This window comes from Amblyraja radiata, chromosome 36 (assembly GCF_010909765.2).
Source record: "Amblyraja radiata isolate CabotCenter1 chromosome 36, sAmbRad1.1.pri, whole genome shotgun sequence".
NCBI lineage: Eukaryota > Metazoa > Chordata > Chondrichthyes > Rajiformes > Rajidae > Amblyraja > Amblyraja radiata.
Window position 1 is genome coordinate 44232 of NC_045991.1, and position 72089 is coordinate 116320.

The 72089-nt window shown below is 46.8% G+C and overlaps 1 protein-coding gene across 1 annotated transcript; it reads left to right on the top strand.

The window, feature by feature from the left end:
* The first annotated feature begins 18400 nt into the window (after positions 1 to 18400).
* Positions 18401 to 37139, top strand: LOC116966206 (myelin-associated glycoprotein-like). The gene is made up of 7 exons (XM_033012354.1): positions 18401 to 18456; positions 20642 to 21007; positions 21550 to 21843; positions 29364 to 29500; positions 29585 to 29645; positions 36217 to 36510; positions 37120 to 37139. Exons 1-7 carry the CDS (start codon positions 18417 to 18419, stop codon positions 37137 to 37139), a joined length of 1212 nt encoding a protein of 403 aa, XP_032868245.1. The 5' UTR covers positions 18401 to 18416.
* The last annotated feature ends 34950 nt before the right edge of the window (positions 37140 to 72089 follow it).

The window sequence follows — 72089 nt, forward strand, 5'->3', positions numbered from 1 at the left end:
CATAAGTCTGACTATCAAACTTCCTAAAGCGCCGGAACTTCTGCCGGTACGCCTCTGGAACTAATTCATAAGCCCTTAATACTGTAGACTTCACACACTCATAGTCCAGACTGCTTTCAACAGATAAAGACGAGTACACCTCCCGTGCTTTACCCACAAGGACACACTGCAATAGCAAGGTCCACACGTCCCTAGGCCACTTCAAGGACAAATCCACCCGTTCAAACACTGTGAAATACTTGTCCACATCCTCCTCACGAAACGGGGGAACCAGGCGGATGTTCTTGCTCATATCAAACTCCCGCTCCCTAGAAGAAACCCGGGAATTATCTATTTCTTTTTCCCGCAGCTGAAATTCAGCCCTTTTGGTTTCCTCCTCAAGCTCAAGCCGTTTCATTTCAAGAACATGCATGAGCTCTTTCTCTTTTAACAAAGAGGCAATTCTCTGTGACTCAAGCTCCATCACCTTCAGTTTTATGACGGCCTCCATGTTCTGACCAGGCTGAACAGAAGGTGGGGGACTGTCTGTACCACCAGGCAAAACCCCAGCCTCCACCAACGCAGCCCACAACTCCGATTTAATGGAGTGTTTCTTTGAATGCTTGTCAATAGTCACGGCATAGTTCTCAGCCAGCAAAATCAAATGCTCCTTCGTACATCTATCAAACAACTCCCGACTAGGAGCCTCAACAAATTCTTTCACCTTAAATTCCATTTCTAATGTAGCCCCAAACCACCAGCTAAAACTTGGGCACTAATGCTACCACAAACAGGGAAGAAAAAATTCCCTCACAACACACAGACTTCCCCAGTCCAGAAGCCTACCAAAAAAAACCCCTAAAAACGTCTAGGGTCCTCAAAACTTAGGACGAGCCCCCATTTTGTTACGACTCGCGAATGCAAGTACTTCAGAGCCACGTAACACAAGTCAAAAACCAGGTTCAGGTTCAAAAAACAGTTTTAATTATTCATTGGAACACAAAACTCAAACCTGATTTAAACAACCCAGTCAGGGATATGGATAAACCGACAAACAATTTAACAATGCTCCAGCCAGCCACGCCATGGGCCGTCGAACCGGAGATTCCAAAACCTGCCCAAAGAGATACAACCCTGAAACCAAAATACACGAAAACTCTAAGGTCAGCCCTTATCCGTCCCAATTCAATATATGTTAACAAGGAATGGTGAAAATACACAAAGTTCTATGCCATGTGGTCCGTCTTCCTCGGCCCCACACCAGCAGTCTGCTCATCAGTCAGAGTCTACGACGAAGAGGAGGATCCTGGGACGCTCTGGTATTTATACTTCAGATGAGTCACCCGTCACCTGACGCAGCTTGGCCAATCGGGTACAGGAGCCTTTAACCCCTCGATTCCAGACTCACAGCCACGAGGTCTGTGCTTGGGAGAGAAACAGAGAGGTAAGTACATAGCATTCACCGGGGGGGGGGAGCGCCTAACAACATGTAATACATGATATACACCAGTTAATTTACCATGTATAAATGTATATCATGTATAAATCGTTTTACATTCGGGAACATGTGGCATTAACTGGTGGCATTATTTCCCTGTCCTAACGGTCTTTGTTTTAGCCGGTGATTACATCTATTCCATCCCTCCCTCACAAAGATGGGGGATTTCAATTTGAGCGCACTCGTTTGAATAGATGCAAGCGGCATGACCAGATTCTCTCGTGGGCGCGCAATACACGAAGCCGATGAAATTACACAACAGTCACACCGAAGATAGACATTGAATGCTGGAGTAACTCAGCAGAAGGGGCACCATCTCTGGAGAGAAGGAATGGGTGGCGTTGCGGGTCAAGACCCTTCAGACGCACTCTGAAGAATGGTCTCGGCACGAAACGTCACCCATTCCTTCTCTCCAGAGATTATGCCAGTTTTGTGCGTGGGGGCTTGGGTGCGTTCCGCAAACACCGAGACGGTAATAAATAAACTGTCTGTCCCCGCGGCCGGAGTGAATAACCCTGGTGGGGGGGTCACAGACCGGGGGTCAGAGGGGGTGGGGGTCACCCTGGTGTGGAGGTTGGGGTCCGATGCCGTGAAACCGCGGTCAGTGACTGTGGGACGATCCCGAAGGGGAGACGGGAGCGTGGGGTTCATTTTCCCACACAAGCCATAGGTGACTGTGAAATCTGAAACCAAGCACCAAGTTGAAAGCGGCCGAAGGTGTGCATTCCTCCGGACAACCCCTACACTCCCACGGCCACCATCCGCGGGCTGCGGTTCGGGTGAAGCGGAGGCTTGGGACAATGTTCCTGCCTTCACAGTGATGTGATGGACGCGGGGGTCTGGACCAATCGCTAACAAGTCTCGCACCACGGCAACGTCAAGTCAGTTATTGGACTTTTCTGTTGAGCGGCAGTCGGTCCTTTGGCCTGTAGCCGCCGTCGCCTTTCGGGTAGGTAGCGTTTCTACAGAGCGGCCATTCGGTAAGTTTGCTCTTAGACGACACAGCCTTTCGGTTCGTAGGCGTTTAGGCGTCTCGCCCTTTCGGTTAGTTTGCATTTAGACGTCCCATCCTTTCGGTTAGTAGGCGTTTCGTTTTCAGAATCTTTGGGTTCATTGGCATTTCGTTTTCGGAATCTTTCGGTTCATTGAAGTTTCGGCCCCGATTCTATTCGGTTCTTGGGCTTCACCTTCTTTGCTTCGGCTTCTTGTCTGTCGGCGCAGCGTCCGCACTCGGTCCTGCTTGGTAAGCCTATAACGAGATGTATTATCGATTGCACTTCTTGCGGAAGCTATCGTGCTTGGGGGGGCTATCAAGCTATCGAGTGGATCGAGTTTGCATCCTGCGGGCATGAACATTGAATTCTCCCAATTTTCTTAGCCCTTGCTGTCTGCTCCCATCCCTCAGCCCTCGGGCTCCTCCTCCTCCTTTTGCCTTTCTACTCCCCGCCACCCCCCATCAGTCTGAAGAAAGGTTTCGGCCCGAAACGTTGCCTATTTCCTTCGCTCCATGGATGCTGCTGCACCCGCTGATTTTCTCCAGCATTTTTGTGTACCTTCGATTTTCCAGCATCTGCAGTTCCTTCTTAAACAAGCTATCGAGTGCGACTGGTACCAACGCGCAGCGGGCGATGCCTTTTACGCGGGTCGCCGTGTGGTAAGCTCCGGAGTGATGTGACCGCCGACTCCAATCTCGCGGATTTGTCGTTGTGGAGCGTCCAGCCGCGGGCGGCGCTGACTTGAAACACCGCGGAGCCTGGGATCTTTCGCCGAGATCGCCAGCGTTGGAGCTCCGACCACCGCGGCCTGTGGACTTCGGGTGCCGCAGTCTCCTGTTGGAAGAGGCCATTTCCAGACACTCCATGCTACTGATGAGTGTTCTCCCGACGTCGGGGCTCCATCATCCGGCGAGAGGGCCTGAAACACCGGGCCGCCGTTGCGGCGACTGCGGAGGCCTCAAATAGGCCCCGACTACGGGGTGAACAAGAAGAGAGGACTCGACTTTGCGGATATCCCTCACAGTGGGAACCACTGTGGGGGGGATGTATATATGTTTAATGTTAAATTCTTCTTTAATGTTACGTCTTATTGGTGTGCTGCAAATGGCAACTCAAAGTACACTACACCAATTGGTGCATGTGACAAAAATATCCTTTGTCTTTGTCTTTGTCTTTGCTGAAAAAAAGGAGAAGTGTCCTGCATTTGGGCAGCTTTACCACAGCTGCAAAAAGTGAGGAAAAGAATAAACAATCTGTGCACCTGCTACAGTCGGAGCCTTCGTTTAATTATATGACGGTGTGCTCACATATTCCATTAAAGAACACAATCTGCAAAACAGTGATTTTATGGCCACAGTGAAGGTAAACAACATGGCAATAGAAATGAAAATAAATACTGGTGCCAAGTGCAATGTAATGTCCCACGCTGTGTTCTCAATATTCGAAACGCGGAGAAATTGAAGGCATCCAGTGCCACACTTTTGGCCAATGGGGGCAGTGAGATCAACCCTATCGGAATGGTAGAGCTGCAGTGCATTCTAAAGAAACAATCTTACAAGTTGAAGTTTTACATTGTCAAGGGCGTTGGTGAGATCACATCTGGAGTATTGTGCACAGTTTTGGTCTCCTAATTTGAGGAAGGACATCCTTGTGATTGAACAGTGCAGCGTAGATTCACGAGATTGATCCCTGGGATGGCGGGACTGTCATATGAGGAAAGATTTAAAAGACTGGGCTTATATTCACTGGCGTTTAGAAGGATGAGGGGGGCGGGGGGCGGGGGGGTCATATAGAAACATATACATTTATAAATGGACTGGACAAGCTAGATGCAGGAAAAATATTGCCAATGTTGGGAGTCCAGATCCCGGGTCCACAGTCTTAGAATAAAGGAGTGGTCATTTAAGACTGAGGTGAGAACAAACTTTTTCTCCCAGAGTGTTGTGAATTTATGGAATTCCCTGCCACAGAGGGCAGTGGAGGCCATATCACAGGATGGATTTAAGACGGAGTTTGATAGAGCTCTAGGGGCTAGTGGAGTCAAGGTATATGGGGAGAAGGCAGGCACGGGTTATTGATAGGGGTCGATCAGCCATGATCACAATGAATGGCGGTGCTGGCTCGAAGGGCCGAATGGCCTCCTACTGCACCTATTTTCTATGTCTATGTTTCTATGTTTCTTAGGGCAAAGTGGTGCCTCTTCTGGGTGTTGATGCTTGCATGTATATGGGACAGGTTTCGTTCGGCTAGGCTGTGCGTCAACTTGCTCCAGTTCCTTATTCTACACGGACTATTGCGGACTACCACGACTTTTTCAAGGCGGTACTTTGGAAGCTACCGGGTACATACTCCATGATCCTGGACCCACGTGTACGGCCCCTGGTTTATCCAGCTCGGCGCATTCCCAATGCTATGCGGGACAGAGTCAAAACAGAGCTGGACAGAATGGAAGCACTTGGTGTTATCACGCCTGTAGTGGAATCTACTGACTGGGTTTCTACCACCAAGTACAATAGGCATAAGCTCCAATCCGAGGGATCTAAACTTCGCACTCAAAATACCACATCACCCTAAGTGCACCGTGGAGGAATTAGCTGCCCACATGGGCAAGGCGACACTGTTCTTCGCATTAGATGCCAAAAGCTCCTTCTGTTAAATTCCTCTAAACGGCGCATCATCCATGCTCACTACTTTCAACAAGTCTTTCGGCCGCTACCGATTCTTACGCATGCCATTCGGTATCAATTCTGCCAGCGAGGAGTTTCAATGCTCTATGGAGCACATCTTCGTCAGATACCCTTGCGCAATCATGGTTGACGACATTAATGTGACAGCCAGAGATATGAAGGAGCATGCCGACAACTTAAAGAAGGTGCTCGCACATGCCATGGGGGTACATCACAAGTGTAAGTTCCGTGTTAACAAAGTGAACTATGTGGGTCATGTTTTCACAAGTGACGGCCTCAAAGCCGATCCTTCAAAGACGGCAGCCATCAGCGAGATGAAGGTGCCAACGGATGTCACCAGCCTGCAGAGGTTTCTGGGCATGGTAAATTACCACGGCAAGTTTATTCCAAATGTCAGTGAGCTGTCGGCTCCCCTGCGGCAGCTTACACACAAGGACACTGCGTGGACGTGGCACGAGCAACAGCAACGTGCTTTTGACAAACTCAAACAACAAATGTCGTGCCCTCCTACCCTGGCCTATTTCGATGTCAATCAACCTGTCACACTGACGTGCGACGCTTCCCAGTACGGCATCGACGTAGCGTGCATGCAGGGTGATTAACCATTTGCTTACGCCTCAAGGACAAAGACAGACACTGAGAAAAGGTATGCTCAGATCGAGAAGGAATTGCTGGCGGTGGTTTTCGTATGCTTCAAATTCAACGATTACATTTTTGGCGAAGCTGTAACCATAGAGACTGACCACCAGCCTTTGGTCTCAATTTTAAACACGCCTATACACGCTGCCTCGGCGAGACTGTAGAGGATGATACTGCGGCGCCAGAAATACGACATTACTCTCATCTACAAACGTGGTAAGCACAAGTATCTGTCTGATACATTATATCGTGCTCCCAGGAAGACCGATGTCCGGCACACAGCCGAAATGGATACTGATGGTGATGATTACATTCATCTCTCCTGGTTGGATACTTTGATGATTCTGCAGACACTCACGTCCATCATCAATCACAAGAGGTCTAAGAAGCAGCACACTCTCACTTGCCGTTCAGCACTACTTTCCCGTGAGCTTACAACTTAGAATGGAATAATGAGGAAGGGCCACAAGGCAGTGATCCCGGCATCGCGCCAGCATGAGTAGTTTGACGCCATACTCATAGGACACCCCGGTTCAGAGGGAACCGTGCGTTGGGCAAAGAGCATGTTTTTTCTGGCCTGTCATGTCGGAGTGCATACGCCAGACGGCACAATCCTGCGCGATGTGCAACAGTATGACGCCGTACCAGCAGAAGGAACCCGCTTTGTTGTACCGTTCCAGACCTGCTGTGGTCCACAGTGATTGCCCACATGTTTTATTGGCACGTTACTCAATACCTTGTCCTGGTAGACTCTTGCTCTGGGTTGTACGAGATTGATCTGCTCAGCACAACCTCTGCAGCTGCCGTTATCCGAAAGCTTACACGACGTTTCTCGGTCCACCGGGCGCCTCGCACCCTCATGTCCGACAATGCTGGGCAGTTCACGAGCCAGCGTTTTAAATACTTTGCAAAACAATGGGATATCAAGCACATCACCGGTAGTCCAGAATATCCCCAGTCGAACGGACTGGCTGGGCGGGCGGTCCGCAGCGCGAACCATGTCATGGAGAGGTCCAGCAGGGCCGGGTCCGAAATTGAGAATATGTCTCCTCCATCTGCGCAATGTTCCACGCTACTAAACAATTGGCTCGCCGGCCCAAATACTGATGTCCAAACAGACCCGAACCGCTCTTCCCTTCTCAAGGCAGCGACATCGGCCTCACGGCTATGAGTCGCATGTGGTTCAGGCACAGTTGCACCATAAAAGACTGTCTCAGAAGGCGTGTTCCGACTAATATAGTCATCCACTCCAGCCGTTGACTGAGCGACAAACGGTCAGGCAGCAGACCCTGAAAGGGTATGATCGCATAGGCACAGTAAAGGAGGAATGATCGGAACCAGGATTTTATTTGATTCAGTCGGAATGGGGCATTTGAGACCGGATCGGAGACATATTCTGTCGGTGAACCAACCGGTGCCATCGCAGCAAGTTCTAAACGATTTTATAGATGACCCAAACGACGTGTTGTGGACAGTAGCCTACTTAAACGATGTATAACAGCGGGCCTGTAAAGAGTACTGCTGAGGGGCTTTGCCGAACATGTGTGGGACGGGTCTGTAAGCCCAATGACAGATTCAAAGACTGTGTCTAGAAGCAGATCTTGGACTCTAATTAACTGTAAAATGACATTATACTATGTTATTCATATGGCATCCTCTGCCACGTCTCTGAATAATATAGTTACTTTTTACATCCATAGATGTGATATTTTGTTTGCTTTTAAGTTAGATTATAGGCCGAAGCATAAGAAGGGAGTAGATCAATCACTATTCCTGATTTAACATATAACATATAACAATTACAGCACGGAAACAGGCCACCTCGGCCCTTCTAGTCCGTGCCGAAAACATATTCTCACCTAGTCCCATCTACCTGCACTCAGACTATAACCCTCCATTCCTTTCCCTTCCATATACCTATCCAATTTATTTTTAAATGATAAAATCGAACCTGCCTCCACCACTTCCACTGGAAGCTCATTCCACACAGTTACCATTCTCTGAGCTAAGACGTTCCCCCTCATGTTACCCCTGAACTTTTGATCCATGTCTGCCTTTGCTGTTGTTCACCCGGTCCGTAATCAAGTTCGGGTTTCCACTATACCATCTGTTTGTGTGTGTCTAGCAGTTCTCAGTTTGATATAGCACTCAGAGCCTACAACAGCTTTTGTAATGCTGTCTCTGTGTGATGTTATTAAAATGCTTATTATGAAGATAAACGACTCAGTGTTATCAGATCTGCATACACTGTTTGTACGGAGTTTGTACATTGTCCCCTTGACCGGCATGGACTTTCTCCGGGATCTTCGGTTATCACCCACACTGCAGGTTTGTAGGTTAATTGGCTTCGTGTAATTATAAATCGTCCCTTTCGTGCTTTGGGTTGTGTTAGTGTGCGAGGTGTTCGATAGTCAGCGTGAACACGATGGGCCGAATGGGCCTTTTTTCGCGCTGTTATTCTAAACTAAACACTGAATTATTGAGTGAACGGGTTATGAGCGGCTTGAATTCGGTGGGTCGAATGGCCTGTTTCCGCGCAGCGTCGCCAAACTAAACATAGGACTAGTGTGTCAACGGGTGATCGATGGCCAGCATGGTTCCACGCTGTATCTCGAGACTGACCATAGAAACAGAGTGTGCACGGGCGATCGATGGTCGGCATGGATTCGGTGGGCCGAAGGGCCCGTTTTCGCGCTGTATCTCTTAACTTTACTAAACTAAACTAAATGTTGTTATTGTACTTGCCTCAACTAATTCCACCGGCAGCTTCTACCCACACAGCCCCTCATCAACCTCTGTATGAATAGCCTCTTCCATCTACTTTAGTAATAATCACCTTAGAATCCTAGGCTGTTCCTCAGATACCTTCCCTAATTCATGTACCAGGCACCTGGTAGGACGTAACCACGTTGGCAGAACAGTAGCCATTGATGTCAGTTTAGTTTGATTTTCTGGTTTGAGGAACAGCGCGGAAACAGGCCCTTTGGCCCACCCAGTCCACGCTGATTAGTTCACACATTAGTCCTTTGTTTACTATAGAGACACAGCGTGGAAACAGGCCCTTCAACCCCCCCCCCCCCCCCCCCCCCAGTCCGCGCCTACCAGTAATCACACGTTCACACACTAATTCTGTGTTTACTTTAGAGATACAGCGCGGAAACATGCCCTTCGGCCCATCGTGTCCGTGCCGACGCGATCACAAGTTCGCAAACTAGATATGTGTTTAGTTTAGTGAAAGGCGTGGAAAAAGACACTTCGGCCAGCGCCGACCAGCGACCAACATTATCCTACACACACTTGGGACAAATTAATTATTTTACCGAAGCTTAATAACTACTAACCCGTACGTCTTTGGAGCGTGGAAGGAATCCGGAGATCCCGGAGAAAACCCACACAGGCCAGAGGGACAAAGTACTGAACTGCCACAATGTCAAACTCCGTACAGACAGCAACTGCAGTCGGGATCGAAGTCGGGACTGGCGCTGTGAGGCAGCAACTCCATCGCTGCGCCACTGTGCGCCTTCGTGTTACTTGGCAACGATTACCGGGGAGTCTAACGATAATTAAAAAAACAAAAGAAGGTTGCGCATAAGGTCATAAGCGATAGGAGCGGAATTAGGGCATTCGGCCCATCACATCTACTCCACCATTCAATCATTGCTGATCTATTACTCCCTCTATTCTCCTGCCTCCTCCCCACTACCCCTGACACCCGTACTAATTCATACTCTATCTATCTCTGCCTTAACTATATTCACTAATCTAACCATGCCTCGCCAACAGTCTGTCTGTCCCTTCCTTCTTTGTTGTCTGTCTGTGTTAAATATATTGGTGTTCTTTAGCTTTTTTTTATGTGGGGGGGAGTTGGGGGAAACTTTTCCTAAACTTTTACCTCAACGGAGATGCAATTTTCTTCTGTATCGTATCTCCGTCCGCACTGCGGCCTGACATCGAGGAGTTGGCGGATGGAGGAGTTGGCGGCCGTTGCTGAAGACCGACTTCGAGAGCTCCACAGCGGGTGGCTGCAGGACTTCCCATCACGCTGCTCGCGAGCCCTGTCGGTGGTCGATTGTGGGGTTCCAACCGTGGGTGCCTTAACATCGCGGAGCCCGAGGGTCTGTAGTTAGAGGCCGGCCTCGGGGAACACCAAGCCGCAGGAGCTTCGAGCGCACCGACGCGGGAGCTTCGATCGCCCCGACGCGGGTGCATTGATCACCTCGAAGCGGGGGTTTCGACTGTAGACCGCGGGAGCTTCGATCGCCGCGAATACGGATGGGTCGACTGCCCCAACCGCGGGAGAATAAAATAGGAAGTAGATTGGACATTAATGCCTTCCATCATAGCAATGAACTTTGAGAATCTGTTGTGGTGGATGTTTATGTTGACTTTTATGTTGTTGTGCGTTTTGTTGCAATTTCACTGTACCTTAATTGGTACCTGACTCAACAAACTGACCTTGAAAGATTGACTTGGCCTCCACAGCCGACTGTGGCAAATAATTCCGCAGACCACGCTCTGACTAAATAAATTCCTCCTCCTCTCCTTCATAAAAGAACGTCCTTTAATTCTGAAGCAATGACCTATCCTGTAATGTATTCAGGCATTATCGTGTGTATGTTAATGAGTTGGTGTTCAATATAAACAGGGAATGTTTGGTAATAAATCTTTCTCTCGTGATCCGGGCAACCTGCATGTAAGTTGTTATTCATTCTGCCGTCCGGAAGATAACAACATTGGCGACGAGGATGGGATAGACTTTGTGAACTCATCCTTTAAATACAGTGCAACATGCAGTATTGTTTAAGATTTTAAACAGCAAATACGGAGTCGTGACGCAGTTGTTTACGAGCTGTACACGATAGGCCGCAGATCCTTCTATGCAGGGGACTGTAGTTTAAAACAGCAGCTGGACAAATTGTCGTGCGTTTGTCAGGCTATCTCCATTTTATTTCTATGTGGCATCTTGCCGTCCTTGAGATTGCATAAGATTTTTTTTTGTCAGAAACCTTTGCACATTTGACAAGAGTGGAGACTATATGGAGAGAGCAAACATATTTTTCACGGCAAACAACATATTGGAGATTAGTGGTGAAGGAGAGATAGTGACTGAAACGAATAAGGCGTTTTGCGAATGCATGAAAGCGATTCTACTCACGGAAGTGTACGGCACACTCGTGACTGCCGTTGCGCCCCTAAAGGCAAAATACGTACCATTCAATGGCATTATGAGGAAGTTGGAAGAGCGCTTCAACCTAATGCCTCTGGAAATTGCAGAAAGCTATACATTTTGTAATAGAAACCAGAAGCATAATGAATCAATCAATTAGTACATTGTTGCCTTTAAAAACTTAACTTTGCATTGTAACTTTGGAACATTTCTCGGACGCGCATTACGTAACATATTTGTTTGTGGTCTAGTGGATGAAAAAAATCAGTACAAACTCATTAACACCCCAGATCTTCCATTCGAGAAAGCATGCACGATTGCTACTACAATGGAGATGGCATCTAATGCTCGCGAGTTTCGTCCACCACGGACTGCAGTGGCCGTTTACAGTCATAAGGCCAAACCAAGAGGTGGGAAACCTAAACCAAAGTATGACGGGGAGTCGAGTTCAGCCAGTTGTTATCGTTGCAACGGTAATCACGCATCCCATTGTTCTCAGTTCAAATTGGACAAGTGCTATATCAGCGAGAAGAAAGGCCATATCGCCTCAGCATGTCGGGCCAATCTTAAATCAGGAAACTAACAATCTGCGGGAAACAAGCGACAACGCCAGAAAGGAGTTCACAACTTGGAGATTAAATGAACTTGGGTTGTACACCATTTATGCAATCAACATCGATAAGTCTACAACCAGGCAAAGCAAGGACTTTCGAACTAAACTATTGATAAATGAACAGGTAATCGATATGTGTATTGACACGGCAGCAGATTGTTCACACATGAGCAGAGACCTATACGAAATAACGTTCCCACAGATACCATTGCTTGAGAGTAAGGTCAAGCTGAGAACCTACTCGGGCGAAGTTTTGGAGACATGTGGAGATATGAACTGTAAAGTTCAGCATAATGGTCAGTCAGTAACACTGCCCATCATAGTGGCTCGCTACAGAAATAAACCAACCTTCCTTGGAAAGGATTGTCTGAGTAGAATAGAGTTAGACTGGAAGAACATTTTCAGCGTCGATTTGTTCAAATCACGTCTTGAAAACGTCATAGGCAAACATGCAAACATTTTTACTGACAGTTACACGGGAACAACAGAGTACTCTGCACACATTCGACTTAAGCAAGATGTAAGACCTGTGTATTGACGTCCAAGACCTGTACCACATGCACTAAAGCAACAAGCGGACGTAGATAGATTAGAGCGGAATGGAATACCCATGAAACCAGACCAGAGTAACTGGGTAACGCAATTTATGGCCGTACCCAAGGCGGACTAAACTGTTCGTCTATGTGGTGACTACAAAGTCGCAATCAACCAAGCCGTTGATGACGCGTAATACCCGTTACCAACCGCGCAAGATCTGTACGCAGAACCTAGCAGATCAAGAGTCTTCACTAAACTGGATTTATCTCTCGCTCACGCCCAACTCAATGTCGACCAGGAAAGTCAGCAGTACTTGACTATCAACACACATAAGGGCTAGTACTTATATAGAGCTGCCCTATGGTGTGAAATCCTGCCCGAAAAAAATCCAGTCTATCATGGACAAAGTTTTACAAGGCACTCTGCACTGTGTGTGCAACCAGGATGACCTGTTTATATTCACAGAGGGCATGGTAGAACATCTGGAAATCCTCGAGCAGGTTCTGGCACGACTGAACTGTCACAATGTCAAACTGCGACAAAGTAAATGTGCGTTTGCGCAGTCGAAAGTGGTCTACCTCAGACTCAAAGTAGATGCAAACGGACATCGCCCTGTGTAGGCGAAAGTGGAAGCAATAGTGAATGCTGCAAAACCCAACAATATGTCAGAGCTACGGCATTTCCTTGGGATGGTGCAGTTTTATGAACGATTCCTTCCAGATTTAGCAACTGTGTTAAAGCCACTAAATCAACTGCTGCAAAAAGGTTTGAAATGAACGTGGAGAAATGAACAACAACGTGCATACGACATCTTCAAGGAAAACTTGACAAGTGCCAAACTCCTTGTTACTCCGAAACGACACGCGAGATCAAACTTGCGTGTGATGCTTCAAGTTATGGTGTAGGTGCAGTGATCTCACACGTACTGAAGGACGGACAGGAACAGTATATTGCTTTTGCATCCAGCACCGAGTGAACGCAATTATGCACAGATAGAAAAGGAAGCACTCAGCATCGTGTTTGGAATGAAGACATTCCATCAGTTTCTTCTCGGCAGACCATTCTCTCAGGTGATGGATCACAAGACACTACTGATACTTGGTCCCAAGTCAGCTATACCTTCCATGGCGGCATCAAGTATGCAATGATGGGCAATTTTGCTATCCCAGTATTTCTACAAGGTGGAGTACAGACGCTCCCAGTGCAACGCAGTTGCAGATGCGTTGTCCCCGTGGCCCCATGAGAACTGTGACGTGGAAAGTGAGCACTCAATCTACACACTGCAAGTTGTAGATGAAGTCTTTCCAGTGACTGCAACAGAAATTGCAGCAGAAACAGAGAAAGACACTTTGCTGAAGTGGGTTTATGAAGAGATATTGAATGGTTGGACTGAAATCAATAGTGGATTGAACTCAGTTCTGAACTCAGCACTGAAGCCTTTCCGTAATCGACGTCATGAATTATCATGTGAGCAAGGATGCATTAAGTGGGGTTATAGATTGCTTGTACCAGGCTCTTTGACTAACAAAATTATGAATGAACGTTATGACGAACATCCTGGCACAGTAAGCAAAGAAACAGACACATAGAAAATAGGTGCAGGAGTAGGCCATTCGGCCCTTCGAGTCTGCACCGCCATTCAATATGATCATGGCTGATCATCCAACTCAGTATCCTCTACTTGCCTTCACTCCGTACCCCCTGATCCCTTTAGCCACAAGGGCCATTTGTGGCTAAAGGGACAATGTGACTATGTGACCACTTGTTATGGACTTCCCCAACATCGGGATCAATCTTCCTGCATCTATCCTGTCCAACCCCTTAAGAATTTTGTAAGTTTCTATAAGGTCCCCCCCTCAATCTTCTAAATTCTAGCGAGTACAAGACGAGTCTATCCAGTCGTTCTTCATATGAAATTCCTGACATCCCAGGAATCAGTCTGGTGAACCTTCTCTGTACTCTATGGCAATAATGTATTTCCTCAGATTAGGAGACCAAAACGGTACGCAATACTCCAGGTGTGGTCTCACCAAGACCCTGTCCAACTGCAGTAGAACATCCCTGCTCCTATACTCGAATCCTTTTGCTATGAATGCTAACATACCATTCCCTTTCTTCACTGCCTGCTGAAGCTGCACGCCTACTTTTAATGATTGGTGGACCATGACACCAAGGTCTCGTTGCATCTCCCCTTTTCCTAATCGGCCACCATTCAGATAATAGTCTACTTTCCTGTTTTTGCCACCAAAGTGGATAACCTCACATTTATCCACATTATACTGCATCTGCCAGGCATTTAACCATATAACCATATAACCATATAACAATTACAGCACGGAAACAGGCCATCTCGGCCCTACAAGTCCGTGCCGAACAACTTTTTTCCCTTAGTCCCACCTGCCTGCACTCATACCATAACCCTCCATTCCCTTCTCATCCATAGGCCTATCCAATTTATTTTTAAATGATACCAACGAACCTGCCGCCACCACTTCCACTGGAAGTTCATTCCACACCGCTACTACTCTCTGAGTAAAGAAGTTCCCCCTCATGTTACCCCTAAACTTCTGTCCCTTAATTCTGAAGTCGTGTCCTCTTGTTTGAATCTTCCCTATTCTCAAAGGGAAAAGCTTGTCCACATCAACTCTGTCTATCCCTCTCATCATTTTAAAGACCTCTATCAAGTCCCCCCTTAACCTTCTGCGCTCCAGAGAATAAAGACCTAACTTATTCAACCTATCTCTGTAACTTAGTTGTTGAAACCCAGGCAACATTCTAGTAAATCTCCTCTGTACTCTCTCTATTTTGTTGACATCCTTCCTATAATTGGACGACCAAAATTGTACATCATACTCCAGATTTGGTCTCACCAATGCCTTGTACAATTTTAACATTACATCCCAGCATCTATACTCAATGCTCTGATTTATAAAGGTTAGCATACCAAAAGCTTTCTTTACCACCCTATCTATATGAGATTCCACCTTCAAGGAACTATGCACGATTATTCCCAGATCCCTCTGTTCAACTGTATTCTTCAATTCCCTACCATTTATCATATACGTCCTATTTTGATTAGTCCTGCCAAAGAGTAACACCTCACATTTATCAGCATTAAACTCCATCTGCCATCTTTCAGCCCATTTTTCCAAATGGCCTAAATCACTCTGTAGACTTTGGAAATCCTCTTCATTATCCACAACTATCTTGGTATCATCTGCATACTGACTAATCCAATTTACCTCCCCTTCATCCAGATCATTGATGTACATGACAAACAACAAAGGACCCAACACAGATCCCTGAGGCACCCCACTAGTCACCTGCCTCCAACCCGACAAACAGCCATCCACCATTACCCTCTGGCTTCTCCCATTCAGCCACTGCTGAATCCATCTTGCTATTCCTGCATTTATACCCAACAGTTTAACCTTCTTAACCAACCTTCCATGAGGAACCTTGTCAAAGGCCTTACTAAAGTCCATATAGACAACATCCACTGCTTTACCCTCGTCAATTTCCCTAGTAACCTCTTCAAAAAATTCAAGAAGATTTGTCAAACATGACCTTCCAGGCACAAATCCATGTTGAATGTTCCTAATCAGACCCTGTTTATCCAGATGCTTATATATATTATCTCTAAGTATCTTTTCCTTTAATTTGCCCACCACTGAAGTCAAACTAACAGGTCTATAATTGCTAGGTTTACTCTTAGAACCCTTTTTAAACATTGGAACAACATGCGCAGTACTCCAATCCTCGGGGACTATTCCCGTTTCTAATGACATTTGAAATATTTCTGTCATAGCCCTGGCTATTTGTACACTAACTTCACTCAATGTCCTAGGGAATATCCTGCCAGGACCTGGAGACTTATCCACTTTTATGTTTTTCAAAAGTGTCAGTACTTCTTTTACTTTGAAACTCATAGTATCCATAGCTACTCTACTAGTTTCCCTTACCTCACATAATTCAATATCCTTCTCCTTGGTGAATACCGAAGAAAAGAAATTGTTCAATATCTCCCCCATCTCCTTTGGCTCTGCAGATAGCTGCCCACTCTGTTTCTCCAATGGACCAATTTTATCCCTCGTTATCCTTTTGCTATTAATATAGCTGTAGAAACCCTTTGGATTTGCACACTCACCCAGCCTATCCAAGTCACCTTGCAGCCTCCTAGCATCCTCCTCACAGCTAACACTGCCCCCCCCCCCCCCCCCGCTTCGTGTCATCCGCAAACGTGGAGATGTTGCATTCAATTCCCTCGTCCAAATCATTAATATATATTGTAAATCGCTGGGGTCCCAGCACTGAGCCCACTAGTCACTGCCCGCCATTGTGAAAAGGTCCCGTTTGCTCCTACTCTTTGCTTCCTGTCTGCCAGCCAGTTCTATATCCACATCAATACTGAACCCCCATTACTATGTGCTTTACGGTTGTATACTAATCTCTTATGTAGGAACTTGTCGAAAGCCTTCTGGAAGTCCAGATATAACACATCCACCGGTTCTCCATTATCCACTCTACACCCTCGAAAAATTCTATAAGATTCGTCAGACATGATTTACCTTAACTATGAAGTCAATTGCCAGAAGTGTTGTGTATTGGCCTGCTATTGACAGTGACATCGAGTCACTGTTGACCAAATGTACTATCTGCCAACATTTCCGGAGTAAACCACCAAAAACACCACTGCAACCCTGGTCATGGCCAAGGAGACCTTTCCAGAGAGATCATGTAGATTTTTGTGAAAAGGGTAATGATCAATATCTGGTATTAGTAGATAGTCATTCCACATGGATTGAGGTGAAGCATCCGGATTCAAGTACTACTACTGAGTGTACCATAGATGAGTTGAGATCAATTTGTGCATGCCATTGTTTACCGGAAGAACTTGTTTTTGATTACGGGCCTCAGTTTCGTTCAGAACTGTTCAAAGAGTTTTTGCAGCGGAATGGAGTAAAACACACACTTGTTCCCCCATACCATCCAGCCTTTAACGGGGCAGTGGAAAAGTATGTTTGAATTGTCAAAGATGCTCTCATGTAAGAGGTTTTGCAGAGTAGTTCAAAACTCAGCATGAAACATCCATTGGCTAGTTTCTTGCTGACGTACAGAACCACACAACACACAACAACGGGTTAATCACCTGCGCAACTGTTGTTGAAGAGAAGGCTAAGAATACGCCTAAGTCTAGTTTAACCCAATTTGGCCTTGAGAGTGGAGCAAAAACAGTCAAGTCAAAAACGCCATTTTGACTCCCACAAAAAGGAGAGGTACTTCAAGCCTGATAAGCAGACTCGTGGTCTCAGTCCTCCCAACAAGTCCAGAGGAGACAAATGGGATTTTGGGAAAATAGTGGAAGTGTGTGGTACAAACAGATATTTAGATGAAGTTGGAAATAGGATAAGAAGTGTTCATGTTAATCAAATGATTCCAGCCAAAGATAAACCAAAAACTAAGCATGAAGTCCTAATCCCAAAGTTGTATCTGAAAGTGAGTTGGCAGAGACAACTCTGATTGAAACACAACGTTCAATTAGCACAGACTAAGAAACAGATTATTCTGGTCAAAGTCAGGGTAATAAAACAGAGCCAAACAAGACTACGGCTGAGTCAACATCTAAACCTGTTACACGTGTCACAGATCGGCCATCAGGCTGGATCCGTAAACATGTAGTCAGGTTTGGTTTGTAAGTTAAGTAACTCGCTGTATAAGTAAAACGAAAATGTGTAGATATGTAAAATAAATATATTATGTTATCATTTAGAAATTCGTAAATACTGGTTTAAATCGAGTATCACAACAACCAAATTGTAACTGAGTACTTAGATTTATTACTTTAAAATAGGAGAACAGTGTAATGTATTCATGCATATTCATCTGTGTGTCAATGAGTTGGTGTTCAATATAAGCTGGGAATGTTGGGTAATACATCTCTCTTTCGTGATCCAGGCAACTTGCGTGTAAGTTGTTATTCAACCTGCTGTCCGGAATATAACATCTCCCACCAACGGAACTATCTTATCCACATCCACTCTATCCAGGTCTTTCACTATTTGGTAAGTTTCAATGAGGTCCCTCGTCATTCATCTAAAGTCAAGCGAATACAGGCCCAGTGCTGTCAAAAGCTCATCATATGTATACCGACTCATTCCTGGGATGAGAGCCATTACATCCTTCATCAAATACGGGTCTCAAAATAGCTCACAATATTCCAATTGGTCGCTGGTTTTACCGCAATCATTTTCTTTTCCAGACCGGGAGGCCGCGTAACTGACGGGATATCTGGGATCAGACAATGATCGGGAGATCGTTCTTCCTTTTCTCCTTTCTCCAAGGTAAAATCAGCAGCAAATTAGAAGTGTTTAAGGGCGAGAAGGATTGTACTGGTTGGCTGCCAGCGATTAGCCGAGTACCGCAGGGGTCTGTGCTGGGGTCGCAACGATCGTTTCGATGAACACCATTGCTCAGTCCGCCTGGACCTACCTGATCTCCCGTTTGCCAAACAGTTTAATTTCCCTCGCCATTCCCACACAGACCTTTCTGTCTTGGGCTACCTGCACTGTGAGAGGGAGACCCAATGCAAATTGGAGGAACAGAATGTTATATTTCGCTTAGGAAGCTTGCAACCCAGTGGTATGAATAATGATTTATTTCACTTCAAATAAACCCCGCATTTTCCCTTTCGCTATCCCTCCACCACCCAAGTTGCACCAGCTTCTCTTTTTCACCCAACAAACAAAGTCAAAATCAAAGTCAAAGTAGCCTTTATTGTCATTCAGACCTTTCGTTCTGAACGAAATTTCGTTGCCTTGCAGTCATACATATAATAACAATGACAAAACACACAATAAACACAAATGTTACATCCACCACAGTGAGTTCACCAGGCACTGGCAAAAATCACAAGGCATAATTCTTAAAGTCCTCTCTCTTCCCTCCTTGTTCTCCCTCTGCTCCGAGGCGATCTGTTAGCTCCCGACGTTGTCGTCCACCGGGCCCGTGGCCGATCCTCCGAGGTCGGGTCGCCGCTGCCGCCGGAACGCCACAGCACCGATGTCGGGTCGCCGCTGCCGCCGGGCCGCCACAGCACCGATGTCGGGTCACCGCTGCCGCTACCGCCGGAACGCCACAGATCCGATGTCGGGTCGCCGCTGCCGCTGCCGCCGGAACGTCACAGCACCGATGTCGGGTCGCCGCTGCCGCCGGACCGCCACAGATCCGATGTCGGGTCGCCGCTGCCGCCGGGCCGCCACAGCACCGATGTCGGGTCGCCGCTGCCGCCGGAACGCCACAGCTCCGATGTTGCCGCTGGAACGCTGCCCCAGCTCCGAGGCCGCCAGTTCCGCTATGAGGCCTCGGCGCAGATGGAGACGGACACGGGGGATACGACAACAGAAGTCGCATCCCCCCGAAGGAAGAGACCAAAACACGTTTCTCCCCCCCCCCCCACACCCCCCACCCCCACCCCCCCCCCCCCCCCACCCCCACCCCCACCCACACACATACACAACATAATGAAATAAAACCAAAAAAGAACTAAAACAGGACAAAAGAACAAACCAAAAAAGAAAAAAAACAAACGGACTGCAGGCGAGCCGCAGCTGCTAAGGCAGCGCCGCCATCTTGAAAGCTAATAATGGCTTGTTTTCTTTATCATCATTACTTTTTTGCATATCTTCTTTTTTGCATTCAGTGTTCTGTATCTGTCTACATCCGTGTCAATAACTATCGTTTCCCTTTCCCGTAACTTACAGTCTGAAGAAGGGTCTCGAACCAAAACATCGCCCATTCCTTCTCTCCCGAGACGCTGCCTGAGTTACTCCCGACATTTGTCTCTATCTCCGGAGTAAACCAGCATCTGCATTTCATTCCTGCACACCACTCCTCTTCACGTTGTGTAGTAATGATTTGGACGAGGGGGTCGAAGGCTTTGTGGCCAAGTTTGCGGATGATACGAACATTGGTGGAGGGGCAGGTTGTGTAGAGAAAGCAGGAACCCTGCAGAAAGACCTGGACAGGTTGATAGAGTGGGCATGGTGAAATGGCAGATTGAATATTGTATCGCAAAGGAGGGAACGCCGCACTATGGGAGGGGCAGAGAGGAGGGAGTGACGCACTGAGGTTGGGAGAGTGAGGAGGGAGTGATGTACTGTGGGAGGGTCGGTGAGGAGGGAGTGACGCACTGTGGGAGGGGCGGTGAGGAGGGAGTGACGCACTGTGGGAGGGAGTGATGCACTGTGGGAGGGGCGGTGAGGAGGGAGTGATGCACCGTGGGAGGGGCGGTGAGGAGGGAGTAACACACTGTGGGAGGGAGTGACACACACTGTGGGAGGGGCAGTGAGGAGGGAGTGACGCACTGTGGGAGGGGCGGTGATGAGGGAGGCTTACCGTTACGCCACCATGCCGCTCTTCTCCGCTCTGTACACACCAGGCCCACAGCGCAGGATAAAAGGGTGTGGAAAGCAAGTCCAGTGCAAAGACAGGGTGTTCACTGCTAAAGATTGTTCCCTCTCTCCTCAGCCGTGATGTCGGGACAGTGGATTGCGGACACTCCACCAGATGTGACGGCGCAGAATGGTTTGTGTGCACGGATTCCTTGTCACTACAGGTACCCGTCGTATCTAAACAATGAACCACGGACTGGAATCTGGTATAACAGTGAGACGAACAACGAAGATTCTGTGGCCTTCCACTCCGGGGATCCCAGTCTAGAATCAACAATATTTCATCATCGGACCCGGCTGTCAGGAGTCCTGAGAGACAGCGACTGTTCCCTGGTTATAGACAACGTCACTCAGCAAGATGCAGGTCCTTATTTTTTCAGAGTTTATTTCGGAGGGGGGTATCGTTACAACTACCACCCTGTAACAGAACTCAGAGTTATTGGTAAGTGCTCCGTATAATGCACCCATTCACTCAACCTTTTCTTCCCAGTTGTTATCAGGCAACTGAACCATCCTACCACAACAAGAGTGCAGTGCTGAACTACTGTCGACTTCAGTGGTGACCCATCGAACTATCCTTGATCGGACTTTGCTGGCTTTACTTGCACTAAACGTTATTCCCTTATCACGTATCCATACTCTGCAAATGGCTCGATTGCAATCATGTATAGTCTTTCCGCTGAGGTGGATAGTGGTTCAGGATCGGTCTCTGGTTGTGGTAGGATGGTTCAGTTGCCTGATAACAGGCGGGAAGAAACTGCTCCTGAATATGGAGGTGTGCATGTTCACACTTCTTTAACCTTTGCCCGATGGGAGCGGGAAGAAGAGGGAGTGACCGGGCACAGACTCGTCCTTGATAATCTGAAGGATTGCATTTTCACACTTCCTTGTAAAAATATCCTTCCTCGTGTGGGACTGAGATTTTGATTTGAACGATGTATCTAGTGACATTTACCTAAAAGTATCAGTTTCTCTGTGCTTTAGATTTCACAGATCAACCCACGATATTCCCTGCTGAAATGGTGGCAGGCCAGCCTGTGAACGTGACCTGCTCCTTCAAAACCACGTGTAATGGAACAGACCCCACCTTAACATGGGTCAACCCCGCTGATGAACCACCGTCAGCCTCACGCAGCGTAACTCAGCGGGGAGACACTCGGAAATATACTTCTGTTCTGTCCCTGACCCCAGCGCTCAAACATCACGGGCAAAACCTCACCTGCAGAGTCACATACCCAACTGTCTCATCGGAGCAGAATCTCACACTGACTGTGCAATGTAAGTACGGATATCGTTTATTGTACAGAAACAGCAATAATCTATTAGCAGTACTGGCACATAAGGTCATAGGCGCCAGGAGAAGTATTAGGCCATTCGGCCCAACGTCCACTCTGCCATTTAATCATAGCTGATTAATCTCTCTCCCAATTCCTTTCTCCTGCGTTCGCCCCATAACCTCGGATACTCGTACTAATCAAATCAACACCATAGTGTCCTGGTTGGCACGAGGAATTCTGCCGTGTGAACATGGTTAAACTTGATTTGTCTTTAGATGCTCCACGGAGTCTCTCAATCATTTCCCACGACGACGCGAACAGTTACCGGGTCTGTGTCAAGGAAGGAAACTCTGGTGAGATGGAATGGGTGACGTTTCGGGACGAGATCCCTTTTCAGACTCCTTCCCATTCCCACACATCAATTCTCCTTCCCATTCCCACACTTACCTTTCTGTCCTAGGACTCCATCGTTGTCAGCGTGAGGCTAACTGCAAATTGGAGAATAAGCATGTCATAATTTCGCAGTGGTATGAATATTGAAGTATCTAACTCGAAGTAACCCCGGCATTCCCTCTCTCTCCATTCATCCCCCACCCAAGTCGCACCAGCTTCTCGTTCCCACGCAACAAACAGCTAACAATGATCTGTTTCCTTTATCATCGTTAATTTTTTGCATATAATTCATTCTTTGTTTTATATCTCTCTCCGCCCCATTGTATATATCTCTCATTTTCCATAAACACTGAACCAGTGCGTCAACGGATGATCGATCGTCGACACGGACTCGTCGGTTGAAGGGCCCTTTTCCATACTGTTTCTCTGAACTAAACATATAACTGGTATGTGAATGTGTGATCGATGGTCGGCGTGGATTCGGTGAGCTGAAGGGCCTGTTTTCACGCTGTATCTCTAAAATCTGAAGACTAAAGCCTTTTACTATCTAAGCATCACTGAAAGTGCCGCAAAACTGATTGTTCTATTTTATCTGTTTTCAGATGCCCCCCAAAATCTCTCAATCAATTCCACCAACAAAGTGATCAATTCCTGGGTCAGTATAAAGGAAGGAAACTCTGCCGCGTTCCTCTGCTCCGTCCAGAGTTTCCCAGCATCTAACCTGAGGTGGAGACATCTCGATGTCGCGCTGAACACAACACGTTCCAGCAACGTGCTATGGATGAAGTTCCCTCAGCTGATACCGCAGGATGCTGGGGTCTACCGGTGTTTGGCGGAGAATGAACACGGGACAGCAGAGAGGGATGTGACCCTGACTGTAGAATGTGAGTAGACACACACTGGCATGTCTATGAAGGCAGATGGATTATTGGCCCACGAGAGATGCTGGAATTCAGCACACAATCTCACGCATTTTAACACACTCACACACACTCCCTCTACCCCTCTCTCTCTCACACACACATTATTTATGTCGCACACATGAACACCATCTCTCCCACACACACTCACTCTCACACACACTCACTCTCACTCTCACACACTCACTGAAACACACACACACATTCTCTCACAAACCATCACACACACACACGCGTTCTCCTCTCACACACACACATTCTCTTTCTCACAAACACTATCTCACACACGCAAGATCCCCCTCTCCCTCTCATTCTGACTCACTCACTCACTCCCTCTCCGTCACACACACTCACTCACTCATTCAAACACACACATATTCACACAAACCATCACACACACACATGCTCTCTCTCACTCCCTCTCTCTCTCTCACACACACACACACACACTTACTCAAACACACACACACATCATCTCACAAACAATCTCAAACACACACACTCACTCTCCCTCGTGCAACACTGATTCACACAAACACACGCACATTCTCTCACAAACAATCGCATATACACGCTCTCTCTCTCTCTCTCTCTATCTCTCTCTCTCTCTCTCTCTCTCTCTCTCTCTCTCTCTCTCTCTCTCTCTCTCTCTCTCTCTCTCTCTCTCTCTCTCTCTCTCTCTCTCTCTCTCTCTCTCTCTCTCTCTCTCTCTCTCTCTCTCTCTCTCTCTCTCTCTCTCTCTCTCTCTCTCTCTCTCTCTCTCTCTCTCTCTCTCTCTCTCTTGCACTCACTGAAACACACACACCCTCAAGACTTCGGAGAACCCCCACACAGGTCACTGCGAGCACGTGCAAACTCCGTACAGACAGGCAACGGTGGTCAGGATCGAACCCGGGACTCTAGCGCGGTGACGCAGCAACAGTACCAACTGCGCCACCGTGCCGCCCACATGTACAGTATTTTGTGTTCCCCACCTGTGTGTAGCCTGTCTGACCTATGCCTGACATATTGGTTTTTCTACCCAGAAACCTTCAATGCCTCCCTTTATCAATTGTCGCTCCTCACGTTGCTTAAAACACAAATTGCTGGAGCATCTCAATAAAATCTTACAGCGTGGAAACAAGCCCTTCGGCCCAACTTGCCAACACCGGCAAACAAGCCCCATCTACACTAATCCTATCTGCCCGACTTCGGCACATATCCCTCAAAACAAGTCCTATCTATGTTTCCTGTCCAACTATTGTTTGAACGTTGCAGTGGTCCCAGTCTCAACTACCTCCTCCGGCAGCACGTTCCATACACCAACCACCTGTGTGGAAACAATTTACGCCTCAGGATCCATTAAATCATCTTCCATCTTATCTTAAACCTAAGAATAGAATCCAAGCCTGCTCAAACTCTCCCTGTAATCTGAAGAAGGATCTCGACCCGAAACGTCACCCTTTTTTTATCGCCAGAGATGCAGCCTGTCCCTTAAATTACTACAGTTTTTTTATGTCTTCGCGATTGCAATAGTGCCACCCACTGTGTAGACGTAGACGATAAGGGAATAACGTTTAATTCAAGAAAAAATCCAGTAATATCCAATTAAATATAGTACAATAGTAATTTAGGACTGCTCTCTGGTTGTGGTAGGTTGGTTCAGTTGCCTGATAACAGCTGGACAGAAACTGTCCCTGAATCTGGAGGTGTGCGTATTCACACTTCTGTACATTTTGCCCGGTGGGAGAGGGGAGAAAAGGGAGTGGCTGTGGTGCGAATTGTCACGCGTGAGGTGCAGATGTAGTCAATCCGCCAACATGCCCCATCTACACGTCCCACATGCCCGCGTTTGGCCCAAATCCATTCAAATTTGTCCTGTCCATGTACCCGTCTACTGTTTCTTAAACGTTGAGATAGTCCCCGCATCAACTATCTTCTCTGGCAGGCATACATACACCCAGCACCCATTGTGTGGACAAAGGTTACCCTTCGGTTCCTTTAAATCTCTCCCATCTCATCTTAAATTTATGTCCTCTGGTACTCGATTCCCCCTACTCTGGGCAAGATACTCTGTGTGTTTACCCGATCAATTCCTCTCAATGGTTTTGTACACCTCTGTAAGATCACCCCTCATCCCCCTGCGCTCAAAAGAGTCCCAGCCTGCACAAAACTCCCCGCACCTCAGGCCGTCGATGCTGGAAGACAAGGGTTGGTGATGTTTCAGGTGAGGTACGTCTTTTATTTACTGTTGAAGAATGAAAAAGGTGAATTTATTATGGGGAACATGAAAATGGCAGATGAGTTGAACAGGTACGTTGGATCCGTCATCACTAAGGAGCACACAAACTATCTACCTGATGTACTAGTGGCCAGAGGATCTGGGGTGACGGAGGAACAGAAGGTAATCCACATTAGGCAGGATATGGTGCTGGGTCGACTGACGGGACTAGAGGCCGATAAAGCACCAGAGTAAGAATTAACGGGGCCCCTTCAGAATAGCAGGCAGTGAATAATTGGGTACCGCAAGGCTCGTTGCTGGGACCGCAGCTATTTACAATATATATCAAGGATTTAGATGAAGGATTCAAAGAAACAAATTTGCCGATGACACAAAGCTGGGTGGCAGTGTGATCTATAAGTAGGATGCCATGAGAATGCTGGGTGACTTGGACTGGTTGGGTGAGTTGGGCAGATGCATGGCAGATTCAGTATAATGTGGATCAATGTGAAGTTGTCCACTTTGGAATGAAAAAGAAAAAGGCAGATTACTATCTAAATTGTGTCAAGTCGAGAAAAGGTGATGCAAGACGGGATCTGGGGGGTCCTTGTTCATCAGTCAATGAAAGTAAGCATGCAGGTACAGCAGGCAGTGAAGAAAGCGATTGTCATGTTCGCCTTTTTAACAAGAGGAGTTGAGTATAGGAGCAAGGAGATCCTTCTGCAGTTGTATAGGGCCCTGGCGAGACCACACCTGGGGTATTGAGCGCAATTTTGGTCCCCTAATTTGAGGAAGGGCATTCTTGCTTTTGAGGGTGTGCAGCGTAGGTTTTCAAGGTTAATTCCCGGAATGGCGGGACTGTCATATGCTGAGAGAACGGAGCGGCTCGGCTTGTATACTCTGGAGTTTAGAAGGATGAGAGGGTATCTTATTGAAACGTATACGTTTATTAAGGGTTTGGATACGCTAGAGGCAGGAAGCATGTTCCCGATGTTGGGGGGAGTGTAGAACCAGTGGCCATACTTTAAGAATAAGGGGTAAGCCATTTTGAACGGGGATGACGATACACTTTTTTCACAGAGAGTTATGAGTCTGTGGAATTCTCTGCCTCAGAGGGCGATGGAGGCCGGTTCTCTGGATACTATCAAGAGAGAGCTAGACAGGGCTCTTAAAGATAGCGGAGTCAGGGGATATGGGGAGAAGGCAGGAACGGGGTACTGATTGGGGATGATTAGCCGGCCCAACATCCAATCTTGCATCTTATTTTACTCTTTATATATCCGTAGGAACTCTTGCTCTACTATTTTGCATTATTGGCCAGCTTACATACTGAGGATGGACACATTAAAGCTGGACTGACTCAGCGGGACAGAGAGTAACTCTGGAGAGAAGGAACGGGCGACGTTTCAGATCGACGCCTTTCTTTAGACTGGTTACGGATAAGGTAACCGAGAGATACAGACGGTGATGTAGAGAGATAATGAACAATGAATGTAAGATCGGGGAGCAGGAGGCAACACGGATGGCGAGCAGTGAGAGAGGATGTGGCAGAACTGCATTGTTGTGAAAGATTGCAGCAGGATCTTGATCGATTGGCCAGATGAGCTGAGGAATGCGTGATGGAATTTAAATCATATACATGAGAGATGTTGCATCTTGGGACGTCTAACAAGAGCAGGACCTACACAGTTAATGGTAGGCCTGTGGGTAGAGTTGAAGAGCCGATGGATTGACAATAGACAATAGACAATGCGTGCAGGAGTAGGCCGATTGGCCCTTCGAGCCAGCATCGCCATTCAATGTGATCATGGCTGATCATCCCCAATCAGTACCCCGTTCCTGCCTTTTCCCCATATCCCCAGAATCCGCGATTTTTAAGAGCCCTATCTAACTCTCACTTGAAAGATCTTGGATCTAGCAGTACTGGTGCAAGGTTCCTTGATGGTCGAGGCGCAGGTAGCTCGGGTGGTTAAAAAAGGTTTAGGCACACTGGCCTTCATTAGACAGAGTATTGAGTATAGAAGTTGGGTAATCGTGTTGTAGGTGTATAAGACGTGAATGAGACCGCATTTAGAATATTGTGTTCAGTTCTGGGCACCATGTTATAGGAAACATATTTTCAAGCTTGAAGTGGTTCAGAGAAGATTTATGAGGATGCTGCTAGGACTAGAGGGTCTGAGTTATAATGAGAGGTTGAGTAGCCTGGGTCTCTATACCCTGGAGCGCAGGAGGATGAGGGGTGATCTTATGGAGGTGTATAAAATCATGAGAGGAATAGTTCGGGTAGATGCGCAGAGGCTTATGCCGAGAATAGGGGAATCGAGGACCAGAGGACACAGGTTCAAGATGAAGGGGAAACGATTTAATAGTAATCTGAGGGGTGGTTTTTCATACAAAGTATAGTTGGTGTATGGAACAATCTGACAGAGGAGATAGGTGAGGCATGGACTTTCCCTGCGATTAACAAACAGATAGACAGGGCTCTGGTGAGACCACATCTGGAGTATTGTGTACAGTTTTGGTCTCCTAATTTGAGGAAGGACATCCTTGTGATTGAAGCAGTGCAGCTTCACGTTCACGAGATTGATCCCTGGGATGGCGGTTCTGTCATATGAGGAAATATTAAAAATAATAGGCTTGTATTCACTGGCGTTTAGAACGATGAGGGGGATCTTATAGAAACGTATAAAATTATTAAAGGACTGGCCAAGCTAGATGCAGGAAAAATGTTCCCAATGTTGGGCGAGTCCAGAACCACGGGCAACGGTCTTAGAATAAAGGGGAGGTAATTTAAGACTCAGGTGAGAAAAAACGTTTTCACCCAGAGAGTTGTGAAATTATGGAATTCCCTGCCACAGAGGACAATGGAGGCTAAATCACTGGATGGATTTAAGAGAAAGTTAGATAGATATCCAGGGGCTATTGGGGTCAAGGGACATGGGGATAAGGCAGGCACGGGTTATTGATAGGGGACGATCAGCCATGACCACAATTAATGGAGGTGCTGGCTCGAAGGGCCGCATGGGCTCCTCCTGTATCTTGTTTCTATGTTTCTATGTTCCTATGGATAAGACAGGTTTGGATAGGTATGGGCCAAATGCGGGCAGGTGGGACTGGTGTAACTGGGACATGTTGGCCGGTGTCCGCAAGTTGGGCCGAAGGGCCTGTTTCCACACTATCACCCTATGACTCGAACTCTCGTCGGAAAGACTATGAATATGAAAGTCTATGAAAGTCTATGAAGAAAGACTGGATATATGAAGAAAGACTGGATACGCTCGGCTTGTACTGGCTAGCATTTAGAAGACTGAGGTGAGATCTTATAGAAACCTACAAAATTCTTAAGAGGTTGGACAGGCTAGATGCAGGAAGATTGTTCACGATGTTGGGGAAGTCCAGGACAAGGGGTCACAGTTTAAAGATAAAGGGGATATCCTTTAGGACCGAGATGAGAAAAACATTTTTCACACAGAGTGTGGTGAATCTCTGGAACTCTCTGCCACAGAAGGTAATTGAGGCCAGTTCATTGGCTATATTTAAGAGGGATTTAGATGCGGCCCTTGTGGCTAAATGGATCAGGGGGTATGGAGAGGAGTCTGGTACAGGATACTGAGTTGAATGATCAGCCATGATCATATTGAATGTCGGTGCAGGCTCGAAGGGCCGAATGGCTTACTCCTGCACCTATTTTCTATGTTTCTATGTTTCTATGAAAGAGGAGGAGAACTTCTTCAAAATAAACATAGCTTGAGGAGATTTCGCAGTGCAGCACACACAATGTGTAGGAAGGAACGGCAGGTGCTGGTTTAAACCGAAGATAGACACAAAAAGCTGGAGTAACTCAGCGGGTCTGACAGCATCTCTGGAGCGAAGGAATAGGTGACGTTTCGCGTCGAGACCCTTCTTCAGACTGGTCACATTCGTACTTCAACTTTTCTCTCCGTAGTGTCCTGGTTGACACGTGTAATTCTGCACAATGAACACGTTTAAACCTTTGTTTGTTTTTAGATGCTCCGCGGAATCCCTCAATCACTTCCCACGACGACGCGAACAGTTCCCGGATCAGTTTAAAGGAAAGGAACTCTGCAGCGATCCTCTGCTCCGTCCAGAGTTTCCCAACATCTAACCTGACGTGGGGACATCTCGGTGTCACGCTGAACACAACACGTTCCAGCAACGAGCTGTGGATGGAGTTCCCTCAGCTTACACGGCAGGATGCTGGGGTCTATCAGTGTGTGGCGGAGAATGAACACGGGACAGCAGAGAGGGATGTGACCCTCACTGTAGAATGTGAGTAGATACACACTGGCACATCCCTCGAAACGTCATAAGGTCATAAGTGATAGGACCAGAATTAGGTAGCCGAATGGCCGTCCATTCCACCATTCAATCATGGCTGAACTATCTCTAATAATAATAATAATAAATTGTATTTAATGGGCGCTTTTCAGACATCTCAAGGACACCTTACATAGTAATCGGAATAACATATAATCGGAATATAACAAGTAATAAAGACATCACAGAGACACAAATTAAAAACAGAATTCAATCCAAAAACAGAAAATCAAAAACACAGTGTGAAGAGAGAGCAGCGGCAGCCAAAGCGCGCCAGCGTTCACTCTCCCTCCTATCCCCATTATCCTGCCATTTCAGAGAACCATGGAGTTATAGAGCCATAAAGGCATAGTCATAGTGGGTGATCCAGCGTGGAAACTGGCTCGTCGGCTCTAATTGCTTTCAACGGCGTACATGTCTCAGCTAGATTAGTCCCACTTGCCCATCTTTGACCCATATCCATCCAAACCTGTCCTATCCATGTAACTGTCTGTTTCGTAAACGCTGCGAGTGTCCCTTCCCCAACTACCTCATCTGGCAACTCGTTCCATACACCTTCTACCCTTTGTATGAAAATGTCACCCTGTGGGGTGTCGTTCCCGAAATGAAAGCGAGGAGCCAGGTGTTTCGGGAGGTACCTTTTATAATGGCCTTCTTAGTATCAGAGATGTCCGCAAGAGGAAGTTGGCACCCAAACCCTTGCCTTTTATCCCTCCAGTTAAGGGCCGCCTCTGGACTCAAACATTCCCGTGACGAGGGGTTTGATAGTTGAGATGGCCCGACCCTTGGGACCCGCCACAACCCCCCTAGATTAATGTTATATATTTTCCCCTTCACATTGAACCTATGTCCTCTAGTCCCAGATTCACCTGCTCTCGGCAAGAGACTCGGTGCGTCTACCGAACTATTCCTCTCATGATTTTAGACACATCTATAAGACCACCCCTCATCCTCCTGCGCTCCAAGGAATAGAGTCCCAGCCTGCTCAATCTTTCGCTATAGCTCAGGCCCTCGATTCCTGGCAAATTCCTCGTAAATCTTCTCAGTACCATTTCCTGCTTGACAACATTTTTCCAATATTTCCTATCCCCGCTTAAAGATGAGGAAGATTAGATAAAATCGTTTGAAACATTGTGTGCAGCTTTGGTCACCTCACTACAGGAAGGATGTGGCCAGGGTGCAGAATGCTGCATGGATTCGAGAGTATTAGCAATAAGGAGTTTTAAAGGGGGCATAGTGGTTCAACGGTAGAGTTTGTGTCTCACAGCACCAGAGAGCCGGGTTCGATCCTGACCACGGGTGCTTGTGTTTATGGAGTTTGTAAGTTCACCCCTTGACCTGCACGGGCTTACTCCACGAGCTCCGGTTTCCTCCCACAATCAAGTCGTGCGGTTAATTGACGTAGGTTAATTGACTTGGTATATTTGAAAATTATCCCCAGTGTGTGGAGGACAGTGTTCGTGTGCTGGTCGGCGCGGACAAGGTGGCCCGAAGGGCCTGTTTCCGCTCTGTATCTATAAACTAAACGAAGCCAAAGAAGAGGTTGGGAAGATTTGGATTGTTTCCCATGGAGTTCATATGGTCATAAGCGATTTGAGCTGAATTAGGCCATTCGGCTCATCAAGTCTACTCCGCCATTCAATCATGGCTGTTCTATCTCTCCCTCCTAATTCCATACTCCTGCGTAACCCCCATACCCTCTGACAGCCGATTTATTCAAGAATGTATCTATCTCTACGTTGAATATAGCCACTGACTTCCCGGCCGTGGCATTGAATTCCACAGGCTCACCACCCAGTTCAAAGGCTGATGGGAGACCTAATAGAACTATATAAAGCTACTAGACTAAGTGGGACCCGTTGGATCCCAGCATCACACAGGAGGGCTGGTCATCCAACGCAATATTCCACCTCTCCACCAATTCTAATATTGGTGGCCAGTTGGGGGGGAGGGGGGGCTTTATGGAGCGCTAGTATGGGTGCTGTGGACTGAAGGGACTGGTTTCCAGAGGGCTAGTGTACAAATTGTGCGCCAAATTGATTATTGGGCTGGCGTCTCAGTCAATCAAGCCTGATGTGCTGGCAACTCACTCACTCACGGCTGGTGGCCTGGTAGTTGACTCACGGCTTATCCTTGAAATTCTATTTCAAGCAGTGTATAAGGCCACCAAATTCAAGTGCAGCTTCTTACCATTTCTAGCAGGGTGCAAGGCCACCAAATTCAAGTGCAGTTTCACACCATTTGAAGTATGGTGCAAAGCCACTAAAGACAGCGAGTCGTGACCTCTCCCTCCTCCATCTTGCAGAGACTGAGCCACACCCACATTTACGGGTTTTATAACCCCACCCCCCCCCCCCTCAAAGGAAAAGGTGTGGCTTTCATGGAGTGATTGACAGGAGAGAGATTCTCAACATTTTTTTAAAAACTAATAACACTTTTATTTTTAATTGATGAGAATAATTCTCTGCACCTGCTCAGCGGAGGGGGAATGAGTAAGATGGCCAAAAATCACAGCCTTAAGTGGTAGCGTTTTATCTAAAATCAATATACCGTGCAAACAGGAAGTAAGTGCATTTACAGTAGTGCCTTTTAACTTCAAGCCAAAGCACCTAAGCCACCATTTGCAGTAAGTAGTGCCTTTACAAATTCAAGCCAATGCACGCACGCCACCATATGCAGTAAGTAGTGGCTTTCAAATTCAAACCACACACAAGCCACACCCAAGCCACCATTAGCAGTAAAAGGTGCCTTTCAACTTCAAGTCAAAGCAACCAAGCCACCATTTGCAGTAAGTAGTACCTTTCAACTTCATGCCACCATTTGCAGTAAGTGGTGCCTTTCAACTTCAAGCCAATGCACCCAAACCACCATTTGCAGTAAGTAATGCCTTTTAACTTCAAGCCATTGCATCCAAGTCACCATTTGCAGTAAGTAGTGCCTTTCAACTACAAGCCAAAGCAACCAAGCCACCATTTGCAGTAAGTAGTGCCTTTCAACTTCAAGCCAATGCACCCACGACCCCATTTCCAGTAAGTAATGCATTTTAACTTCAAGACATTGCACCCAAGCCACCATCTGCAGGACGTAGTGCATTTCAACTTCAAGCCAAAGGAACCATGCCACCATTTGCAGTAATAGCGCCTTTCAACTTCAAGCCAAAGCTCCAAAGCCACAATTTGCAGTAAGTAGTGCCTTTCAACTTCATATCCCACCATTTGCAGTAAGTGGTGTCTTTCAACTTCAAGCCACACCCAAGCCATCATGTGCAGTAAGTGGTATATTTCAACTTCAAGCCACACCCAAGCCACACCCAAGCCACCATTTGCAGTAAGTGGTGCCTTTCAACTTCAAGCCAAAGCAACCAAGCCACCATTTGCAGTAAGTAGTGCCTTTCAACTTCAAAGCTCCCATGGCACCATTTGCAGTAAGTGGTGTATTTCAACTTCAAGCCACACCCAAGCCATCATTTGCAGTAAATGGTGTCTTTCAACTTCAAGCCACACCCAAGCCACCATTTGCAGTAAGTAGTGCCTTTCAACTTCAAGCCAAAGCAACCAAGCCACCATTTGCAGTAAGTAGTGCCTTTCAACTTCAAACCAAAGCTCCCAAGCCACCATTTGCAGTAAGTGGTGCTTTCAACTTCAAGCCAAAGCAGCCATGCCACCATTTGCAGTAAGTAGTGCCTTTCAACATCAAGCCAAAGCAACCAATCCACCATTTTCAGTAAGTAGTGCCCTTCAACTTCATGCCACCATTTGCAGTAGTGATGTCTTTCAACTTCAAGCAACTCCCCAGCCACACCCAAGCCGCCATTTGCAGTAAGTAGTGCCTTTCAACTTCAAACCAAAGCAACCGCCACCATTTGCAGTAATAGTGCCTTTCAACTTCAAGCCAAAGCTCCCAAGCCACCATTTGCAGTAAGTAGTGCCTTTCAACTTCATGCCACCATTTGCAGTAAGTAGTGCCTTTCAACTTCAAGCCACAATTTGCAGTAGGTGGTGCCTTTCAACTTCAAGCCACGCCCAAGCTTTAGAACCAATAGTCATTTTTTTTTGCAAGCTTTAGAACCAATAGAGATACTTTTTGCAAGCTTTAGAACCAATAGATATGTTTTGCATGCTTTAGAACCCATAGATATTTTTTTTGCAAGCTTTAGAACCAATAGACATATTTTTGCCAGCTTTAGAACTAATAGACATATTTTTGCCAGCTTTAGAACTAATAGACATATTTTTGCCAGCTTTAGAACCGATAGAGACATATTTTTGCCAGCTTTAGAACCGATAGAGACATATTTTTGACAGCTTTAGGACCAATATACATATTTTTGCCAGCTTTAGAGCCAATAGACATATTGTTGCAAGCTTTAGAACCAATAGACATATTTTTGCAAGCTTAGAACCAAATAGAGACATGTTTGCAAGCTTTAGAACCAATAGAGACATTATGTGCAAGCTTTAGAACCCATAGAGACACTTTTTGCAAGCTTTTGAACCAATAGACATTTTTTTTGCAAGCTTTAGAACCAATAGACATTGTTTAGCAAGCTTTAAAACCAATAGACATATTTTTGCCAGCTTTTGAACCTATAGACATATTTTTGCAAGCTTTAGAACCAATATATTTTTGCAAGCTTTAGAACCAATAGACATATTTATGCAAGCTTTAGAACCAATAGACATATTTTTGCAAGCTTTAGAACCAATAGAAATATTTTTGCAAGCTTTAGAACCAATAGAGACATTTTTTGCAAGCTTTAGAACCAATAGAGACACTTCTTGCATGCTTTAGAATAAATAGACATTTTTTTTTGCAAGCTTTAGAACCAATAGACATTTCTTTGGCAAGCTTTAGAAACTATAGACACTTTTTTTGCACGCTTTAGAACCAACAGACACATTCTGCAAGCATTGTAGAACCACTAAGGACACTTACATTTGAGTTGACATGTGTTCAGTGCTATTCACAGCTCAGAGAAACGTGACCCTCTGCCTTCCTCCATCTTGAACAGACTGTGCGGCACACCACTTCCTGGTTTTATAGTCCATTCCCCCTGCCGCCAGCGGGGGCAGCAGAGAGAATGGGGAATTTTGTAAAAACATTAATATCTCTGTCATTTTTAATCGACGGGAAAAATCATCGGAACACATGCGGCGGAGGAGGGCTCTGAGCAAGGTGATCAAAAATGACAGCCGTAGGTTGCGGCGTTCTCTCGGAAATCGCAGCACCGATGGCCAAAACCGGTCAAGAACAGACTTTTAGTAATATAGATAGATGAGATGCATAGAGAAGGTAGACAGTCAGAATATTTTCCCATGATGAAAATGTCAAGGTTTTTCCCTTGGCGAAAATGGCAGAGCTTTAAGGTGAGAGGGGAAATCGTAAAGGAGATGTGCGAAAATTAAAAAAAAACTTTATTTATCCCATGAGGGAAATTGATTTGCCAACAGTCATAACAACACAAAATACACAAAACACAAAATAAATTAAACATGAAATTAAAGCGACGAGTGGAAAGGCTTGGGGGCCGTGCAAAGATTACGTGGGGGGGAGGTGGGGAGTCAGTCTCAGTCTACCCCACGACCGAAGGGGTAGTTGTATAGTTTGATAGCCACAGGGAAGAAGGATCTCATGTGACGTTCTGTGCTGCATCTTGGTGGAAGCTGTCTGTTGCTGAAGGTGCTCCTCAGGTTGACAAGTATGTCACGGAAGGGGTGAGCTGTATGGTCCAGGCTGCTCCGCAGTTTGAGGAGCATCCTTCCCGCCGTCCTCCCCGCCAAGACCACCTTCCGTAAATCCAACTCCGCCCCCGGGACGGAGCCAGAATTCATGATGAGCTTGTTAATCCCTTTGGCGTCCGCGGCCTTCGCCCTGCTGTCCCAGCACATGGCAGCGAAGACGGCACTGACCACCACCAATTGGTAGAGCATCTGCAGCATCAGAAGGAGCGCAGCCTTCTCAAAGTGTACAACCGACTCTGTCCCTTCTTGTACAGGGTATCAGCGTTCTTGCACCAGCCCAGTTTACTGACGATAGACACAAAATGGTGGAGTAACTCAGCGGGACAGGCAGCATCTCTGGAGAAAACGAAAGGGTGAACTTTCGGGGCGACGCCCTTCTTCAGACCGATGGTATTTGTACAAGGTAATTGTAGTCCCTGGTAAACTGTTCAACAGACCATGGAGAGCATCCACAATGCGCTGCCAAGGGCGGTGATGGATCAGATAGGACAGTTCCTTCTCACCAGAGATTGTGCCTGGCCCGCTGAGTTTACTCCGGCATTTTGCGTTTGATCTCATCGAAAGTGGGACGGCCATTCGGCCCTTCGAGCCAGCATCAACATTCAATCTGATAATCGCTGATAATTTAAAATCAGTATCCCCGTTCCTGCTTTTTTCCTATATCCCTAAGCGAAATATCTAACTCTGTCTTGAAAACATACAGAGAATTGGCCTCCACTACCTTTTTGGCAGAGAATTCCAGAGCTACACAACTCTCTTGTGTCTTGTTCCTCCCTCTCCAGATGCGCCAGAGATTTCCTGGGATTCGGGATGCACTCGCACATCTGAGATTATCAACTGTGTTTGTGCGGCCAGGTGCAACCCACCAGCAGAGCTCACCTGGCTCCTCCCCCTCGCCAACCTCAACGGAAACCAAACCCGCGGACGTTTCCAGACCTGGCAGGTAGCAAGCGGGCATCTGGTGAATAGCTCCCTCACCTTGACAGGGGGTGATGGATGGGAGGACGTGACGGCCTTGTGCTCAGTCCGTAACCGACACGGGGAAGCCTTGTTGACGGTGTATTTGTCGATGGAAGGTGAGGACATATCTGGGGGTGAGGGAAGTCATAGAGCCATAGTCATGGTCATAGTATGTAGGAAAGAACTGCAGATGCTGGTTTAAATCACACGTCGACATGAAATGCTGAAGTAACTCAACGCGACAGACCGCATCTCGGGAGAGAAGGAATGGGTGAAGTTTCGTGTCAGGACCCTTCTTCAGACTGATCAGTCTGAAGAAGGGCTTCGTCCGGAAACATCACCCATTTCTTCTCTCCAAGATGCTGCCTGTCCCGCTGAGTTACTCCAGCATTCTGTGTCTGCCATAGTCATAGAGCAATACAGTCATACAGTGTGGAAACAGGCCCGTCGGTCCTACTTGCCCACACAGCCAACGTGCCCCATCTACACTGCTCCCACCTGCCTGCATTTGGCCCATATGCCCATGGGATACTGAGTTGGATGATCAGCCATGATCATATTGAATGGCGGTGCAGGCTCGAATGGCCGAATGGCCTACTCCTGCACCTATTTTCTATGTATCTATGTATCCCTCCAAACCTGTACTATGCATGTACCTGTCTAATTCTAGAATGCTGGCAACATTGTCAAGAATATTCTCTCCAGCTTAACGATGTCCTTCCTAGAGCAGGGCGACCAAAACTGAACGCAATACTCCAAATGCAGCCTCACCAACGTATTGCACAACAACTAGTATCTGATATTCTGCGGTAAGCAAGATATCATTGAGTCATTGTCTCATCGCATGAAAACAGGCCCATATCCCTCTAAAGTCCTCTCATAATCGTACAGTGATACAGCGTGCAAACAGGCCCTTCGGCCCAGCTTCCCTGCACCGGCCAACCTGCCCCAGCTGCACTAGTCCCATCTGCCTGCGCTTGGTCCATGTCACTCCAAACCTGTCCTATCCATGCTCCTGTATAACTGTTTCGCAAATGTTTTGATAGTCCCTGCCTCAACGACCTTCTCTGGCAGCACGTTCCATACACCCACCACCTTCTGTGTGAAAAGGTTACCTCTCAGATTCCTATTAAATCCTTTTCCCCTCATCTTAAACCTACGTCCTCTGGTGTTCGATTTCCCTGCGCTGAACAAGAGACTCTGTGCATCTACCCGATCTAAACTTCTCATGATTTTATACACTACTATAAGACCACGTTACAGTTTAGTTTATTGTCATGTGTACCGAGGTACAGTGAAAAACATTTGTTGCATGCTAACCAGTCAATGGAAAAACTGTACATGTTTAAAATCGAGCCATTTACAGTATTTAGATACATGATATGGGAATAAAGCTTAGTGCAAGGTAAAGCCAGCAAAGTTAGGTCAAGGGTAGTCCGAGGGCCACCAATGAGGTAGATAGTAGTTCAGCACTGCTCTCTGGTCGTGGTAGGATGGTTCAAGGTGTATCACCGATTAGTTTAGTTCAGATAAGGTTATTGCCACGTGCACCGAGGTACAGTGAAAAGCGTTTGTCGCATGCTAACCGCACGAAATAGCTGAGTTGTGGACGCAGCCCAGACCATCACACAAACCAATCTCCCTACCATCGACTCCATCTACAACTCACGCTGCCTCGGCAAGGCCAGCAGCCCAGACCATCACACAAACCAACCTCCTTACCATCGACTCCATCTGCACCTCACGCTGCCTCGGCAAGGCCAGCAGCATAATCAAGGACCAGATTCACCCGGCCACTCCCTCTTCTCCCCTCTCCCATCGGGCAAAAGGTCCAGATGTGTAAAAACGAACGGACACCTCCAGATTCAGGGACAGTTTCTTCCCAGCTGTTATCGGCCAACTGAAGCATCCTACCATAACCAGAGAGCGGTCCTGAATAATATCTACCTCATTGGTGACCCTCGGACTATCTTTGATTGGACTTTTCTGGCTTTACCTTGAATGAAAAGTGATTCCATTATCATGTATCTGTACACTGTGATCGGCTCGGTTGTAATCATGTATTACCTTTCTGCTGACTGGATAGCAAGCAACAAAAGCTTTTCACTTTACCTCGGTTCACGTGACAATAAACTAAACTGTAAAAACTGAAAACGCAACTCTGGTTGTTCTTACAGGAAAGAGCTTCAGTATTTGGATCGCAGTTTTGCTTACAGCAGGGATAATACTGATCGCTGAGCTAGCTGGATTCTTCATATACATGTATATACAGCGGTAAGTGTAAATGAATCCACTTTTTATTTCCAAATCCATCCCTTTGACATCTGCTTCTTATGACTGCTTCTGCCAGGCTGACTCCTGTTCATAGACACAACATGCTGGATTAACTCATCTGGTCAGGCGGCATCTCTGGAGAACGTGAATGCGTACAAAGTGCTGGAATAACTCAGCGGGACAGGCAAAATCTCTGGAGAACGTGGATGGGTATACAGTGCAAGAGTAACTCAGCGGGTCAGGCAGCATCTCTGGAGAACACAGATAGGTACAAAGTGCTAGAGTAACTCAGTGGGTCAACCAGCGTGGATAGGTACACAGTGCGGGAGTAACTCAACGGGTGAGGCAGCATCTCTGGAGATTAAGGAATAGGTGACATTTCGGGTCTGAACCTTCTTCAGACTGAATGGTTGAGAAAACCAGAACAAAGCAGCCGGCAACAGATGACCATTGGACTATCGTGAGTCGTTTTGGGCCCATATCTGAGGAAGGATGTGCTTGCTCTGGAAAGGGACCAGATGCGGTTTAGGAGAATGATCCCGGGAATGATTGAGCTAACCTATGATGAGTGTTCGACTGTATTAGAGGGATGAGCGGAGACCTCATTGAATTGTAATGAATAGTGAAAGTCATGGATAGGGTAGGTGTGGAGAGGTTGTTTCCACTAGTGGGGGAGTCTAGGACCAGAGGCCACAGCCTCAGAATTAAAGATCGTTCCTTACGAAAGCAGATGAGAGGAATTCCTTTAGTCAGAGGGTGGCGAATCTGTGGAATTATTTGCCGCAGATGGCTGTGGAGGCCAAGTCAATTGATATTTTTAAGGCACAGATAGATATATTCTTGATTAGTACGGGTGTAAGGAGTTAGGGAAGAAGGTTGGAGACTGAGGTTAGGAGGGAGAGTTAGATCAGCTGTTAACCATATAACAATTACAGCACGGAAACAGGCCATCTCGGCCCTACAAGTCCGCGCCGAACAATTTTTTTTTTTTTTTTTTTAATTGAATGTCGGAGTAGACGTGATGGGCAGAATGGCTTAATTCTGCTGCTATCATTAATTACCTCATAATATTATGACCAACGTCTAATCCAACTGCAACTTTGGACTTGGACTTTATTGATGTGCAGATGTGCTGTAAACTTGGTATGATCTTCAGCAGCCCCAGGAGGGAAGATGTGACTACGGAGAAGGCTTCAGGAAACCAAGACACCAATGTGACCTACAACCCACACTCTGCCACCAATCAGGTAGTGAACTCTGCATTTATTCTCAACTACAGATGATACAAAAGTGGGCACAAATAGCTGGAGTAACTCAGATGGACAGGCAGCATCTCTGGAGAGAAGAAACGGGCGAGGTGTCGGGTCGAGACTGTTCCTCAGATGTAAAGTCACGGGAAATGGAAACTAGAGCTTGAAAGTGTTCAGAAAAGATTCACGAGAATATTGCTAGGACAGGGGGGGCTGAACTACAGGGAGAGGTCCATGAGGCTAGATCTCTACTCCTTGGAGCGCATGAGGATGAAGGGTGACCTTATAGAGGTGTATTAAATCATGAGAGGAATAGATCGGGTAGATGCACAGTCCCTCTTGCCGAGAGTAGGGTAATCGGGGACCAGTGGCCATAGGTTCAAGGTGAAGGGAAAATATTTAATAGGAATCTGAGGGGAAACTTTTTCACACAAAGTGTGTTGGATGCATGGAAGGAGCTGCTGGAGGACGTAGTTGAGGCTGAGAGTATGCCTAAGTTTAAGAAACAATCAGACAGGTACATGGATGGGATAGGTTTGGAGGGATATGGACCACGCGCAGGCATGTGGGACATGTTGGCCGGTGTGGGCAAGTTGAGCCGAAGAGCCTTTTTCCACACTGTATCACTCCATGCTTCTATATAGACATACATAGAAACATAGAAAACAGGGGCAGGAGGAGGCCATTCAGCCCTTCGAGCCAGTATCCCCATTCATTGCGATCATGGCTGATCGTTCCCAATCAATAACCCGTGCCTGCCTTCTCCCCACATCCATTGATTCCACTAGCCCATAGAACTCTATCTAACCCTCTCTTAAATCCATCCAGTGCTTTGGCCTCCACTGCCCTCTGTGGCAGGGAATTCCACAAATTTACAACTTTCTGGGTGAAATAGTTTTTTCTCACCTCAGTCTTAAATGGCTTCCCTTTTATTCTAAGACTGTGACCCCTGGTTCTGAACTCGCCCAACATTGGGAACACTTTTCCTGCATCTAGCTTGTCCAGTCCTTTTATAATTGTATATGTTTAAATAAGACACCCTCTCATCCTTCTAAACTCCAGTGAACAGAAGCCTAGTATTTTCAATATTTCCTCATATGACAGTCCCGCCATCCCAGGGATTAATCTCGTGCTCCTCCGCTGCACTGCCTCAATCACAAGGATGTTCTTCCTCAAATTAGGAGACGAAAACTGTACGCAATACTCCAGATGTGTTCTTACCAGAGCCCTATACATCGGCAGAAGAACCTCTTTACTCCTATACTGAAATCCTCCTGTTATGAAGGCCAACATTCTATTAGCTTTCTTCACTGCCTTCTGTACCTGCACGCCAACCTTCAGTGACTGGTGTACTAGGACACCCAGGTCTCGCTGTACTTCCCCCTTACCTAACCTAAACGGATTAAGATAATAATCTGCCCCCTTGTTTTTGCCACCAAAGTGGATAACCTCACATTTATCTATATTATATTGCAGGGTGTCCATGTCACCCTGCAACCTCCTAACATCCTCTTACAGTTCACACTGCCAACCAGCTTTGTGTCATCCATAAACTTGCTTGTGTTGCTCCTAATTCCCTCTTCCAAATCATTAATATATGTGGTAAACAGTTGCGGCCCCAACACCGAGCATTGCGGCACTCCACTCGCCACTGCCTGCCATTGTGAAAAGGAGCCGTTCACATCTACTCTTTGCTGTGATGATGATGATAAGAGATAAAGAAAAAGGAATGAAAGATATGCAAACAATGTAACGATGATAAAGAAACAGGCCACTATCAGCGGTTTGTTGGGTGAACATGAGAAGCTAGTGCGACTTGGATGGGAGAGGAATAGGGAGAGAGAGAACCCCAGGGCTACCGCAAGTGAGATAATTCAATATTCATACCACAGGGTTGTAAGCTGCCCAAGCGAAATATGAAATATTGTTCCTCCAATTTGCCTTTAGCCTCACTCTGACAATGGAGGAGACTGTGTACTGAAAGGTCAGTGTGGGAATGGGAAGAGGAATTAAAGTGTTTAGTAACCGGGCGTATGAATATTGAATTATCTAACTACGTGTGAGTGTGTGAGATAGTATGAGAGTGGGAACGAAGGGCGTGAGAGATTGAGAGAGTGAGAGAGAGAGTGAATGAGTGTGTGAGAACGTTTTAAAGAGAGGGAGACAGTGCTAGAGGGGGAGAGATAGAGTGTGAAACTGCGAGTGCGAGAGAGAGGGAGAGTGGGTGTGAGAAAGAGAGGGACAGAGAGAAAGCGAGAGAGAGGAGACAGAGAGAATGAGAGAGTGAGAGAGGGAGAGAAAGTGAGAGAGAGAGAAAGTGAGAAAGAGAGAGAGAACGAGAGAGAGAGAGATCTCATCTCAGCGCGAGATAGCTCTCTATCTCCTCTCGTAGCCGCCTATCTCTCTCTCTCGCTCCTCTCTCTCTATTCTCTCTCTCTTCTCTCTCTCGCTGCTCTCCTCTCTCCTCGCTTTTTTTTTTCTGCATCCGGTAATTGATACCTAACCCCCTGGTTTACCCCTGTTGTGTTGTGAGTCTGGAGTTGTTAACCTTCTCTGCTGATGGTATTAAATGCCGGGCCACGCCGCACACTCTGCCAGTACTAAACCCACAACTACCCGTCTGCTTTCCCTTTCTTTCCAGAGCGCGGGGAGTGGAGAGGACGGGCCGGCACCAGAGGAGCTGAAAGGAGGAGGGGAAACAGAAGAGGGGGAAGACCGAGTGGCCATGTGCGCCAATCTGCGGGACCTACCGAGCAGCGGAGACACCGTGCACAGTGGCGATATGGTGGAATACGCTGAGCTCTGGTTCCAGTTCCAGCAGGGGAAGGGGTAGCACGAGGAGGGAGGGAGCGGCGTTGAATATTGAGCGCTGTGCTGTTGGAGGGGCGGTGAGGAGGGATATTTCCACCAGCCTTGGGTTGTATAGATTAATTAACCCTCTGTAGATGAAATAGTGGGACAACATAGAACGAGTGGGTGAACGGATGATCGATGGTCGGAGCGCCGATTGGCCAGTTTCCGCGTTGTATCCCTGAACTAAACATAGAACTAGTGTGTGAACGCATGATCGCTGGTCGGTGTGGACCAGGTGGGCCGAAGGGCCTGTTTCCGTGCCGTATCTCTTTAGAAAACCTTTGTTGCTTCAGAACACATATTCTCCGCGGGTGAGTGTTGACATTGACAAGAATTGCTTCTATTGACACTAGTCTAATGATGATAGTGTGTTAGACAATCTAACATACAGTCTTTACTTGCAGTTACACAATAGACCCGCAGCTATTAAATGAAGACCTTTATTTTTTGAAAATCCTGTGGGATTTTTGCAAATGCTATTCTGAAACTCTGAAGCCCTCTCTTGCTCTTGTCCCGCCATGTTATATAACACGTTTCATAGTAAGCAGCTCTTTGTGTGGCATTGGTGAGTAATAATAATAATACAATGCAGATTCTGGAAATCTGATCAAGCGCTGCGGTAGAATTGGTACCTCACAGCGCCAGAAACCCGGGTTCGATCCTGACCATGGGTGCTGTCTGTGCGGACTGTGTACGTTTTCCCCGTGACCTGCGTGGGTTTTCTCCGGGAATTTCGGTTTCCTCCCACACTCCAAAGTAGGGTTGTACGTAAATTGGGTTGGTGTAAATGTATGTTTTCCTGGTTTGTGTTGTGTGCAGACTCAGTGGACCGAAGTTCCTGTTTCCGCGCTGTGTCTCTAAACTAAATTAATCAGTCATGGCCATCGAATAATGGACAGGCGCCAGATTAATCCTGATACTATTTTTATATCATTACTATTTACAATAGACAATAGACAATGGGTGCAGGAGTAGGCCATTTGGCCCTTCGAGCCTGCACCGCCATTCAATGTGATCATGGCTCATCATCCACAATCAGTACCCCGTTCCTGCCTTATCCCCATATCCCCTGACTCCGCTATTTTTAGAGCCCTATCTCTTGAAAGCATCCATAGAACCTGCCTCCACCACCCTCTGAGGCAGAGAAGTCCACAGACTCACCACTCTCTGTGAGAAAAAGTGTTTCCTCGTCTCCGTTCAAAATGGCTCACTCCTTATTCTTAAACTGTGGCCACTGGTTCTGGACTCCCCGAACATCGGGAACATGTTTTCTGCCTCTAGTGTGTCCAAGCCCTTAACAATCGTATATTTTTCAATAAGATACCCGCTCATCCTTCTAAAGTTCTGAGTGTAGAAGCCCAGCTGTTCCATTCTCTCAGCATATGACAGTCCCGCCATCCCGGGAATTAACCTTGTAAACCTACGCTGCGCTCCCTCAATAGCATGAATGTCCTTCCTCAAATTACGGGACCAAAACTGCACACAATACTCCAGGTGTGGTCTCACTGGGGCTCTGTACCACTGCAGAAGGACCTCTTTTGTCCTATATCCGATTCCTCTTGTTATAAAGGCCAACATGCCATTCGCTTTCCTCACTGCCTGCTGTACCTGCATGCCTTACTTGTTTTATGCCTAGGATTTGCATTTGTTGTATTTATAAACAAAAAGATTACAATTCTAAACCATCACATGTCTCATGTTTTAAACATCTCTTATTTGATTTTTGGTCTCCTAATTTGAGAAAGGACATTCTTGCTATTGAGGAAGTGAAGCGTAGGTTGATCAGACTAATTCCCGGGATGGCGGACCATGAATATGATGAAATAATGGATCGACTGGGTTTGTATTCATTGGAATTTAGAAGGATGAGTGGGTATGTTATAGAACATTTTTAGATTAATAAATGATTGGACAGGCAAAATACAGGAAAATGGTCCCGATGTTCGGGAAATCCAGAACCAGGAGTCACAGTTTAAGAAAGGGGTCAATGAAAGTGCGTTCACGTCACGGCCCAGTTTCCACCAATCCTTCCACCACTACGCACGAGAAGCGACAAGGCAGACACCATTGTATGCACGTGCCGAGAAGTGTGTTCAGTTCTGGCTGAACAACTTCTCATCTTGTGTGCGGACTGGATAAGAAGAAGACGTTTAAGAATAAGTGGTAAGCTATTTAGGACTAAGATGAAGAAAATCGTTTCCACCCAGAGAATTGTGAATCTGGGAATTCTCTGCCACAGAAGGCAGTGGATGTCAATTCAATGGATGTTTTCAAGAGTTAGATTTAGCTCATTGGGTAACGGAATTCAGGGATATGGGAAGAAAGCAGGAACAGGGTACTGATTTTGGATGATCAGCCGTGATCATAGTGTATGGCGGTTCAAGGCCCGAATGGCCTTCTCCTCCACCTATTGTCTATGGTTCCGCGGTTTATCTCTAATCTAACTAACGCCTTCCTATTACGTTCCCATCCGAATATCTTGTAAAAGTCACGATTGTGTCTTTTCTAAATTTTCCTTTTTTTATTTTAAGATATACTTTCTTCGAGAAATAAATATATCCAATACATACTCCTTACACGACTCCAACCAACATTCTTGCAGGCTATACATACAATATATAATGTTTACACAAATTACACAAATGTATCCCCCACCCATGCCACTCATGTGGCCCACTGGCGTGGAAAAGCTTCCCTTATTTTTTTGAGGGGCGTCTCCACCACACCCTGCCCCAATGTCCAGCAGCTGAAGGACCCTAGACTCTCGTCCTCCCCCAACGAGCCTTTTATTTATTTTATTTTTTTATTTTTTTTAATATTCAAAAATTGTAATCATTATTAAAAATTATTATTACAATACAATAAAACAAAACAGAACCCACCACCATAATACATGACCAACAAATATACTAAATAAACTACTATACCACTATGTTACAATCCTTGTCAACGGTCCCGGAAATCCCCCAGGGTGCCCGTGGGCAGCACGTAGTCCCTCTCTAACACCACCCGGTCGCGGAAGTAAGCCCGGAAAAGGGGCAGGCGGTTGGCTCTGGCAGAGCCTTCTTCCGCCCGACGCCGTGACTCGCGGATGGCCAGCTTGTCCATGCCCAGGAGCAACCCAACCAGGACAGCTTCGGCTCTACCCTCTTCCTTACGCACAGGGTGTCCAAAGATGAGGAGGGTGGGTGATAAATGCAACCAGAAGGCAAGGAGCAGCCCCTTTAGATATTGGAACAGAGGCTGCCGTCTCACACATTCCATACACAAGTGGCTCACAGATTCTTCCAGCAAAAGTAGCAGGCGGCTGGCGAGTCTGAACCGCGAGAGAAACAGGTTGCAGGGGACACCTCTGTGCAATATTCTCCACCCCAGGTCCCCGATATAGAGGGGGTGAATCACTGCGTGGAGGGAGCCCCTCCCACCCTGCCTTGGCGTTGGCTGCATCCGTGTGCGGACGTGCCGCCGACGAAGGAGACGCCGAAGCAAAGAAGTGTAAGCCAAATAACCGAATGGAAACGAAGCCGAGATGTCAAATAACCGAATTGAAACGAAGGAGAAACACCAAATAACCGAAAGGGGGGGGCGCCAAAATGCGAACTAACCGAAAGGGCGGAACGCCTAAAATCCAACTGGTCGAAAGGATGCGTCGCCTAAAATCAAACTCAGCGAATGGCCGCTCTGCCTAAACGCCACCTACCCGAAATGCGTCGTCGCCTACAAGCCATCGGCCGCTCAACAGAAAAGTTAAATAACGGACATGACGTTGCCGGGAGGCGGAACTTGTCAGCGATTGGTCCAGAACACCGCGGCCATCACATCACTGGGAGAGAGAGTGGGGGAGAGAGAGGGGGAGCGAGAGAAGAGGGGTGAGAAAGACAGAAGGGGAGAGCGAAGGGAGAGAGAGGGGCAGAGAGAGAATGGGGAGAGAGAGGTGGTGAGAGAGAAGGGGGAATGAGAGAAGGGAGAGTGGAGGGGGAGAGAGAGAAGGGGGAAGAGAGAGAGAAGGGAGAGACGGGAGCGTGGGGTGATCTTCCCACACAAGCCATAGGTGACTGGGCAACCTGAACCCAAGCATCAAGTTGTAAGCGGCCGAAGGTGCGCATCCCTCGGGACAGCCCCGGCTCTCGCTCGGCCACCCACCTTGGGCTGTGGGTCGGTTGGAGCGGAGGTGTGGGCAATGTTCATCCCCCCACAGTGATGTGACGGACCCGGGCGTCTGGACCAATCGCTGACAAGTCCCGCCCCCGGTAACGTCATGTCCGATATTTGACTATTCTGGTGAGCGGCCATTGGCATGTAGGCGACGACGCCTTTCCATTCGTTTCCATACGGTCATTTGGCGTTTCGGCGTTTGACAGGTGTAAATCGAGGTCGGTCACGTAAAATTGTTCACACGGTTAACCACCGTGATCTGGTATTCTCGATTTTCCTCTTTTCAATGGTTGACGACTGGTATTGACTGTACGCTGTTTGTGTGTGCTCCCCTTGACCTCATGGGATTTCAATCGGTGCTCCGGTTTCTACCAGCTCCAAAGATGTACAGGTGTATAGGTTAATTGGTTGGTATAAGTGTTCCTAGCACAGCATTAGTGTGCGGGGATCGCTGGACGGCGCAGACTTGGTGGGCCAAAGGGCGCTGCATCTCAAAACTAAACCCAGTTCTGTCATTGAAAAACAAAACGTGCAGGTGTTCAATGTTTTGACTTTGTGGATCAGTGTGACCAGGCGTTTATGATACGATAGGATTGTTTTCTATCAATTCCCATGAGGGTAATTGATCTGCCAACATTCATAAAAACACAAAATACATATAATAATAATAACTTTATTTATAAAGCACTTTAAACAACTACAGTTGCCACAAAGTGCTGTACATGAGAACTCATGGACAAAAAGCTATTACAAACCATTAAAAACCATTAAAAACCGTAAAAACGGACTATAAAAAACACTAAAAATTAAAAGACATTAAAAGCACTAAGAACAGGAGCAATGCCTCAGCCAGTGTCGAAAGCCAAAGAATAGAAATGTGTTTTTAGGGAGGATTTGAAGATGGACAGTGAGGGGGCCTGTCTGATGTGCAGCGGCAATGTGTTCCAGAGTGCCGGAGCAGCAACAGAAAAGGCTCTATCCCCTCTGAGCTTCCGCTTAGACCTTGGTACCTCAAGGATCAGCTGATCAGCTGACCTGAGGCACCGGGCTGGAGCATATAGGTGGAGCAGCTCAGAGAGGTAAGGCTGGGCGAGCATGAAACATAATATTATATTGACGAGTGAAAAGGCTTCGGAGGTGTGCAAAGATTGGGAAGGTGGTGGGGAGTTAATCCCAGTCCAACCCGAGACAGAATGGGGAGGAATTGTAAAGTTTGATAGCCACAGGGAAGTGTCTTATCTGGCGTTCTGTCATCATTTAGTCTTATACTGATAGGAAACTTCAGTGGAATAAAGTAAGCTTTATTTTAGGCATTAGAGATACAACGGACTCTCAACGAGTCCACGCTGACCAGCGATCACCATGTATAACCATATAACCATATAACCATATAACAATTACAGCACGGAAACAGGCCATCTCGACCCTTCTAGTCCGTGCCGAACACGTATTCTCCCCTAGTCCCATATACCTGCGCTCAGACCATAACCCTCCATTCCTTTCCCGTCCATATAACTATCCAATCATCCCATTCACTAGCACTATCCTAAAGAGCACGGGCAATTTACTGCAGCCTATTAACTGACAAAGCTGCACGACTTTGGAGTGTGGGAAGAAACCGGGGCACCCGGAGAAAACACACGCGATCACGGAGAGAGCGTATACACTCCGGATAGACAGCACCCATAGTCAGGATCGATCCCGGGTCTCTGGCGCTGTGAGGCAGCAATCCGACTGCTGCGCCATCGTGCCGCCCTATTCGCACAGTACAAAGGGCTGCCCATATACAATACAGGACAGAAGAACAGTTCCGTTCTTCCCACAATAACAGTACAAGGTGAGAGGGGCAGTGAGAGTAACAGCACAGGATGACAGTGGGAGTGAGAGTTACAGTACACAGGGAAAGGGGAGTGAGCAATAGCTGTGAAAGATAAGATCTGTTGTCGGGATATTGAGCTCCTGGCGGTTAGATTGAGACCTTATTATGCACCGAGGGAGTTTTCCCACATCGTCGCCATTATTGTTTATATTCCTCCTCGAGCAGAGCCTGTAGTCGCGTGTGACGTCATCCAAGAGACTGTCGCGAGATTACAGACACGACACCCGGACCTACTCATTGCCATGTTAGGGGACTTCAATCATGTGAACATCAGCCCTCACTTGTCGGTCTTCTATCAGTATGTTGACTGTCCCACAAGGCACAATAACACACTGGAATTGTGCTATGTCACTGTCAAGGAGGGGTATAGTGTCTTAGTATTTTCACCGCTTGGCAAATCAGATCACAACCTGGTTAAACTGAGGCCGCCTTACAAACCCTGTGTACTGAGACAGCCTAGAACCATCCGGTCTTTTAGAAAGTGGACACCAGTGGCCAGTGAATCACTGAGGGCCTCTTTTCAATGCACAGCCTGGGTCGGACTGATGGAGCCACAGGAATTCAACAGCAGTACGGACATTGACAGGATGGCTGAATGCATAACGGACTACATCAACTTCTGTAGGGATGATGTTGTGCCAGTAAGAACTGTGTGTTGCTTTCCCAACAACAAACCTTGGATTACAAACAACATCAAGATCCTCCTAGACGATAAAAAGGATGATTTCAAGGTTGATGACCGGTAAAAGATCAAGAGGATCATGACCGGGAAAAGGAGCATGAAGCCGGCAAAAGGAGACTATAAAAGGAAGCTGGAGAGGAAACTGCAGAACAACTACATCAAAGAGGTGTGGAGAGGAATGAAGACCATCACTGGCTTCAAGGAGATGAGAAGCCAGCAGCAGGAAACGTAGATAAGGCCAATGAGTTTAACCTGTTCTATAACAGGTTTGATCTGGCATCCCCTCCCATCTCTACAGGTGCAGCCTCTCCCCCACCATCACCTCCACGAGACAGCCCCCTAATACTATAGCTGCAGCACCTCCTATGCCGACCTCCCCTCAACTGTTCTTCACGGCGGGCGAGGTGAGAGCTGAGCTGAGCTGATGAAGTTGCGCCCTGGTAAAGCAGCTGGCCCTGAAGGTGTATGTCCCAGGCGACTGAAAGACTGTGCGGCTCATCTGGCGGAGCCCCTCCAGCCCATTTTCAAGCCGAGTCTCCAGTCAGGAAGGGTACCAGGTCTGTGGAAAACATCATGTCTCGTGCCGGTTCACAAAGCAGGGCGGCCGACCGAGATCAACGACTATAGACCGGTGGTCCGTACATCTCATTTCATGAAGACAATGGAGCGGCACTCATTCCTCTCCTGAGACCACGTCCAGCACACACTCGACCCACTACAGTTTGCGTACCAGGAGAACATTGGGGTGGATGACGCAGTCCATTACATGCTGCATCGGATCTACCTATTTTTGGATGAACCAGGTGGCTACGTCAGGATTATGTTCTTATACTTTTCAAGTGCGTTCAACACCATCCAACCCCTGATTCTGAAAGACAAGCTTAAGAAGATAGGGTGGACCACCTTTATCTCCTTGATATACAACTACCTGACGGGTCTCCTGCAGTTTGATAAGCTTGGGGACTGTGTTTCCGGGACAGTGGTGTGCAATGTTGGAGCATCACGCGGAACGTTTCTGGCCCCGTTCCTCTTCACCCTGTATAATGCAGGCTTCAATTATTAGTCTGACGCATGCCAGGTCCAGAAGACATTCAGATGACAGGGCGATTGTGGCATGTGTAAGGAAAGGGCATGAGGAGGAATACAGGGACTTGACCAGTGCCTGCTGTGCCTGGAGGAAAGAGAACAGTCTCACCCTGAACACAACCAAGACTAAAGAGATGGTGGTTAACTTTGGCAGGTCTCAAGTACCCCTTCAGCCGGTCAACGCAGCAAGGGCTGACATTGAGGTGGTGCAGACATATATATATCTTGCAGTGCACCTTGATAACCAGGGCCTGCCTTTGGAGGTGCGGGGTCCAATCGTGATTTTTTTTTCATAAAAATATGAATAAATAATTATAAATGTCACGTTTCGTGAGTAATTTGACTGTCAGTCGGCTTTAAAAAAAACTTAAACCGCGCAGTGGCAGATTGTTCTCTCCATACAAATAAAATTAACAATAAATAAAGTCACAATTCAATTTTCCCACGGCTTCCAAATCACCTTCTTTCTGAATTACTGAATGGGTGGGGTGGAGGGTGATGCAGGTGGACAGATGATGGGGAAAACGGGAGCACACCGGCACAAGTTGAATCAGTTGTCATCTTATTGAATGACAATACCAGTTCAACTTCTCAAGGGACCAATTCGGGGGAGTGTTCCTTTCACAGTGTGTGGGGAGTCTAGCCATCGGTAAAGATGCGGGGAGGGCAGGAGCGTTGTGAAGGAGGGGATCGGGTTCATGTTAGTAACTCACTCACTCACCGCTGCCGCGGCGCTCCGGGCGCGGTGCTACCATAATGTGGCCGGGAGGGAAGCAGCACGCGTGGCTACGAGCGGCCTCCATCACGGGACACCGGACCCGACTGCCATCTCAGCGCCTTCTGCCGGCCAGCTCATATCTGGCACTACTCTCCGTCTGAACTGTGAGGGGACCAGCTCAATGGCAAAGATCATCGAGCGAAGTAGTCAGCGGGTGATGGTGGAGCTTACTCCTATGTCAGCGCGTATGTTATTTGTTATCAGTCACCTCATCCCAGAAACAACAGTGCTTAAAGAAGAATATTTGTTTTAGTAATTTACGAGCATGTACCTTACAGAGTCCGTTGATCCATATCCAGCAAAATGTTGTGATCATTGCATGAAGGTATTGTGGTCTAAGAAATTTGGTGTGGAATGATAATCCATCTCAGTTCTCATTTAGGCAAGTCCCAAGCTATAGATCATTTCCCTCCACCCTCAATCCCCCTCGCCCGATCTTCATTGAACCTACCATTTGACCAATCTTTTACTCGGCTGCTGTAACGTCTCCTTTCTATCAAAATATCTGTGTAGCACCTCTGTCCCCATCTTCCAATTCCCACTTTGAAATAAAATACTTGCGATTAAACACATTTGCAGCAAGCTCGCTATATACATGCAAATATATGGTTCTATATACGAGCACCCCCCCCCATTACCACCACATGGGTGGGTGCAGGAAGCCAGACAGACGGCGCAATGATAGGGGGGATCACCGTGTGAGGGTGAGTCACCACCTCCGTACAGCGTTCCTTCATCCCTCTTCTCCACCAAGCAAGGCCCTCTCCCCCCCTTCCTTCCTTCATCCTCTCCCCTCGCTAAAGAAGGAGGGAGACGGAGGGGAGGGGGGGGAGGGAGAGGGAGAGGGAGGTAGTGAGGGGTAGGGAGAGGGAGATGCGGTGCAGAGGCATCTCTAAAGGGATGCTGGTTTTGGTCTCCAATCACCTCACAAAGGGCAGCCAACAGTGGTGGTGAGGCAGAAGGGAGAACTCGCTCTCTCCAATTCTCTCTGTCTCTCTCACTCTCCCTTCCCACTCTCTATCCCCCTCTCTCTCCCCCCCCCCCTCTCTCTCTCTCTCTCTCTCTCTCTCTCTAGCTCTCTCTTCCTCCCTCTCTATCTCTCTCTCTCCCCTTCTCTATCTCTTTCTCTTCTCTCTCTCTCCCCCTTCTCTCTCCAATTCCCTCCCCCCTCCCTCACCCTCCCTCCCCTTCCTCTCTGTCTATTCTCTCTCCAATTCCTCCCCCCTCTCTCCCGTTTCACTCCCTCCCCCCTTCCTCACTTTGCTCTCTCTAATTCTCTCTCTCTCACTTCTTATCCCCCTCTCTTGTGGGTGTGGAGGCGCCTAACGGCAGCGGCTCGACTACATTCGTCTGTCTCTTATTTTAAGTTTTGTCTTGTTAAATGTATGTTTTGACTCCAGTGCTATTATTTTTTTAGCTGCGTATATGTGGTGGGTGGGGGGGGGCGTGAATCTCTTCCCTGTACGGGTACCCGACCTATTCCCTGTCGAGAGCCCGATATCGTTGGGCCTTACATTGAGGAGGCGGCGGCCGTCTCCAACCGGAACGAACCTGGGGGCTACTGTCGCGGGCCTGCGGTCCTTCCATCGTGGGGCTGGCGGTCTTCGGAACGGGAAGAGCTGTGGTGGCGCGCGGATGCGACCCAACTTCGGAACTTCGGAGGCTCCGGCGGCAGTCCCGGTGGACGGTAACATCGGGAGCTCCAGGTCCCTGTTGGGAGACCGGTTTTCGGAGCTCCCGCAACGCAACTTCTCCCTCCGGCATCGCTGGGTTAAATGACTTGGAGCGGGGCCTAACATTGCCCGGTGCGGCTTAACGGCCGCGGGACGAACCATCGCCCGCCGGGGGCTTTAACATCGGGAGCTCCAGTCGCCTCGACGCTGCAGTTGGACGGCTGGACCGCTGGGGAACAAAGGGAAGAGATAAGACTTTGCCTTCCATCATCGAGAGGAGATGTTGGAGATTCACTGTGATGGATGTTTGTGTAAAATGTGTTAAGTGTGGGTCTTGGGTTTTTGTAATGTTATTTCTTTCAAACCAAGCTGTTTGAATGACAATAAAAGGCTTTATATTATATTCTATTCTATTCTATTCTATTCCATTCTATTCTATTCTACTTGTAAATGTGAGAGGTGTCATACTTATGGAGCTGCAGCATCATTCGCTGCAGCCGCGCCGGAGCAACATGTATAGGCTTGTTTACAATAGTAAACATAGGTTGGTGGTCAACCTCTACGAAAACAGCCTTGCAAAAAATATAATCGTTGAAATTAACACATGCAAAGACCACTGCATTCTCAATCTGAGCATACTTCACCTTCGTGTCTGTCATCGTCCTGGAAGCATAAGCAACAGGCTGCTGATCGTGTAGACAAGCTGCATCGTGGCCATTCTGGGATTCGTCACGGGCAAAGTAACAGGTCGATTGACATATTTCCAATAAGCAAGGGTAGGTGGCCACGACATGTGCCGTTTTCGAGTTTCAAAAGCCTGCTGCTGCTTTTCGTGCAATGTCCAAGCAATGTCCTTGTGAGTAAGCTGCCGCTAAGGAGCCGAGATCTCGGTTGGTAATTTCCCGAGGTAATTAACCATGCGCAGAAATATCTATCGACCTGTAACATCAGTGGGCGTGGACATTTCTTTAACAGCCACAGACATACAAGGATCCACCTTGAGACCATCAGCTGTGAAAATATGCCCCGCGTAGCTCACCTGGTTAACACGGAACCGACATTTTTGGGGATTCAGTTTTAAGTTCCCTTCCCTGACACGCTCGAGTACCTTCTTCAACTTGGCATCATGTTGTTCCATGCCTTTGCCGCTAACAATGATATCGTCCACGATCATAGCACAAGGGTATCCATCAGACTGGTGCCCCATGGAGCGCTGTAACACCTCACTGGCTGAACTGATGCCAAATGTCATGCGCAAAATTCTGTAGCTGCCGGAAAGCAGTGCTGAACTTGGTACTCTTTGAGGATGCATGATCCAGCGAAGTCTGCCAGAAGAAGCTCTTGGCGTGTAATACAGATAATACCGTTGGCTTCCTCATGTGGGCAGCTACCTCAATGACCAGCTCATCCCGGACAGAAAATTAAGGCCGAACAGCAAGCAGGAACAAATGCTGATTGTCGGGCTATCTGCAGGGTGGCATCTTCTGACGAGCAAACCACCAAATAATCCAGATGTGAAGGATGAGTGAAATCAATTGCCATAGTCAAAAGTGACTATTTCTGATGTGTGCTGGGCGCTCGACCTCCTGGGAGCACGGGATAATGTGTCAGCCAGATACATATGCAGACCCCGCTTGTAAGCGTGAGAGATATCATACTTCTGGAGCTGCAGCATCATTCTCTGCAGCCGCGCCGGAGGAGCATGTATAGGCTTGTTTACTGCCAACTGCAGATTGGTTATTGCATGTGAACCAATCATAGTAGAAATAGCATCACTAACCCCACCTTCTGTATGTTTTATACTCACACGCACTTCCTACGCTGGTCAGTCTTGGAAGCGGTCACGATGAACTAACAACTAACAACCTGCTGTACCGCTATACTATGAGCACACATTATAGATGACTTTGAACTCCAGATTGTCAACCTGTTTATTGACATGGTGTCAGAAGTGGAAGTTCAAAGTCATCTATAATCTGTACTCAGCTGGCCCGCGCTCCCACCTTGACAGTCCGCGACCTGAGTCGTCCTGTCAAGGTAACCTACGATGCCTCACGATACAGGCTGGGCGCTGCCTGCCCACAAACATCTGCCGATGGGACTTTACTACACGTATGTTATGCCTCCCGCACCATGACGGATACCGAGCAGCGCTACGCGCAGATCGGGAAAGAGCTGCTGGCCATGGTCTTCGATTGTTCAAAATTCAAGGACTTCATTTTTGGGAATGCTTTCACAGTCGGGACAGACCACCAACTTCTTGTGACCATCCACAATAAACCTATACGCGCAGCCCCTGCACGACTGCAGCGGATGATGATGCAGCGCCAGCGGTTCGATTTCAAAATCGTTTACAAAAAAAGGTAAAGTCATGCTCGTTGCTGACACCGTCTCTCGCGCACCACGGGCATCCAGCGAACGACAACCCGATGAACGGGACAAGTTTACGGTTCTCAGCATTTACTTCGTTCCCACGGAACGCTTGTGCCGTCTAGCTGAACACACAGCCGCCGATGGCACTGTCCAGCTACTCTCATCCAAAATCAAAAGAGGCTGTCCAGACACGCAATGCAGCACACCACTGTAGGTTGCAGCTGTTCTTCTTAGTCCGCGACGTGCTGGTAATTCAGGATGGTGTTATAGTTAAGGGCCACAGTCGTGATCCCTTCATCCTCTCGAGACGCATACTACAAAGCGGCACAGCGGCTACCCAGGTACCGATTCCACGTTGGCCCACGCACAGCACATGTTCTACAGGCCTGGCATGGCCAAGTACATACGGGACAGGACCGCCTTCTGCCCCATCTGCAACTGCCTGGCGCCGCACCAACAGAGCCAGCCCTTGCTACAACAACCTTCACCAGCACTGCCCTGGACGTCGCTGGCGGCAGACATTTTCGAATGGCACGGTAAACATTATCTACTCCTGGTCGACTCCTACTCTAACTGGTTCAAACTTGATTTACTGCCCTCCATCACATCAGACATTGTCATTCAAAAGCTACATAGACACTTCTCCACATTCGGCGCACCTGTCCCGCTTGCAAACCGACAACGGAAGACAATGCACCAGCCACGCGTTCAAACACTTTGCCAACCGATGGAATTTCCTTCATTTCACGAGCTGCCCCGAATACCCTCAAAGTAACGAGTACGCTGTAAGAAGCACAAAACAACTAATGGAAGCGCCCACCTAGCCAAGTCGGATGTGTACCTCGACCTTTTAAACCTCAGAAACATCGCTAGAGACGGGGTCCTGGGCTCATCAACCCAACGCCTGGTGTCCAGAACAACGTGACCTCCGATACCATTTGCCCAGCAAATGGTAGCGGAGCCACAGATGCTGAAGCCAGACACGATGCAGAAGCGCATCCAGGAGAAACACGACATCCAGAAACGATCACATGACAAGTCCAGCAAACCGCTAAAACCAGTACTGCGAGGCCAAGTCGTCCGTTTGCAAATTACTTTGGGAATTATCGTCTAGGTTGTGTTGTTGGCCCGTCTAAAGAACCCCGATCCCACCGTGTCGACGTCGTTGGCGCAGCCAACACTTGCTGTCAGTGAAGGAACCACGTTCCCCACCAGCCGATCATTTCGCTCCACCTCTACTGTTCCAGCCGTCTGCTGCCGTGGCCACCACCAGTCCCAGCATGTCCCATTCTCCACCGCGACCGATGGCTATGACTAACAACAACACTACCTCCCCGCATGCTCTCCCTATCGGTCATTGCAAGTGTCCCCTGCAGCTTTCTCACTTCCAGGTTCACTGCCTCCCTCTCCCACTAACATTTTTGGCGTGGAGGGAAGGTGTTGGTCCGTACACGTTCGGGCCGTATTAGTAGACCGCCTGACAAATACGGCGAGTATGTTTAAATATTGAAGTCACATGTGTGTTTAACTATATTTGCTCTTTACGGGAAGGATGTAGATTGGTTAGTGCATGTGAACCAATCATAGTAGAAACATGACTGTATGCTTTATACTCACACGCACTTCCTACACTGGCCAGTCTTGGAAGCGGTAACAATCAACTAACGACCTCAACGTGCGGTACCGCTATACTATGAGTACAGATTATAGATGATTTTGAAATCCAGATTGTGCATCTTGCTTACTTACAGTAACCATAGGTTGGTGGTCAGTCTCTATGGTAACAGCCGTGCCAAAAATCCACTTTCACCAAATTTTATTTGACTGTGGATACCCTATGCTACACATTCTATGAACTGGCAGGCGGACAATCATACCTCAGCACGCCGATTTATATAGTGCAGCAATTTGGCTTCATGTTGCAGTTTCTCATTACCTCTACCAACACGTGCATCTGTGCACTGACACCGAGGACATTCAGAGAGGAGCTGAATAATGGAGTGAAAGATATTTTAAATTTAATGGGCAGCACTGTACATAAAATGCAAACCCGATTATCTCTTCGTTATAATTTCAAACAATAATATAAAACCTTACGGCGCATCGATATTGCTTCCAGATTTCTGGGTCGAATTCATTTATTTTAATGTCGGAACCTGATTTTACAGATACCTAATTATTTAATGTTCAAGGTTATCAACCCAAACATGACATGACTAAATTATACTCTGGGAGATGAGAACATCATTCCAAAAGCAGGATATGAAACCGAAACTGAAAGATTTGCGAACGTTAAACAAACAGTTGACTGGTGTTTTGTCCGGTGTGAAAACACTATAACAAATATATTACACTGTATCTTAAGTTTTACCAGAATCTGTACCGAGGGGTTTCTTTCAATGTCTGTTTCCGAATATTTACTGTATTTTTATTGAGGTTTCAGCCCACTGAAACTTTTACACAACATAAAAATGGGCCATTCGCCCCACCAGATCATCAACAAGCTATGTACAGTAGAATAAATGCATTAATCGTACTTGGCCCGTCGCTGTCAATAACATGTTTTCGCCAAAATATTTCTGAATGTTGAGAAAGTTGTGAACTCAAACATCCACCGTGCGCTCCAAATTCCATTCACCATGTTGATGATAAATATTCATCTTCAGATCTCGGTGGAAACAAATGTTCAATTGCGATATACTCCTCAAATGTGTTGCTTGATATCAAATATATTGTTCTTGACAACACTGCACATTATATTACTCGTGGGGTTTAAATGTTTCCACTGCGTATTCTGATTTTGGATGATGAAACTGCGTCATTTAGCAGGAGTGATGTGTACTTGGAGCATATAACAGTAGCGCACAGGAACACGACGTTCGGCCAGCGATGAGCATCCCGACCATGAAACTATAATTACCTATTATTACCCGTCTGCATGTGGACCACATTCTTACATTTTCTGAACATGAATGTGCTTACCAAAACCTCTTACACTCTTCTATCAATTGTGCCTCCACCACCCCTCGTAGGCATCACCCTAACACTTGTCCCTTTTACCTCCTTTAAATACTTACCCGTTTAACTTTCACGTAATTCTCTCGAGAATGTCATAGTTCCATCCTGTGAAAAACATATACTAATTATCTACCGTAACTATCCATGTCTCCTAATTTTACACACTTCTATCTGGTATCTCTTTACCTATGGCCTTCCAAAAAAACCCAAACGAAACCTGTAAATCAATGCTGTTGAGGATCCTTCCATTTTATGGTGGTATGTGCGGGAGCGGAAATCCGAGGGGCAACGTTTTGTTTTAACAAAAAGGGTGGTAGGTAAATGAAACGATTTGGCGGAGCGGTGGTTGCGGCAGGGAGGATCGCAACTTATAAAACACATTTGCATAGGTGCATTGATAGGATAGATTTAGAGGTCAGACAGATATAATTACGTGAAGGAGGGGCTTGTTGTTCGGCACGGGAACGTTGGGCCGAAGGGCACGTTTCCACGCTGTGTGACTCTATGACGCTGTGACTCTAACTGTTGATGTTTTCCTAGCATGCGACCTCCCAAATTGCAACACCTCACATTGGCCCAGGTGGTACTCCATCCGCCATTTCTCCATTGATTGCCTTTCCTGGTTTATAATCTGCTGCATACTTTGAAGCCTTCCTCACAGTCCGCGACCACACCTATTTAGTAATCTACTTTTATGTCTAAACCATATCAACAGAGATCCCAGCACCGATCAAGTTGTAACTCCATTGGTTACAGATCTCCCGCCTGGACATCGTTCTCCCACAGCAAACCTCTGCCTTTTTTTCAATAAACCAGTTTTAAATCCATATGACTAAATTACTGTAGATCCCGTGCATCTTAATCTCGGATTCCCCTATCACGGGGGACTTGATCAAATGCCTGACAAAAATCGACGCAGACATTCAATATCCTATCCCAATCGATTACATGTATTTATCCTCAAAAAAAATCTCGATCAAATTAGTAAACCGCGACGTGCCGCGTTCAAAGCCACGCCGACCGTCAATAATTAACTCATTTTCTTCCAAATGTGAGTAAATCCTTACCTAAATTAGGCTCAACAAAAGCTTCCCTAGTGGTGACGTGACGCTCACCAGCTTATCACTCGGTAAATTATCCCTTCATCCTTACTAAAACAATGGAACAACATTAGCTAGTTCCCATTCATCTAGGACTTGACCAGTGGCTCGAGAATTATCTCCCTCAATGTTCGTGCAATCTCCTTTCCCTCATCACTCAATAAACCGATGCCAGCGGATGTTACCCCCTCCACGAGTCCCCAATCTTCCTCCTTCTTAAAATAAATTTACTTTGGCACATTATAAATAAAGAACTGCAGATGCTTGTTAAAATCGAAGGTAGACAGTCTGAAGAAGGGTCTCGACCCAAAACGTCGCCAATTCCTTATCTCTATAGATGATGCCTCACCCGCTGAGTTACTCCAGCATTTTGTGTCTACCTTTGGCAGATTAGTATTCTCCACACACATCTCACTGTCAACCGTGCCCTTCTCATTAGTCAACACAAATGCAAAGTATTTGTTTCGTACCTCGCCTACATCTCCGATCTCCAAGCACACATTCCCTCCTTTATCCTGGAGTGTACCAACTTTTCACTGCTTTTCCTTCTTCTTCTTCTTAAAGCAGGTATACATTTCTTTCGACCTTTCTTCAATCTGACTCGCCAAAAGAGGGGTCTCTTTTGGACATAATTTAACCTATGCGTTTTTTTTCCACGTTTCATTCATCCCTAGTTTAGTTTAGAGATACAGCGTGGAAACAGACCCTGCGGCTCACATAACGACCAACGATCCCCGCACATTAACAATATCCTCCACACACTAGGGACAATATTTGCATTCATACCTAGCCAATTAGCCTATAAACATGTTCGTCCTCGGAGTGTGGGAAAAACACGAAGATCTCGGAGAAAACCACATGGTCACGGTGGGACGTACAAACTCCGTACAGACAGCATCTGTAGACGGAATCGACTCCGGGTCTGTGATTCTGTAAGGCTGAAACTCTACCACTGCGCCACCGTGCGCCCATCTTCTGAAACTTTTCAAGAGACATTAGACAATAGACAATAGACATTAGGTTCAGGAGTAGGCCACTTGGACTTTCGAGCCTGCACCGCCATTCAAAGTGATCATGGCTGATCATCCCCTATCAGTAACCCGTTCCTGCCTACTCCCCATATCCCATGACTCCGCTATTTTTAAGAGCCCTATCTCGCTCGTTCTTGAAAGCATCCAGATAACCTGCCTGAGGCAGAGAATTCCACAGACTCACCACTCTCTGAGAGAAAAAGTGTTTCCTCGTCTCCGTTCTAAATGGCTTACTCCTTATTTTTAAACTGTGGTCCCTGGTTATGTTTGAGTATAGAAGCTGGGATGTAATGTTAAAATTGTACAAGGCATTGGTGAGACCAAATCTGGAGTATGCTGTACAATTTTGGTCGCCCAATTATAGGAAGGATGTCAACAAAATAGAGAGAGTACAGAGGAGATGTACTAGAATGTTGCCTGGGTTTCAACAACTAAGTTACAGAGATAGGTTGAATAAGTTAGGTCTTTATTCTCTGGAGCGCAGAAGGTTAAGGGGGGACTTGATAGAGGTCTTTAAAATGATGAGAGGGATAGACAGAGTTGATGTGATCAAGCTTTTCCCTTTGAGAATAGGGAAGATTCAAACAAGAGGACATGACTTCAGAATTAAGGGACAGAAGTTTAGGGGTAACATGAGGGGGAACGTCTTTACTCAGAGAGTGGTAGCAGTGTGGAATGAGCTTCCAGTGGAAGTGGTGGCGGCAGGTTCGTTGGTATCATTTAAAAATTAATTGGATAGGCATATGGATGAGAAGGGAATGGAGGGTTATGGTATGAGTGCAGGCAGGTGGGACTAAGGGAAAAAAGTTGTTCGGCACGGACTTGTAGGGCCGAGATGGCCTGTTTCCGTGCTGTAATTGTTATATGGTTATATGGTTATATGGTTCTGGTCTCCCCCAACATCGGGAACATGTTTCCTGCCACTAGCGTGTCCAAGCCCTTTACAGGACTGTATGTTTCAATGAGATCACCTCTCATCCTTCTAAACTCCAGAGTGTACAAGCACAGCTGGTCCATTCTATCAGCATTAGACAATCCCGCCATCCCGTGAATTAACCTTGTAAACCTACGCGGATTCCTTCAATAGCAAGAATGTCCTTCCTCAAATAAGGGGACCAAAATTGCACACAATACTCCAGATGTGGTCTCACTTGGGCTCTGTACAATTGCAGACGGACCTCTTTGCTCCTATATTCTTCGATACCTCTTTTTATAAAGGCCAACATGCCATTCGCTTACTTAACTGCTTGCTGTAACTGCATGTTTACTTTCATAGGCTGGTCTACAAGGACCCCCAGATCCCGCTGTACTTCCCCTTTTCCCAACTTGACGCCATTTAGATAGTAATCTGCCTTCCTGTTATTGCTACCAAAGTGGACAACCTCAGATTTATCTGCATTAAACTTCATCTGCCATGCATCTGTCCACTCCCCCAACCTGCTAAAGTCACCCTGCATTCTCATAGCATCCTCCTCAAAATTCACACTGCCACCCAGCGTTGTGTTATCTGAAAATGTGCTAATGTTACTTTGAATCCCTTCATCAAATCATGGATGTGTATTAAAATAGCTGCGGTCCCAGCACCGAGCCTTGCGGTACCTCACTGGTCACTGCCTGCCATTCTGAAAGGGACCCGTTAATCCCTACTCTTTGTTTCCTGTTTGCCAAACACTTCTCTATCCATATCAACACCCTACCCCCAATACAATGTGCCCTCATTTTGCCCACTAACCTCCGATGTGGGACCTTATCAAATGCTTTCAGAAAGTCCAGGTACACTACATCCACTGGCTCTCCATTGTCAATTTTCCTAGTTACATCTTCAAAAAATTCCAGAAAATTAGTCAAGCATGATTTCTCCTTCGTAAATCCATGCTGACTCGGACCTATCCTGTTACTGCTATCCATATGTGCGGCTAGATCATATTTTGTTAATTGACTATAGCACCTTCCCCACCACCGATGCCAGGCTAACTGGTCTATAATTCCGCGTTTTCTCTCTCCCGCCTTTCTTAAAAAGTGGGATAACATTAGATACCGTCCAATCCACAGGAACTGATCCTGAGTTTATAGAACATTGGGAAATCATCACCAATGCATCCACCATTTCTAGAGCCACTTCCGTAAGTACCCTGGGATGCAGACCATCAGGCCCTGGGGATTTATCGTCCTTCAGTCCCATCAGTCTATCCAACACCATTTCCTGCCTAATGGGTATTTCCTTCAGTTCCTCCGTCACCCCAGATCCTCTGGCCACTACTATATCAGGAAAATATTTTGTGTCCTCCTTAGTGAAGACAGATCCAAAGTACCTGTTCAAATCATCTGCCATTTCCTTGTTCCCCATAATAAATTCATCTTTTTCGGTCTTCAGGGCTCCAACTTTGGTCTCAACTATTTGTTTCCTCTTCACATACCAAAATAAGCTTTTCCCTGCTTTATATTCTTGGCTAGCTTACCTTCGTACCTCATCTTTGCTCCCCATATTGTCTTTTTAGTTATCTTTTGCCACATAAGTTCATTGGCTATATTGATGAGGGAGTTAGATGTGGCCTTGTGGCTAAACGTATCAGGGGGTATGGAGAGAAGGCAGGTACAGGATTCCGAGTTGGATGATCACCATAATCATATTGAATGGCGGTGCAGGCTCGAAGGGCCGAATGGCCTACTCCTGCACATATTTCTATGTTTCTATGTTGCTATGTTTCTGGTGTTCTTTAAACATTACCCAATCCTCTTGCTTCCAGCTCATCTTTGCTACGCTGTACTTCTTCGCTTTAATTTTTATACTGTCCCTGACGTCCCTTGTCAGCCATGGTCGTCCCTTTCTCCACTTGGAATGTTACTTCCCCTTAGGAATGAATTCATCCTGCACCTTGTGTATTATTCTTAGAAACACCTGCCATTTTTGTTTCACTGTCATCCCTGCTAGTGTATCATTCCAGTCAACTTTGGCCAGCTCCTCTCTCATGGCCCCATAGTTCCCTTTATTCAACAGCAACACTGACACCTCCGATCTACTCTTCTCCCTCTCCAATTTTAGATGAAACCTGACCATGTTATGGTCACTGCCTCTTGTGGCTCAGGTCCTTCATCAAATCCGGTTAATTGCATAAAACTGAATCCAGAAGAGCCTTCTCCGCGATAGGCTCCAATAAAGCTATTCAGATGATCCATCACGAAGGCACTCTACAAAGTCCCTTTCTTGGGATCCAGTACCAACCTGATTTTCCCAGTCAACCTGCATGTTGAAATCCCCCATAACATCCACAAAATTACTTTTGCTACATGCCAATTTTAACTCCTGATTCAACTTGCGCCCTATGTCCAGGCTACGGTTTGGGGGCATGTAGATTAGTCCCATTATGGTTTTTTTACCCTTATAATTCTTAAGTTATATCCATACTGACTCCACTTCTCCTGTTTCAATGTCACCCCTTGTAAGGGACTGAATTCCATTCGTCACCAACAGGGCAACCCCGCCCCCTCTGCCCACGTGTCTTTTCGATTGGAGGTATACCCTTGAATATTCAGTTCCTAGCCCTGGCCCTCTTGCATCCATGTCTCAGTATGTCCCACAACATCATAATTGCCAGTTTCTAACTGAGCCTCAAGTTCGTCCACTTTATTCCTTACATTTCGCACATTCAAATACAGTTTTTTGACCTCCGTATTCACTCCCCCCCCCTCGCAATTGGCCCTGACCTTACTCTGTTGTACATTCTTAAGCGTTCCTTCGCATTAATTCGAGAATCCATTGTAATTTTTACCTGTAGCCACTTCCCCTTCAACTCCATCTTTATACTCCAAATATGACAACCCCCCTCTATTTAATTTAAACCCACGCGTCTAGCCCTAGCAAAGCTGCCTGCCAGTTGAGGTGTAACCTGTCCCTTTTGTAAAGGTCACCCTACCCCAGAAGAGATCCCAGTGGTCTATAAATCTAAATCCTTGCTCCCTGCACTAGCCCCTCAGCCACACATTCAGATCCCCTATCTCCATGTTCCTGTCCTCACCAGCACGAGGTACTGGAAGAAATCCAGAGATAATCACCCTAGAATCCGGCATTTCAGTCTTCTTCCTAACTCTCTGAAGTCATGTTTGAGAACCTCCTTCCTCTTCTACCCGATGTCGTTCGTGCCTACGTGCACAACTACTGCCGACTGTTCACCTTCTCTCTCGAGGATGTTCAGAATTCGGCTCGTGACATCCTGAACCCTGGCACCAGGGAGGTAACAGACCATCCTCGCATCTCGTCTGCCGCCACAGAATCTCCTGTCCACTAGCTCTTCCATTTATGCATTGACCCGACAGACAATCTGTTAGGTCATCAAGGGCCATTTGTCATCCTTACCCCTCCTCCTTACTGGGACATGTCGATCCTCAACTTTGATCAAGTGGCCTTTAATCAACTCCTGCCAGACATGTCAGACATGGAAATGCAAGAAAAAAAACGTTATCTCAATGGACCGAACTTCTGCCGATTAAAGTAGGAATTTACCTTCCTTGGATTTGGTACCTTCCCACAGTGTCTGGCCTTCTCCCCGTTCAATTCACGGAAAATGTGCGCAGTTTAAATTGACCAGCCCGGAAAGTAACGGCAATGATGGAACGCTGGCATATTTCTCAGTCTCCAAGTTAATTACTAACCAGTGACCACCCGCCACCTTAATATTCCCTTCGCAGGTGGTCGGGTTGTTGGCCGTGGTCGGAAGTGAGTTGTGCAATATTTGAACCAAACTGTACAACGTTCATCTCCACGTATTATTCTAGTGGCTGCTCCTGAAGTCACACGAAAAATAACAAATTGCATTTGCGTCCGCATTGTGAGAGCCAATTACAAACAATGCAATTCCAAATGGTTCAAGTAACATTTTCCACTTCGCACTGCATTGGTTGTCCTTTCGTTAGTGTAGCTCCAATTAGAGTCCAAGAGTCATAGATTAATATAGTGTGGAAAATGGCCATTCGGCCCAACACGCCCACACCGACCAACAATGTCCCAGCTACCCTAGTCCCACTTCCCTGCGCTTGGTCCATAACCCTCCAAACCTGTCCTATCCGTGTACCAGTTCAACTGTTTCTTAAATGGTGAAATAGTCCCAGCTTCAAAGACCTCCTCTGGCAGTTTGTTCCATACACCCACCATAACTGTGTGAAAAAGGTGCCCCTCTGATTCCTATTAAATCGTTTCCCCTGCACCTTGAACTGATATCCCCTGGTCCTCGATTCTCCTACTCTGGGTAAATGTCTGTACATCAAGCAGATCTATGAGCTCACTCCCTCCAGTCCCAGCACCATTCTTGGAAATCTTTTTTGAACCCTTTCAAGCTTGACAATGTATTTCTTATAACATGGTGCCCATAACTGAGCACACTATTCTAAATGCGGTCTCACCAAGGTCTTATACAACTGCAACATGACCTCCCAACTTATATACTCAATACCCTGACTGAAGTGCCAAAAGCCTTTTTGACCACCTTATCTACCTGTGACTCGACAGTCAAGCACTTGTACTGCTAGATCACTCTGCTCGACAACACTACCAAGAGGCCTTCCATTCATTGTTTAGGTCCTGCCCTTGTTCTACGTCCCAAAATGCATCACCTCACTTTTCTCTGTATTAAATTCCATCAACCATTCATCTGCCCACCTGGCCAATCAACCCAGATTCTGCTGCAATCGTTCACAACCATCTTCACTATCTTCAAAACCACTAACTTTTGTATCATCTGCAACTTGCTAATTTTGCCATGTATGTTCTCATCCAAATCATTGATGTAGATGACAAACAGTAACGGGCACAGCACCAAACCCCGTGGCACACCACCAGTCTCAGGCGTTCAATCTGAGAAGCAACCTTCCACCATCACTCTCTGCTTCCTTCCATGGGGCAAATTTTCTATCCATTCTGCTATCTCTCCTTGGATCCAATAAGATCTAACCTTCCAGAGTAGCCTACCATGTGGCACATTGTCGAACGCTTACTAAAGTTCATGTACACAACATCCACAGCTCTGCCATCATCAACCTTTTCGCTCACATCTTAAAAATAAACCAATCAGATGTGTGAGACACGACATCCCACGAACAAAACCGCGCTGACAGTCCCTAATTAGCTCTTGCTCGTCCAAATGACTGTAAATTCACCAAGGCAAATTCCTTGTATGTGATTACTTGGCCAATAAACTTACTCATTCATTCATTCAATCATTCATTTATTCATTCATTCATTCATTCATTCATTCATTCATTCATTCATTCATTCATTCATTCATTCATTCATTCATTCATTCATTCATATTGTCTCCCTCAGAATACTCTGCAGCAACTTACCTATTACGGGTCATCGGCCTATAGTTCCCCACATTTCCCCTGCAACCCTTCTTGAAAAGAGGCACAGATTTGCCGCCCAGTCCTTACGTGCTTCTCCTGACTGTCCTGGTAGACCCATTGTTTCAGCGTGTTCACTGAATTAATTTCCACATAACTGGACTCCATCCTACCCCCCTGGTCCAATCTAGGATGACACTTCACTATCATCGTCAGTTCTTTCCCAAGGGCAAGTGGCTGCGATATTGCTGATTTTAGAAGAAGAAGGCCGAGGATCGATTAGCCTGTCTTCATCGACGATTCGATGGTGGAGAGACTCAACAATTTTATGTTCCTTGCAGTGCATATTTCTGAAGATCTGTCGTGGAACCAACCAATGCATGGAATCATAAAGAAAGTCAATCTACATCACTTTGTTAGACCAGCAAGCACATCGGTGTGGTGACGAATGTACTCTCGATCTTCTACAGGTCTAAGGTAGAGACCATATTGACCGGTTGCCACAGGGCCCGGTTCGGTACTTCGAAAGCCCCGGAATGTAGGAGATTAAATCAGATGGTGGCCATCGACCGGTCCTACCATCACCTGACCTATCCACCATCTAATGAATCTACAAGGGGCAGCGTCACGAAATGGCGACCAGCAATAATCTGGACCCTCACCACCCTGGCCACGGTCTTTTTTCTCTCTAAACTCCGAGAAAGTATATCGGAGTCTGCAAACTGTACTCACGCCAGTTTCAGGAACAGTTTCTTCCCATGACAAAATGGCTCTTGACCACCACAATCACCGACTAAATTATGAACTACGAAAAGTGTTGTTTGTGCTTGAGACTTGCAGCTTTTGAATTTGCCCAAAAATTGATTATTTTAGCTCATTGAACTTTCTTTTGTTCTTTGTGTTATCTGTGTGCGCTCTTTACAGTTGTGCTATGCTGCTACAAGAAACAAATATTGTTGAGTTATCTGTACATATGTCAATTAAACACTCTTGCCTCGTGAGATTGGAGTACGTGACCTCTTCCCTACACCCATGGAAGTTGAGAAGTCACCAGAAAGAAATGCATCAGGATACGACGGACGGGGAGCAGAGGTCGACTTTTTTTCCGTGGTCGGAATATCATCTTCAACAGGACATCGGTTTAAGGAAAGAGGAACGTATTTTAAAAGCGATCTGATTGATGCATTTATTACAGAATGGTTGGCTGGGCCTTAAATCCATTATTTAAATATTATGAATGGTGCCTGTCCGTTCGTTTAATTTTCTAATGCATGTCCTCCATGTCAAGATGCCAGATTAAATGAATCAAGATTCCCGAAATGCACTCGTCCATGGAAACGAATAATCTGAACATTCCGATTTTCAAGCGACTGCTCACGATTATTTGGATTGCGGAGAGATGGTGTGAATTCTCCTGTAGATTGCTCCCTGACACTAACAGTCCACTCGACAGAACATACATAATGGATATCATCACCCATGATGATTGATACCCTTTCCGTGAGGCATTTAGTGCCCGGACACAAAAGAGTTAACAGTAGATGTCTGTTCAGTGAGTGTAATTAACGTCAGTCCGCGCGGAGCCCGGTTGTGTCACCGGGGGTTTCCCAGTTCCAATAAAAACGATTCCTGTTGATGGGATATGAGAGTGTTAGTGAGAGCATCCCGTCCGTCACCGACACAGAGCAGCAGCTCCACAGAGGGAGAAAACCAATGGGAATCTGTGTACAATAAAGTGGGATGTTAGATGGGTGTTTAGGAATCGGACAATATTAGAGAGTGAAGTGATTGTCACCGAGTGCAATCGAGAAACAGGGAGTGCGGTGTTGCACAAATGGTTCGGTCTCTGAAAACGGTACAGTGGGAGAAGGGAGTATTTTATTTGGCTGATGATATTTTTGCGTCTGAGTGCAGCTTAAGCCTTCGGACTATATGTTAATCATGAATATTCAGCTTGTCTTTTATCCCATCTTGTTGCTTTTCCAGGTAAGTCTCTGTCTAAATTCCTGAGCAACATCAGGAGAGAAGGGGCGGTTACGGGATCCGGAATACATGTCTGTAGCTCGGACAACCCATGACGTGTTCAATTCAAGTAATCTTCGATTGAGTAATGGGTAATGTGCTGATGCTGCCTGATTGTGGGGATCAGAGGTTTCCGCTGTTCATCACCATATTGCTTACCATTTACACGTGTTATATTTACATTCCTACCATGTCCACAGTTAATGATATTAAAACGGGAAACAATCCTCAAGGCCTTTCCAGTTCCTGTAATTCATTCTCCTGGTGCAATTCACTGCTGCCGTGCGCCTGGCGATCTATATGTAGCTGTCGAAAATGTCCACGGCAAACAATAAACATTAGATTTTACAGGTTTTACATGTTTTTACTGGTTCAATGCAATCTTGAGATATTGACACGCGTTCCTTTGCCTTCCTCCTCCTCCCAACTGCGACTGAAGCGAACGGTTCCTGCTGGGATCTGGCCCAGCTTCGCCCAATGTCACTGCGTGTGCATAATGCTCCGTATCGGAACCATTTCTGTCTCGAACAGACTGACGGATACTGGCGCATTGGGCCATGAATAGACGGAGAACCCTGGGCTGATTGATTCACACTAATGCAACGTCCCTGCATAAAGAGCAGGACGAGTGTCTGTTCTGCAGCCCACTCATTGGTTCACAGTGAACCAAAGAGCTAAACTCCCATGGTGAAGTGAGCAATGATCAGAAACCGGTCAGATTCTCTATCCGAACCCTCGTAACTGCAGCTTCTCATCTGTTAAGTAGTCGAGTAGATGAGGTTATTTTACCATCAGTAATTTGTTTCGTTGAATTGTCATCAGCTGACAGCCTTGTTAGAAAATATTCTACAGCTCTGAATCCCAGAACAGAATTGTGCATTTGATTTGCCCCTCGATGAATCTGCCGAGTTTGATTTGTCTGCTGTCATGTCTCTGTTTACATCCCTTCTCATAGTGAACATGCTGACGATTGTGGTCCTGTCCCGGGGTAAGTGCGGTCCCTCCACAGGTGTCACTCACTACCTGATCGCCATGGCAACGGTCGATTTACTGGTAATTATTCTGGGCCTGATACTGAGGCAGACTCACATTGATTACCGGGACGCATTTACTTCCCTGTACTATGTCCCAGTGTGTAATATCCACGCCGTGTTGCTTTACGCCGTCGCCGACTGTTCTGTCTGTTTCACAGTCACCTTCACCTTTGATCGATTTGTGGCCATTTGTTGCTAGAAGCTGAAAACAAACTATTGCACCGAGAGAACAGCGGCTATGGTTCTGCGGACTGTGACCGTGCTGAGCTGTTCTGGTATTTTATGTTGGGCGGTAGGTACTTGCTATTTAATGCCCCCTGGTTTTGTTTTGTTCTACTCGGTGTTCGAACCTCACTGGTCTGGGGTATCGGGGAGTTTCTCCAATACCTCATCACCCCCGTGATCCCATTTGTCCTCATTATTTTATTCAACACTCCGACCATCAGATACGTGTTAATGGCGAGCAGAGCCCGCAGCAGACTCCGGGGTCCCAGCAGTTGGGAGAGTGGCAGGGACCCGGAGATGGAGAGCCGCAGGAAATCCCTTATTTTACTGCTGGACATCTCGGGGAATTTCATCGTGTTGTGGGCGCTCCATGCGATATTTGTTGTGTGGTTCAGACTGGCTGGATTAATTCCTAGCTGGGACTATCCGGATTCCAACATTGGCGAACAGTCCACCATGCTGCAGACCCTGAGTTGCTGCACAAACACTGCTCTTTACGCCGTCACCCCGACTAAGTTCAGGCAGCAGTTCAAAGAAGTGGTTAAATCGCCCTTTTCTCTGATTGTAAAATGCACTCAGCGCCGCGGGATTTAGTAATCCGTGTCCACTCCATCCCATCTGCGCGCACTCCGCCCTCACTCCCCGACACGCTGTGGATCCTCAGTGACCTCGTCCACAGATGATTCTTGTGACCCTGGTATGTCCTCCGATTCCGCCTCGAACATCCACCCACCGAAGTTCCACCCACCGACGATCCACCCACCGAAGATCCACCTACCTCCATTACCATACTATCACAAACAGCACCGCCACGTTGTTCCACTAAGACGAAGAATGCCCCGACGTATTCAATTGTCTTCTTGCAGGAACATCGTTCACTTTCAACGGAGCGCCTGAGAAATATAGCGCACCCCTTTCACTTATCTACGACAATAATGCGCCTCAACACAGAGTTTCTCAGAACTAGGAACCTTTCGGAACTAACAGCTTTTCTGGCCCATTTGCAAATCATATAAATATTGATAAAGCCAAACGGCTATGCGGCATATACTGTTTTCATATACTGTCACAGAGCATTTCATATCCCAGCTTCAACTCAAATCAATATAATTCTCAATATAATCGAACAGATAAAACAGAAAACATATAAAGCTAGGTCCAACTTCCTCTGGGTCACTGAACGTTAAGGACAAAATCGACAAATTGAGGCAGCGGCACCCGTAGTCGGAATCGAACCCGTGATTGCGGCGCTGCATTCGCGTGAAGGCAGCAACTCTACCGCTGCGCCACCGTGACCGCCCAGAGGTAAGAGGTCAGCCTGCCACACGACAACGGCACCTCCCTTTTTGACGGGTTTAATAACAGTGTTCGCTTTGTTGCTGTGTCAGTGTTGAGTCAGGTAGAAGGTACAGGAGCCTGAAGACCGCACCGACCAGGCTCTGGAATAGCTACTTCTCCACAGCCATCAGGCTCTTAAACTTGGCTCGGACAAAACTCTGAACATTAATAGCCCATTATCTGTCATTTGCACAATCAGTTTATTTATTGATGTGTGTATATATGTATATAATGGTATATGGACACACTGATCTGTTCTGTAGTCATGCCTACTATGTTCTGTTGTGCTGAAGCAAAGCAAGAATTTCATTGTCCTATCAAGGACACATGACAATAAACTCTCTTGAATCTCTTGAATCTCGAGTTTGTTTACAATCTTGAGTTTGGTAGTACTGAGTACGTTCAGAGTGGATGAGGCTGGAGTGGCTAAGCGGAGCAGAGAAGGTGGCTGATGCCGCTGCTCTGTCTCTACCCCTACCCGCTCGTCGAATAAGCCTTCAACTCATTATTTTGCCTCCTAGTAGATCCAGGCTGAAACAGCAATACAATAAAAAAAACTATTAATAATTGTGCAAATGCTAATAAATGTGA

What these genes read in the sequence shown, in the direction of transcription:
- LOC116966206 (XM_033012354.1), top strand. Translation starts at nt 18,417, where the DNA reads ATGATCGGGAGATCGTTCTTCCTTTTCTCCTTTCTCCAAG. An exon ending in CCTTTTCTCCTTTCTCCAAG is followed by an intron (nt 18,457 to 20,641) that starts GTAAAATCAGCA and finishes CTCTCTCCTCAG; the next exon opens with CCGTGATGTCGGGACAGTGG. An exon ending in TGTGACCCTCACTGTAGAAT is followed by an intron (nt 29,646 to 36,216) that starts GTGAGTAGATAC and finishes CTCCCTCTCCAG; the next exon opens with ATGCGCCAGAGATTTCCTGG.